Raw genomic sequence first — 72089 nt, forward strand, 5'->3', positions numbered from 1 at the left:
GATGTAGAACATGATCATGTATAACTTGATTCTACCCAAAAGTGAAGCAAGAAAAAGAGTCTGGGTCCATCACAAAACCCCAGTTCGGTAATTAAAGTTGGAGAGATGAGCAAAGCAAAGAAAATACCAACTAACATCAGAAATAAATATAGATTTAGAGATTCCCTGAAAAGGATTGAGTAGTTTTATAATTGCAAGTACTCAAAGAAAAAAGAAATGTGCTTTCCACAAAAAACTACATTAAAGTGAAATGGGACAAAAATAAATTAAATAAAATCTCTGCATGAAAGAATAGGAGAATAAATACCATGGAAGAAAAGATGGTAAATCTTGTCCAAGTATCAAGCTCCCTGAAAACAAACATGGTATGAACAGAAATCAACCCCACGAAACAGCAAGAAACATTAGAACAAAATCAAATGACTGAAAAAATAGAAGACTGGACATGGAGAACAGATCAAGGAGAGACAATTAATAATCATTGGACTCCATTTAAAAATCTCAATAATATTTCATGAAATCACAAATTAAAACTTTCCAGATCTATTAGAAATGGAGAGAGCACAGTGAAGAAAGAAATAAAAATCCTTCATATACCTTCTGAAAGAAATGCCAAAAGGGGAACATCCAAATGGTCAAAAGGAAGAGCTCTCACATCAGAAAAAAAGTATTTCAATCTAAAGAAAGAGGCAGTTCAAATACAAAGGAAATAGTCAGATCACAAACAAGCTGGCAGCTTCCAACATAAACTAGATGAGATCTTGGAATACAGTATTCTAAAAGGCAAAGATGATAGAGAGATTTACAATCAAAAATAACTTCAATATAATCCTATGGGGGGAGGGAAATAGATATTTAATGGAATAAAGGACTTTCAAGTATTTATGTTTAAAAGAACAGAGTTGAGTAGGAACTTTGAAGTACACGGGAATCTGGAGGAAACATGGAATTTAAGGAATTGTGAGGTCATATAGGATGATGTAGTGCTAACATTCTAATGGAAGAGAAGAAACGATTGTCCTGTCATAACTTTAATATCTTAAATGAATAATATCAGAGTTTACATAAGAAAAAAAACACAGAAGTTCAGCGGGGGTGGGGAGGGTGGAGATTGGTTTTGTTCTGAGGGTTGGAAGAGCAGAAATAAAGGAAAAATATAATAATGAGTTAGAACTCGCTATTTTTCATGTTAGGGTTCATAAGAAAAAGAGTATAGAAATTTTGGAAGTGACAGGGAAGTGGGCATCAGATAAACCACACGTATTTGAAAGGGAAGAAAAGGAAGATTGAATACAAACATACACATACACAAGGAGTTTGGGGTAGAAATACGTAAAACAATAGGGGGGAAATGGGGATATGGAGAAGGGATTAAGAGGAAAAAGTTATAGGGAACAGAATAGCTTCCAGTGAAACAATCTTTCTGATCCTGAAGCAGGGAATAAAAGAGATGGAAAAGACAAGCAAAGAATTAAAGGGGTATCATAACTTATCTCTCAAGCTGTTGGAAAATGGCTAAACAAATTATGATATATGATGGATATAATGGGATATTATTGGGCCATAGAAATGATGAAAGCAACGATTTGAGACAACACTGGGAAATATGAACTGGTGAAGAATTAAATGAGCATAATCTGAACAATTTACACAAGGATACCAACATTGCAAAGAAAAACAACTTTGAATTCTGGTTGATAGATTCTTGTCTCCAGAGGACCTATAATGAAGCGACTTATCTACCTCCTTGCAGGGAAGTGATGAAAAATTTTGGACATGGCCACTATGTACGTACTTAGATGCATGCATATATGTGTGTGTGTGTGTGTGTGTGTATGTGTGTGTGTTCACCCATATACACAAACATATTTCTATTCATTTTGCTTAACTATGCCAGTTTGTTACAATTCTTGTGCTATAATATCATTATATTGTTTTTTTTAAGCAAACTGTATGGAATGGAGATCCATTTTTATAGAGAATCACCTTTTATTCTTTGTTTATGGAAATCCTCTTATTTTTAAATGTGGAACTATATTTTATGAAAGGAAATGAGTTTTATTCTAGATATGTTGAGTTTGGGTTATCCAATTTGAAACATCCAATAGATGGTTATGTGGCGTTGAAGCACAGGGTAGAGACTAGTGATAATTTAGGTGGCACAGAGAGTGGGCAGCTAGGTGATTCAGTAGATAGAGTGCTGAGCCTAGAGTCAAGAATACTGCTATTCCTGAGTTCAAATTCAGCCTCAGACACTAGCTGTGTGACCCTGGGAAAGTCATTTAACCCTGTTTCCTCAGTTCCTTATTTGTCAAATGAGCTGGGGAAGGAAATGACAAACTATTCTAGTATTTGTTTTAGATGGATGGATGATGGGTGTTGTTGTTTTGCCGTTTAGTCATATCTGACTTCGTGACCCCATTTGGGGTTTTCTTGGCAAAGATACTGGAGTGGTTTGCCATTTCCTACTCCAGCTCATTTGACAGATAAGGAAAATGAGGCAAATAGGGTTAAGTGACTTGCCCAGGGTCACACAGCTAGTAAGTATCTGAGGCCTCATGAACTCAGGAAGAAGATTCTTCCTGATTCTAGGCCCAGCACTCTATCCACTATACCACTTAGGGATGTGAGTGTGTGTGTGTGTGTGTGTGTGTGTTCGCGTGTATGTGTATGTAGATAGATGTATGTATCTGTATGTATATGTATGTATGTATGTGCACATATATGTGTATATATATACACATCTATATGGCTGGGTATGTCTATGCATGTATATCTGTGTGCTTATGTGTAAATGCATACATATATACATATACGTGTTCATCTGTGACTGTTTGTCTGTGGATGTCTTGATAAGGCTGCCAGGAGAGAGAGTGTGCAGAATAGAGAAGAGGTCCTTGAATAGAGTTTGTGTATATATTGTTTCCTCCAGATAGAATTTAAATTCCTTGAGGACAGAGAGTATTTTATTTTTGCAATTGTATCCCAGGTTCTAGCACAGTTCCTGGGCACGTATTAGGTGCTGATAGATGCTTGCTCATTGATTAAGATAGAAAATGGATATTTAAACTGATGATATATACCTTATCCTGCTAAAGGACTAATACTTTTATTAATATTTTATTAAATACTTTTACTAAATATTTTAGAGTATTAAGTAACATTTTTGTTTGTTTCTGTCTACAGGGCCACCAAAAATGTACCCAGGGAATAGAATGAACCTAGTGTTTACGCTGAGACATTTTCCCCATGGGTAGAGACACTAGGACTCCACATGGCCACTGATGGGAGGGATCTGGGGAAGATGTGTTTGGGGCAGCCTGGGGAAAATATTTCCTGGAGTGCAGAGGGAAAATGAGAAAGCAAATTATCTGGTAGCTACGTATTTCAACTAATTATTCTTGCCAACTGTTACGTTAACATTTTTTTCCTGCTTTTGCTAAAGCCCTGAAAGGGCTTTCATTATTATATAGATTTGATTCTCAGAACAAATCCCTAGTCAACCAAACTTGGTTATGTCTTCAATAGACAATAACTTTTAAACATTGTAATTCTCCAGGTGGTATGTATTTATTTCCAAATCACTCCAATTTAAAAGAAAAACCAAACAACTACATTTTTACCTTAATTAGAAATTCCAATTCCCCCCTTCCTCCTAAACCCAAGAAGAGAAACTCTAGAATTATTTTGTTAGAAAGGCAGTATCTTTTCTTGATACATTCACTATGTCAGTCTGCTCAAGGTGGATTTTAGCATTCTCTTTACTACATGTGGCAAATTACTAAGTAGATTTTGGGTAGCCTGAGAAAACTTATGAGCATATCTCACAGAATCAAAAGCCGTAGAATTTTAATCTTCCTCCCTTACTCCAATCACTATGGCTTATCATAGTCATGAAAGAAAATTAGGCTGACATAATCTGCTCTTCCCAGATACTTTAGCTATGAGCCAGTATCTTCAATATCGGCAAAAGCATGACATATTTGCAAAATTATAAAGTATTTGTTGGAACTATCTTTTAATATTTGAAACCTGTTGGATCAGTTACTTCAAAATGTAAAGTAATGCAGCTCCTACTTTTTGTAGATACATCAAAATTGTTAAGACATCATGTAGTATGCTTTAAACTTTATCATTTACAAATCTAATTATTTTCCTTTATAAATGTGTGGGTTTTTTAAATGATGAAAGATATTTCTGTTTATAAGATAATTATAGTTAAAGGAAATGGCCTCAAATCCACTGACACCAAAGTATCCAGGGAATGTGTAATAATAATTGAGGGACAGGCAGGAATTTTAGGTATCCTGCCCAATGACGAGAACATTATTTCTTCTTGTATAATGCAGATTAGCAGAGAGGCTGTGACCAGGCATGGAAGGATAACATAACAGGATTTCAATAATGATATACTAGAAATAATAATGTTGAGCTTAATGGAAAATTTTTAGATTTTTAGCATATTTATGTCTATTTATATACATGAATATATATATATATATATATATATATATATATATATACACACATTATAGATACACACAATTTTGTGGTCTTTGCTAGTCCTTATTTTCTTGTAGCAAAGATATTGATAAATCATTTATAAGTTGGAATGGAATAAAAATAGCTTTCTTCCATTCTTCTTTTAATGTGTTGCATTAAGGTTTCGAAGAGTAGATTTGAATGATATTGAGATTAACCATGTAAAATGATAAAAAAATTAGTGATATAATGAAAATGTTATAAGCAATACATTAATCATATTTTAAAAATTTTAATACATTTTCATAATTGAATGGAGAAAAGGAAGAAGTGAGATGTGAGAAGACTAACATACTTTAAAAAAAAGCACGAGAGAGGAGTAATAAGAACAAAAAGGAAGGATTATAGATTACATGATTTTTGGTTGCAGTTTCCAGTTGGCAACCTCAGAACAAAGTTTATATATAATTAGTCTCTCCGTGGTTATCCCATAATGTTGAAGATGATGCCAGTAGCAAACAATATGTAACAGTTAAAAATTGTTCTGAAATGGAGAATAAATTATCTTTGTGTTATTTAAGTATTATTTTCTTTGCAATTAGCAAATTCATTCTAAATCAATTGTTTTCTTTTCTAAAATTCTTATCAACACATCTTCTACTTTGTAAGCTGAGCATGTCAGTTTACAGTGTTAAAAATGAACTTTATCAGCAATCTCTTTTTCTATAGATCTCAATCCTTCACTATAGGTAAAGTAAATGGGATACCCAATGTTACCAACCAAGTAGATTTTTTAAGTTTCAGTCCCTGAATGTATTTCCTCATTTATTCAGAGCATATAAGCTTGAAATAGTGTGTGTGTGTGTGTGTGTGTGTGTGTGTTTGGATGGGTGGATATACTACTTTGTCCATATGTGTAGGTTTATATGTACATGCAGACATATACATTACTTCAATTTTCCTTTTTCCCCCAGAACCAAGAAATAGGAATAACATTTTTCTATCTGTGAGTTAATATACTGGGTATGCATTTATATGTATGTATACACACACACACACACACACACACACACATACTACCTGTTGTTTTTTTCCCCAAAATCAAGGAATAGGAATACTTTTTTTCCCTATTTATGCATTACAACACTGTTTTTTTTTTCCTGTTAGACATAATTTTATTTTATTCTGGACTTCTCACTCAAGTCATACACTACTAGCACATCTTAATAGAGATGAGGCTGGGGCCTTGAAGGTTATACTAGAAGTGTCCATGCACCAACTGTGTTTCTTGAACTGCAGTTACATATGGCTCAGAACCAGATTGTAGGTCTGTTACTTAGAGACCAGTCTATAAAAATACATGGAAGCTCATCCCCATAGTGACCACCCTTCTATGAAATTAACTCACCAAGAAATAAGCCTAGAACAGTCCTGGGCAGGGGGATAATGCTCACAGTTGTGTGTGTGGGTGTTTCTGTCTGTGTCTCTCTGCATGGGTATATACTTGAGGAGATCATACTAAGGAACCTTTTAAAAATTTTTCAGTGTTTTAAACACAAACTTCTCACCAAAGCATGGTTAAAAGGCCATCGCTTCTTCGGGGAGCCAAGGTGGTAGAATAAACAGTAAATCACTCTCACTCTCCCTTACTGACCTTGAAAAAGTCAGAAAATACTGCCTCAGGAAAAATCCTGGAATAGAGAAGCCAGCAGAAAGAGAGGGCATAGCAGCTTTTTAGCTCATGAGGCTAGGGGGATTAACAGGAAAGGTCCCTCTTGCTGTGGCTGAAGGGGACCAGTACAGGAGGGAAGGCATCCCAACAAGCCTTACCTCAGCAAACCAGACCCAGGGTGGTGGAGCCAGCAAATGCCAAAACCAGGACCCCTCACATGCCTTTGGACAGCCAGGGGAATCTTTGGTTAATTTGCCAAAAATATTACCAGTATCAAAAATGAAAAGGGTGAATTCACCACCAAAAAAGAAGAAATTTAAAAAACAATTAGAAACTATTTTGCCCCACTGTATGCCAATAAATTTGACAATCTTAGTGAAATGGATGAATAGAAAACATATATAATATATATATATTATATATATAATATATATATATATATATATATGTATGTGTATATATATATATATATATATATATATATATAATTGCCCAGATTAACAGAAGAGGAAGTAAAATACTTAAATAATGAAATTTCAGAAAAAGAAATTGAACAAACCATCAATGAACTTCCTAGGAAAAAAATCTCTGGAGCCAGATGGATTTGAAGGTGAGTTCTATTGAACCTTTAAAGAACAATTAATTCCAATACTATATAGACTATTTGGGAAAATAGGCAAAGAAGGAATCCTGCCAAATTTGTTTTATGACACAAATATGGTACTGATACCTAAACCAGGAAGAGTCGAAACAGAGAAAGAAAATTACAGACCAATTTCCCTAATGATTATAGATGCAAAAATTTTAAATACATTGTTATCAAAAAGATTACAGTAACTTACCATGATAATAATACACTTTGATCAGGTAGGACTTATATCAGGAATCCAGGGCTGGTTAAATATTAGGAAAACTATCAGCATAATTGATCATATTAACAACAAAACTGACAAGCCATATGATTATCTCAATAGATGCAGAAAAACCTTTTGACAAAATACAACACCCATTCCTATTAAAAAACACTAGAGAGAATAGGAATAAATGGTGCCTTCCATAAAATGATAAGTAAAATCTACCTAAAAACCATCCGCAAATATTATCAGTAATGAGGTTAACCTAGAAGCATTTCCAATAATATTTGGAGTGACACAAGGCTGTCCATTATCACCACTGTTATTCAATATGTACTAGAAATATTAGCTTTAGCAATAAGGCAGAAAAAAGAAATTGAAGGAATTAGAATAGGCAAAAAATAAGCTATCACTCTTTGCAGATGATATGATGATTTATCTAGAGAATCAAGTAAAAAACTACTTGAAATACTAAAAAAAACTCTAGCAAAGTTGCAGGATATAAAATAAACCCACATAAATCAACAGCATTTCTACATATTACTAACAAAGCCCAACAGTAACAGATAGAAAGAGAAATTCCATTTAAAGTTACTGTAGATACTATAAAATATTTGGGAGTCTACATGCCAAAACAAACCCGGGAACTACATGAACACAATTACAAAACACTTTCCACACAAATAAAGTCAGATCTAAATAACTGGGAAAAGATTAGTTGCTCATGGGTAGGCTGAGCTAATATAGTAAAAATGACAATTCTACCTAAATTAATTTACTTATTCAGTGCCATACCAATCAAACTACCAAAAACTTATTTTATAGAGCTAGAAAAAACAATAGCAAAATTCATCTGGCAGAACAAAAGGTCCAGAATATCAAGGGAATTAATGAAAAGAAATGCTAGGGAAGGCAGCCTAGCCCTACCAGATCTTAAATTGTATTAAAAAGCAGCAATCATCAAAACTACTTCATACTGGCTAAGAAAGAGAGTGATGGACCAATGCAATAGTTTAGGCACACAAGACATAGTAGTCAATGACTATAGTAATCTACTGTTTGATAAACCCAAAGACCCCAGCTACTGAGATAAGGACTCACTATTTGACAAAAACTGCTGGGAAACTGGAAAACAGTATGGCAGAAACTGGGCATAGACCGACATCTTACACCATAGACCAAAATAATGTCCGAAAGGATATACAATTTATATACAACATTTGATACCATCAGCAATTAGGAGAGCAAGGAATACTTTATCTGTGAGGTTTATGGAGAATGGAGGAATTTATGACCAAACCAGATAGAGATTATTAAATGCAAAATGAATAATTTTGATTACATTAAATTGGAAAAAACTGCACAAAGCCAATGCAACCAACATTAGGAGGGAAGCAGAAAATGAGGAAAGAATTTTTACAACCAGTGTCTCTGATAAAGGCCTCATTTCTAAAATGTATAGAGAACTGAGTCAAATTTATAAGAATACAAGTCATTCCCCAATTGAGAAATTGTCAAAGGATATGAATAGGCAGTTTTCAGAGTAAGAAATGAAGTCTATCTATAGTCACATAAAAATGTTCCAACTCACTATTGATTAGAGAAATGCAAGTCAAAACAACTCTTAGGTATCACATCCCACCTACCAGATGGACTAACATGACAAAACAGTAAAATGCTAAATGTTGGAGAAAATGTGGGGAAATTGGAACACTAATTCATTGTTGATGGGGTTGTGAACTAATCCAACCATTCTGGAGAGCAATTTGGGGCTATGCCCAAAGGGTTATAAAAATGTGCATATCCTTTGACCCAGCCAATTTTCGGGCTGTATCCCAAAGAGATCATAAAAATGGGAAAAGGATCCACATGTACAAAGATATTTTTATAGCAGCTCTTTTTGTGGTGGCCAAGAACTGGAAATTGAGGGATGCCCATCAATTAGGGAATGGCTCAACAAGTTATGGTATATGAATGTAACGGAATACTATTGTGCTATAAGAAATTATAAGCAGGCAGACATTGGAAAAATGAGGAAAGATTTATATGAACTGAGGCTGAGTGAATTGAGCAGAATCAGGAGACCACTGTACACAGTAACAGCCACATTGTGTGATGGCTGACTTTGATAGACTTAGCTTTTCTCAGCAATGCAAGGATCTAAGACAACTCCAAAAGACTCATGATGGAAAATGCCATCCACATCCAGAGAATGAAATGTGGAGTCTGAATGCAGATCAAAGCATACTATTTGCTCTTTTTTGTTTTGCTTTTTCTTTCTCATAGTTCCTCACATTCATTTTAGTTCTTCTATGCAAGATCACTAATGTGAAAATATGTTTAATAAGAATGTATATGTAGAGCCTATATAAGATTGCATGCCTTCTTGGGGAGGAGAGAGGGGAGAGAGGTAGAGAAAATTTAAAACGTATGGAAGTGAATGTTGAAAATTAAAAATAAATTTATTTGAAAAAAGAATGTTAAAATTGTCTTATATGTAATTAGAAAAAATAACATACGTTTAAAAGGAAAAAAATAAAAGGCTATCACTTCAGCACTACCCTTGTGATACTAACTATAAAATCTAAAATTCTAGATTGATTCTTCAGTGGACCTATGATTACATTACTGTGAGTATTTTATATGATAGGCCAGATTGTAAATTAGCTACTTATCATCCTCTCATCAAGTACAATATTTTCCAGTTTTTCCCTATCAATGCTCCATAATGTTTCCACCCAAGAGGATTGAGGCTCTTCTCTATATCTTTTAATGTTGCATGAATACCAACAAAATATGTAAGTTATCCATTGGCATGAACTTCCTCTTACTACATAAGTGAGCCAATACCAACCTCTTAGCTTCCAATTTGATTATCCTAAAGGATAGCTCTGACTTTGTCATTCCCACAAACAGACCAAAGGCAGATAGAAAGAAGATAATTAGTTAAGTAGATAGATAAGAACTTCAGTGGCTCCCTATTAACTCCAAGATCCAATATAATCTCCTCTGTTTAGCTTTCAGAATACTTTTTATCATAGACATTTTCTTCCATTCCAGTCTTCTTATACTTTATTCCTCTCTACACACACAATTTCACAGCCTGATTGCTATTCACACATATGTATAGCATGTTCAGGGAGGGCTAGCACCTCTGATCTGAGGGATTTTGGTGTCCACCTTCACCAAGTCTCACATGTGATTCCAGAATGCTATAGCAGCAGCCATACCTGAGTAAATCATCTGGGTAGATGGGCTAAACCAGTTTAAGAGTAACCAACAAGCCTCAAACCCCTCAGTGAATTGGGGGTTGGTGGGGGTATCTCCCCAAACATGTGAAGATTTTCCTGGATGAAATGGGCAGATGAGAACAATTTGTTCAGGTGGCTGAAGCAGGTACTGTGTAGCACTTACAGCTTGGTTAGGCATCAAAGATGCCAAGGTCATCCACCGCATCCTGGGCCATTGGCAGTCTTCCTGACTTTTGTCCTGCTACTGTACTTGACTCTGGAAGACAGAGTGAAGCTAAGAAATTTGAGCAACTCTGCCTCACAAATCTAATTCACATGCAATTGGAGACATCACTCTGTGATGTCATTGGTCCCCTGAAAATGAAGGACTAACAACATATTTCCTGCTCAATGTCTTTGTACTGGCAGCTGTGGAAACCAACATGCGAGACAGGCTGGGAGAAAGCTGGGCGCCTGAAACCAGTGGAGATGCCCAGGCCTCCCAACACAGGACAGGAGTCTGTGGAAGCAACGAGAGGCAGCAGTGCAACGCCACCAGCAGTGAGATATCAACTCCTGGAGTTTGCACCCTAAAGGTATGAAACATGTTTTCTTGAACTTCCAAGAGACATAATGGCCAAGTAAATGGCTCTAATACCTCTCCCCGCCCCCCCACCCAGAAATTCCTCAGGAAAAAAAAGCTGGAATAGAGGAGACAGAAATGGGGCTTCAGTGGCTGAGCAGTGGGAGTTCCTGAGTCCCAGAGGGGCAGAGCCATCAGGGGTCAACACCAGGAACACAGACGTACATTTACCCAGCCAGGGGAAGTGCCAGAAACCAGCACAAACAACAAACTGCTGAGACCATTGCTGAAGAGCAACAGTGCTGGAGAGCAACCCCAGGGGAAGAGGAGACTTCAGTTAGCCAGACTCCTCCCCCACACCTCAGGAAACTGAAGGCTATGATACACAAAGCCAGTAACTAGACTCACAATCCCCAGAATAAGAAACCTGGGACGGAGAGCCCTGAGCCCCAAAAGCAGAAATTCATTGTAAAGCCAGGAAAAGGCCAACCAACATGAAGAAGAACACATACACACACATACAAAAACCTGAGGAGCATTCATTCTTTTTATGGAGATAGGCATGATCAAAATACCAATTTGGAAGAGGATAGCAATGACACTATACCCACATCTGATACATCGAAAGGGAACATGAACTGGTCTCAAGCCTAAAAAGCATTACTGGAAGAGCTAAAGGAGGATTTTAAAAACCAAATAATTAGGGAGGTAAAAGAAAAAAAAATGGAAAAATGAAAAAAAAAAACACTGATGAAATCAAGTCCTTAAAAAATAAGATTGGTGAAATGGCTATAGAGATTCAGAATCTAAGTAGAGAAAATGACATCCTGAGAGGTAAAATCAACCAACTGGAAAAGGAGACTCAAAAACAAAATGAAGACAGCAACTCATTAAAAATTAGAATTGAGCAATTGGAAGCTAATGACTCTATGAGGCATCAAGCAGTAGTCAAACAAAATGTAAAGAATGAAAAAATAGAAAAAAAAATGTGAAATATCTGAGTTGAAAAACAACTGACCTGGAAAACAGATCCAGGAGAGACATTTAAGAACTGTTGGTCTATTGGAAGTCCACGATGAAAAAAAGAGCCTTGACAGTAACTTCGAAGAAATTATCAAAGATAACTGCCCAAGGTCCTAGAACCAGAGGGTAAAATGGTCATTGAAAGAATCAGTGTCTTTGTATTGGATGTCCTCCATTCCTGGGTTGTTCTACTTCTTCACCCTTACTTCCTGGCTTCCTTCAAGACTTAATTCAAGTGCCACTTTCTTAAAAGGCCTCTTCTGGTCCCACCAACTGTTAGTGCCATCTTCTTTGGAGATGATCCTGTATCTACTATATCTTATGTGTACATAGTTATTTGTATGTTGTCTCCCTCATTAGAATGTGAGGTTTTTTTGAGGGCAAAACTGTTTTGGCTTTCTGTGAATACCCAGTGTTTAGCGAAGTGCCAGCTAGCACTAAATAAATGCTTGCGACTTATTGACTGACAAAATTGTCCTGTTGTACACCATTCTTACTGTATCCTTTGTGTTGCTTCTCTTACACAATTTACTGGGTCACAGAATTGCAAAATCTTTGAGTTCAGAGAAAGTTGAGTAAACATCTAATCCAGCCTACACCATACCCAATGTGTGTTTTTTTTCCTTAAAGACTTTTCTTAAAGATTATTCTTAGCCTCTTCTGTCAGTGTATTCTACTTTGGGATTGCTTTAATTCTTAGGATATATTTTTTCTTCTATCAAACCTAAATTTGTCTCTTTACAACTTCCATCCATTAGGGCCAAACAGAAAATGTTTAATACCTCTTCCTCATGACAACTTTTTAAATTTATTGAAACATATATCATCTTTGTCCTAAATTTTCTCCTTTCTATGTTAAATATCCTTATTTCTTTCAATTGACTTTTACATGGCATGAACCTGAGATTCTTCGTCATCCTTGTGGCCATCCACTGGATGCTGTCCATCTTATTAGTTTTTTTTTTTTCCTAAAATATTTTACTTAGAACTGAACACAATTATAGCAGATGCAGTCTTATCAGGAAGAAGACAAAAGTATTGTTACCTCTTTATCTCAACATTCCACTATTCTTAATAAAGTCTAAGATTTAATTTACTTTCTTGGCTGCCATGTCACACTTTTGACTCTTATGTAGTAGCATGTTTTCAGATAGTTTTCAGATGGACTATCTAAACTTTCTTCCCCCATTTTACACTTGTGAAGTTATGCACTTCTCCATCTTAGACTTATAGTTGATTTTTTGACACAAATTTTAAGATTTTTATAAATATCCTTATAAAATTTGACCTCATTCAATTCAGGTCAATGTTCTCTTGTCAAAATTTTGTTGAATCCTGATTGCATTGTTCCATGCATTAACGCTCCCTCCCAGCTTTGTGTCATCTGCGTATGTAATAATTATGCCATTGATTCCATCATCCAAGTAATTGATTAAAATGTTAAACACCACAATGCCAAATACAGACCCTGGGGTGCACTCCAATAACCTTCCATCCAAGGTGACTTTGAATCATTAATGATGATCCTTTGGATCAGAACATGTGATCAGTTCTCAATACACCTATATACTATTATCAAAGATCTTGCTATCTTGTCCTTTAAGAATAGTACTAGAAACATTGCCAAATGTTTTGCTAAGATCTAGGTAAATTGTGTTGAAAAAAAATTCCCCTGATATACCTTACCAAAAACAGAAATTAGTTCTGGCATAACCTCTTTTTCGTGAAGTCATACATTTCACGTATTTTATTCTTTGTGATCATTAATTCTTTTTCTAAATGCTTACTGATAATTCCTATAAAATCACACTCCTGAACTTTGTCTGGAATTGAAATCAAGTCCATGCACAGACCTATTGTTTTCAAACCCTACTCTCTTCCATTTTTAAATTGTTTCTTCATAATGTGTGGTCAAATCAAGGCCAACATATTCTTATCCATTGCCCTTCAGGTGACTTATTATGCTAATTTTTTGAGTGTATTTTTTTTAACTGCCTGTTTTTTAGCAATGTAGAATCACTGGAAGAAAATTGATGTTGAAAAAGTGTCAGGGACAAGCTTTGGTTTGTTAAAAGCACTTTGCAATTTCCCCAAATCAATACTTCCTGTTCTTTGTCTCCTTCTTTCAATTTTGAGTGTGTGTGTGTGTGTGTGTCTGTCCAGAATATATGGATGATGGTCCAGCCATAACAGCTATCTAGCCAGTTACATACAATATAGCCTGGAAAACAGGTATCAATTAACACAACAACTGAGATTCCAATAACTACAAACTTGTGAACCTATTTTACCATTCCTATAAATTGTTTATGAGAATACTCTAGATATGCATTAAGGACGTCTTTTCCGAAGGTATAAAAAGGAAACAAGAGATTCTGTAGCATAATATATTTTCAGCCACATTTGACTGAAATGTTGAGAGAACACTAGATCTTACTGTGTTTATTGTGTGATGACTATTTTATGGCATCTGGAGAGCAAAATGCCACCATTAAGGCTCTCCTTCAAGCAGTGAGGCATCCCAAGGAAGAGACAGGATGGATAAGCCAAGCAAATCATGTTACTGCAATCTCCCTGGGCAAAAATCTTCCTTCAGAACCTAGTAGGTAAAGCCCAGAACTATGTGCTGTAAAGCTCTGGGAATAGCACCATTCCTCCTTCCCTAGGGCAGCTAGATGGTGCAGTGGATAGAGCACTGAGTCTGGAGTCAGGACTCTGGCCTCAGACCCTAGCTGTATGACCCTAAGCAAGCCACATAACCCAGTTTGCCTCAGTTTCCTCATCTGAAAAATGGGGCTGGAGAAGAAAATGAAATGGCAAACCACTCCAGTATCTTTGTCAAGAAAATCCCAAAAAGGGGTCACAAAGAGTCAGATACAACTGAAAACAGCTAACTAACAACAACAAAACCCTGGTTGTAGCACACCTGTATAGTCATCAGCCTGGGAAGCAGCCCTCAGTCAGAAGGATCCTGCCATCCCTGATACTATCAACATCAACTGCAAACCAGCTGTCACTGTGGATTGAATAAGCCAAAAGCTTGAGAAACATCAGCACCTGCCCCAGAGTATGGCCCACTTTCTAGTTTACCCCACTCATCTATTGATCAGAGGGAAACAATACGACAACTTCTTAAATTCATGAAAACATTTTGAGATTTGACCTGACAACTGCCTTCATAGGCGATGCAATCTCTGTCTCCTTAGCAGCCTCCTTAGATACTAAAGAAAATTCACATCATCAAAGTCCTTGGCACAATCAAATGATTCAACTGAATGTGGTTTTATCAGTGGAAATGATTCAAAAGAAGATTCATCACTATCCACCTTGCCAGTGAACTTAGGCCATGGGTCCTTTCCATCTGACTTGTGGCTGAAACTTATATGTGTAAAATATGTCCCTATTAAAATGTGAGCTTCTTGAGGATGCGGAACTGTTTTATATTTTAAAATATGTATTCCCAGTGTTTTTCTGGATGAAATGGGAAACCTAGTATGTGTGTGTGTGTGTGTGTGTATATGTATGTGTATGTATGTATGTATATATATACACACACACACACATACAGATATACACACATATGTATATATGTATGTATGTGTATGTGTATATGTAGATATGTATGTGTATACGTATGCATATGTATGTATATATGTGTATATATGTGTGCATATATATATACATACACGTATAAATATATTATCTACTTGATCCACATAGCGTATAGATATATACTTGTGTTTATATAGACATGCACACAAACACCAGTATGTACACATGCACATATACATGTATGCCTATGTACAAAAAAATGGTACTAGTACTAATGGTGATAGCTAGTATTTATATAGTGTTTACTGTGTGTCTGGAATTATGCTAAGTGCTTTGCAAATATTATCTCATTTGAACTTCACAGCAACCCTAGGAATTAGGTGCTATCATCATCCCTATGTTATAGTTAAGGAAACTGAGGCAAGCAGAGTCTAAGTTGCCCAAGGTTACACAACTAATAAGTATATGAGTCTGGATTTGAATAGAGAGCTAGGTCTGGAGTCTCTATCACCCAGGTGCCTCAATGTGTGTGTGTGTGTGTGTGTGTGTGTGTGTGTGTGTGTCTGCATGTGCGTGCTAGACATAAGATCCTAAGCTCCACCAAATGGGAAAAGTGGTATAAAAGGCAGTAGGCTGGAAAATGGCAAATATTGTGGAACAATCATTTAATGAATAATTTTAATAATAAACTATGGAAAGCCCCAATTGTAGAATGGCAATGTGAAAAATCTAAGAGAGAACCCAAACCAAAGAAATCACAGACACACAGGAATATCTTCATTTGGTAATAGAAGAAAACCAAAAATGAAGTTTCTGAACACATGAATCCCAAAGAGAGAAAGATAAAAATGAAGTGATTCATTTCCATATGCCACGATTTTCTATATTAATTGTCTACTAGATTTTCTCTGTTTTGATCTCTAGAATATTTTCGTTTTTAGTACACAGGGTTATAATGGCAAAAAGGAATATGTTTCTCAGTGTGACCTTAAAGAAATTCCACATTCATAAAAAGTAGTCGGTTTCATATATGGAACTCACATATCCATTGCAATTCTTTCAGACATCATTATTGTGCTCAAAAATATTTGACAACCAGCTACACATAATGTTTTATAAGGTGTATTATTTAACAAGCCTCTACCTTGTCAGAATTTAAAATCCAAAATCAATACAAGTGACATGAATGAAGATACTAAAACACGCGTATGTTCTTTGAAACTTCTTTCTGAAATATTTGTAAGGATGGCAGGTAACAATAAATCAATAGTTCCTGCCTCAATTAAAGTACATAATATGTTGTTTTACCCCTGACAGGTCTAGCCAATGAGAATGCTTCTATTAAATAAATGAAACAATCAAAGGTATTAGCCTGCATGTGGGGGGGAGGTGGGGAGGCTCTGTTAAGCATACCGGGAAATAATAGGTTTCTTCAAGCCAATAAACGAAATGAAATGATCTCCACAGAAAGTGTACTAAAGTTGGTTGTGGAAACCCAAACACAACAAGTTGGTCTTGGATAAAATAGAAAGCCCGTTTAAATTTGGATATTTGAATAACAGGTTAGCCTACAAGGGAGAGTAAGTTAGGTTAAATAGTAGGTTGCAGGGGCGGAAGAGAGAATCTCTCAAAAGGAAGACCTTGTGAACTACACTGACAGGTCTGGAAGACTTGGACTTCCCATTGGCATTTTGACTATGTTCTCAGAACAACAGTGTCGGCAGTAGGAGCCAAGTACAAACTAGACACATTGAGGAAAGATAGTTTTGGGTTGTAAAAGGATCCGAGAAGAATGTGCCCAAGGGTTCCTAGGGAGAAAAAGACTTTCAATAATCAAGAACTGGGAATTCACCCTTTCCCTTGTCCTCTAAAAGTACTTGTGGGAGAATGTGTCCCAGAGTTTTTACGAACTCTACTACCTCAGTAAATGCCCCTGAGTAAAAGTTAAGGAAGTTTTATTAATTAATATCAACTGATTGTCTTTGAGAATAAGCACATTGGTAGAGGCTCATGAGTTATAGCACTAGACAAACCACCTTTCTAGAACCTCACTTTCCCTTAGAACCCTGGGAAAAAATTAACCAGAAGCCCTCAAGGGATCCAATCTGCTGGTGCGGTTGGGATTTGGGGACCATGAGGCCAGAGTGCACATGCTCTCCACGGATGTGAATTCTTATTAGAAATTTCAGGAGCTTGGAGATAGGATATGGACATTTAAGAGGCAAATAATATTTTGTCTTCTGAGGAAAAAGACTATGCAGGGCTGACAGCTGACTGACAATGGACTGGTTCCTCCCTTTCTCTTGAAGTTTTTTGCTTTGTGTGGAATGTCTTCTCTAGTGTTTTCTTTCATGAGATTAAAATTCTACACTATTAATGTGAATACTCTTTTGTTTATGCTATAAAATTTGGCATATAATTGCATGTACATGTTGTTTCCTCTAGTAGAATGTGAGATCCCTTATGACAGAGACTGTTTCAATTTTGTCTTTGTATTCCAAGCAGCTAGCACAACCCTTAGCACATAGGACTTTAATACATTCTTGTAGATTGATGAGTGGATGGATTGCATTATGCATTTGTGATCTCACCTGTGTGACTTCTTATCTTGCCTTATTCTCATCCATGGCTTTTAGTAAGTTCTACTTAGAGAATCTTCTCAACATGCAGCAGGCTCTTTCCTTAATCTTTTAATATAATTATGATGACAGTACAACACTCATTATCTCTCATTCTCACTACATGACCAGATCACCTGATTTTCTAATCATACTTACTTCTCAATGATATCTTTCATGCCATATCCTAGATGAAAATAACTGTTGATGGTACACATCAATTTATTCACACTTGAGGTACATTTTTCCATTTCTTTTTGGGTCAACTACAATTCTGAATCTTTTATGATTGTGACATTCGGTGATTTTGCAACACTAGGCTATTGGTATTAAGAACGATGGCCTGTTGGTTGTTTTTTTTTTCCCCCATCAGATAGATTGAGATTGCTTGAAGGCACTCAAATGGGTTCCAATTTTAGGCAACTTCATTTTCTGTGCAAATATTTGTACTGCTCCAAAATTCAGTAGACTGCCCATTTAATTGTATTGCTGAAATCCAAGCAATATGAATTTCTAAATGCATTTCATTTTTCCAATGTAGATGGCTAGGTAAAGTCTTTAGAATAGTTTAGGATTCCATTTAGGAAGATAGTGCTTGGGATCTCAATGGCATTAGAAGATTCATTAATAAGCAGGAACATATGGAGAATTTCATCCATAGAGATTGTCATTTCTATTCGAATTTCGTAGATAAAGTACATACTAGATAACACCAGCAAATACATTAATTTAAAATCTTTTGTTTCTATACATACCCTTTGACGTAGAATACCACTATTAAGTGCATATCCCAAAAGCTATAAAAAAGGCAAAAAGGAAAAGCACCTATATGTACAAAAATATTTATAGCAGCTCTTTTCTGGGGACAAAGAATTAGAAGTTGAGGGGATGCCCAATGACTAGGGAATGGCTGAACAAGTTGTGGTATGTGATTATGATGGAATACTATTATACCATAAGAAATGATGAGCAGGATGCTCTCAGAAAAACCTGGAAAGACTTGCATGAGCTGCTGCAAAGTGAAATGTACTGTGTACAAAGTAAGAGCAATATTGTAAGATGATCAGCTGTGAATGACTTAGCTATTCTCAGCAAGACAACGATCCAAGACAACATTGAAGGACTTATAATGAAAAATGCTATCCATCCCCAGAGAAGGAACTGATGGTGGCTGAATACAGATTGAATCATACTATTTAAACTTTATTTTTCGTGAGGTTTTTTTGCCTCTGTTTTCTTTCACAACATGACTATTATGGAAATATTTTGCATGACAACATATGTATAACCTGTATCGAATCGTTTGCCTTCTCAATGATGGGGGGTGGGGAGGGAAGAAGGAAGAGAATTTGGAAATCAAAGTTTTAAAATTAAGTGTTAAAAATTGTTTTTACATGTAACTGGGGAAAAATAAAATACTAAATAAAAAATTAAATCTTTTGTTTCCACCTTCATCAAATTTTCTATGATGTTAATATGTGCATGAATGATATATCACTTAAAGAGAGATTTTAAGGTTACCATTTTTCTCTGCCAAAGCCAAACTCTCGGACTGTTCCCAGATCCCATACAACCCTGGTCTCCTGCAGAAATTTTCTATTTTAATCATCTCTTCCCTTTCTCATCTTCATTCTCTATGTACTGGCTCTGTTCTGTCTGCCTAAAAAGGCGTAACCAGCTTTCCCTCATCCTTGCCTTTTTTTTCCCCAAGATATCCCAAACTTCTTCTCCCTTTTATAGTCATACATTGTGTAAAAGAAACATTTGTATAAATTTTCCCCAATTCTTCACCAGCCAATCACTCCTCACCCCCTTGGAAGCTGGCTTCTGACTCCACCTCTCAAATAACCCTGCTCCCCCTAAGTTTACCACTGACCTCTTAAATGCTGTGTCCAATAGACTATTCTCACACCACATGCACCATAAAGCCTCTTTTTGATACTTTTGACCACCTTTCTCCTACCAATTCTCTCTTCACAATGCTTATGTTTTAGTATTCTCTATTTTTTCTACTCTATATCTTTTATTATTTTATTATGTATTATTATTATCTTTTATTATTATTTCTAAGTCTTCTTTGCTAGATCATGCTTTTTTATGACAAAGTTCCTCAGGCACATGTATTTCTGTTTGTGTGGAGCCCTAATATTTTTTATTTTTTAATTCTAGTCTTGTGTTAACACCATCTTTTGATGAAGGCACCACCATCATTCCTGGAAATTAGGTTTCCATCCTTCATGAATAGCTATTCACCTAGCCCAAAACACTCACATATCTACCTCCACAATTTTCCCTGAAGCCCATCCCCTCCTTTCTATTCATGGATCTAACCATCCAAATTCAGACTCTTTCTACTACTCAACTGGATTGTTGCAATACTCATACTCAACTCTCAGTCTCTTCCCCCATCTAATTCACCTTCTGCACTTTGTTCAAAAACCTTTAGTGGTTTCCTACTGTGTCCAGTATAAAATGGAAAACTTTCTTATTGTCATTCAAAGTCCTCCACAAACTATCTTTCCATATTTTATTTTCATATTCCTCTCTTTCATTCTTGCTACAATTCACTGAAATTGGACTAATAGTTGATCCCCAAATTCAACATTTTATCTTCAGAATCTGTGTCTAGTTGCCACTGTTCTAACTTACTTCTATACGCACAGACACATATAGATATATGTACACACATACATATATGCATATATACATATCTGATATTTCCCAAACAGTAAGATCATTTCACTATGGAATAGTTTATTTTGTCATTGTATACTTAGTACTAGTACAATGAGTGCCGTAGATACAGTAAGGGCTCAATAACTGTTTCTTAGGATGCATTACAGAAATCCTAAAATTTCAGAGTTGGAGAAGACCTCAGTGGCTGTCTACAGTCACCCATACCCATATAAAGAATGTTCATTGTAACACACCTGGTAATTGATTATTCATGTTCTGCTTGAAGATTTCCAGTAACAGAGAACCCACTACCCCACCCCCTTCCCTTAAATCATGCCTTTGGAACTTCAACATCCCTGGATCTCCTATTTTCCACTTAGATTTTTCCTTATTTTACCATGTGGAAGACAAGTCTAGATGATAACTTCTCCAATATTTGAACACATCATATTCCCCATGAGCCTTCTTTTTCTCCAAGTTAAACATTTCCATCTCTTTCAACCAATCCTTGTAGCATTCTGTTGCCCCTCATCCAAATGCCTTTCAGCTTAAAGGTGGCTTTTCTAAGATATAGTGCCCACATATAGTATCACCAAGGCAGAATATAGCAAAACAATAAGCTCTTTAATGCCAGGAAAGTATCCTTCTCTATGCAGTCCATGATTATGTTAACTTTTTTGTCTCTCATTTAACAATGTTGATTTACTTTCATCTTGCAGTGTACTAAACTTCCCAGATTTTTTAAAAGTGCTTCCCCTATCTTATACTTGTGAAGATGATTCCTTGGGTTCACCAAGAATAAGACATGAAATTTATCTCTATTGAAGAACAGCTTATTAGATCAATCCCCATGCTTTTGCCTTGTCAAGATCTTTTTGGATCCTGACTGTCAGGGGGGGAAATCCTAACAATTAGAGCTATCCAAAAATAGAATTGTTTGCTTCAGTTCAGAGATGGCAGTTACTTTTTCATGATATTTTTCAACAAAAAGATAGATAACCACTTGGCTAGTATGATATAGTGGGGGTTCCTTTTTTATGAATTGTGATAAGTGGACACAGAGGAGCCTTCTAACTCTCCATTATCTATGATTCAGCATTCAATGTGTGAACTACATCCCACCTAGCTTTGTGATATCTGAAAATTGTATATAGATGCCTGTGCTTTTATTCAAATTATTAATAAAAATCCTAAACAGCAGAGGATTAGGATCATGGGTCATTCTCCCGAAGACCTCCTTCCCAGTTAATTTGGAATTATTAATGACTATTTTACATCAATTTATTTAACCAAATAAATTCAATAAAGTAGTCATTAAATTAACATTTATTAAGCACCTACTATGTGACAGACCCTGGGGATATAAGCACTGACTATACAAAGAAAGACAAAAACATGGTCGCTGCTTTCAACAAGCTTACATATGTGGCAGTGAAAAGAACTGGATCTGGAGTCAGAAAGATTTCAGTTCAAATACAGTTTTAGACTCTTACTATTACTGTGTGTGACCCTAGGCAAGTAACTTAAATTCTGTTTCAGTTTCCACATCTGTAAAATGAGGATAATAATAGCACCAACCATCCAAGACTGTTGTGAGGATGAGATAATATTTCTAAAGCAGTTTGAAAACATTAAAACACTATTATTGTTAACCACTGTGACCATTTATGATATCTAGAAGGATGATGGAGGATAATCTCAAAGGGAGAGGGGGCAGTAGTAGTAGAGGAACTGGGAAAGACCTGATAGCAAGTGGAAATTGAGATGAAGTCAGTGAAGACAGTGAAGACAGAGATAAACGAGAGCATTCCAGTATGGAGGACAGCCAGTGAAAATTATGGAGTTGAGAGAGGAAGTGTCATGTGCAAGGAACAAGAAGGAGGCCAGGCCAGCAAGATCACAGAATATGTGGAAGGGATAAAAGTGTAAAATGACTGGAAATGTAGGAAAAGGGCAGGTTGGGAAGGGTTTTAAAAAGTCAAACAGTATTTTACATCTGATCCAGGAGTTTTTTTGAGTAAAGGGATGATGTGGTTGCTCCTATGCTTTAGGGAGATTGTTTTATCAACTGAGTATAGGATGGATTGGAGTGGTGAGAGAATTAAAAATAGGAGAATAACTGGAAAGACATTACAATCATTCAGAAGTGAAGTAATGAGGCTTCTCTCAAGGGTAGTGACTACACAAGGATAGAAAGGGACTTATTATAAGACATGTGGTAAAGGTAAAAATGTCAAGATTTGGCAATATATTGAATATTTAAAGAGAGTGGATGTCAAAAATCAAAGTGGATCATGAAGATGTGAGCTCAGTAAATAAAAAGTTGAGAAGGGGAAAGGTTTGAAAAGTAATATGAGTTCTGGTTTTAACATATTGAGATGTTCAAGAGGCAGGTGGTGATGTGGAACTAAAACTCAGAAGAGACAATAGTAATGAATATGTAGATCTGGGAATGATCTGCATAGAGACAATAATTGAACCCAAGAGATATAGTGAGATCACTAAGTGAGATAATATAGAGGGATAAGAGAAGAGGGTCCAAGATACATTCGAGTGGAACATTCCAGGTTAGTAAATTAAATGAAAATCCAGCAAAGATTGAGTGGCCAGACATTTAAGAGGAGAACCAGGAGATGTAGACAGATAGAACATTTATTAAGATGGTCTCAGGTAGGAATTCACCAATGAGAGGAGGGAATTGAGGTATCTCCAGGGTAAGATGTTGGTGCAAAGATGGAAAAGTCCAGAGAGTTAGGAATGGAGCCAAGAGAGAAAACCTAGTATAAGGCCAATCAGTAAGTGAAAGATCTTTCCAGCCCACTGAATAGGCCTCAGGTGGGGCCAACAAAGGGAGGCCAGGTTAGAGGCAGACTCACACCCTTTCACTAAGTAGGTGTGAGGCCCCAGGCCCACACCCTTTTGCTAGTTAAGCTAATGTGGGTGTGAAGCATTCAGGGCCCTAAGGGGAGTTGCTAAGACCAGAGCCAGTGGTATGTGCACTGAGTTCTAGTCAATCAGAGGCCAGAAAACCCAGAACTAAAAGCAGAAGAACTGGGAGTGGCAGAACTCACAGTGGCATGATTCAGAAGCAGACATTGAGAAGACAATGACGCAGCAGACACTGAGGAAGAGCCAGCATCAAGAGAAACTGCAGAGCTGAGATCAAGGAACTTGCAGTCAGCAGAGCTGCAGGAAAGAATGCTGAGCAGAGAGTAAGGATTCATGAGTGATTGTTTACAGGAGGTGGAAGGGGGAGGAGAGGTTGCAGGATGGCTTGGCTCCTTGTATAATACTTTGTTATAATTTTCTTATTGCTACATTGAGGTGGGCTTACTGGCTCAGATATACTATTGCTACTGTATGGAATTGGAATTACTGGTCCTGTGATTGGATTTTCTCATGTCTAAATAAATGTTATACTTCCTCTGCCTTCTACCTAGAGAATTTCTTATACTTCCCAGTTCTGAACCATTCAGGCATGTTCGTGGTCATATACCGATATACCTAGAGAAGAGAAGGTATCAAGAAGGAGACATAATCAACTACATCAAATGTCTCAAATAGGTTGAGCAGAATGGAGAAAAGTCAATTAAGATTTGATGAGTAATAGAATTCTGGTGACTTTGGAGGCAGCATTTTTGAGTGAAATATGAGGCTGAAAAATATATTACAAAGGCTTTAGAGGACAGCGAAAGGGGAACAGGTACCTAGTATAGAGTATTGGTCCTGGCTATATTACTGGCTATGTTACTATCCAGCAGATAGGAAGAGATTAAACTTTACAGAACAGGTGAGGATGATAGAGGAAGCAATCTGTTAGGGAAGACATGAGGGGATGGGGTCAAGAATTTATAATGAAGGGCATGTCTTAGAAAGGAGAGGGAACACCTCTTCATGTTGTTGTTCTTTGTCCTTCTTTCTCAAAGAGGACTAATGACATCAGGAGAGTGATGTCTTGACTTACAAGTGACTTGAATTTAAGTGAAGCGACGCTGTGCAAAGTTATCAGCCTCACTCTTTCTCCCCAGGGTCATCTGAGTCCAGGGGCAACATACACGTCAGAAGGACTGGTAATGGCCCAGGATGCAGTGGGAGACCCTGACCTTTTAAGCTAAGGTCTTTCCCAGGTCTCATTTTGTCTGGGGCAACACCCCATTCAGTGATTAAAGGCTAGGTAAGAACTGAGGCAAAAGGTGTCCTAGTTTGACTCCACAAAAGAATCAACCTGGGAGAGAAAGACCCTTAGGAGTTTCTGACCAGAAGTGAAACAATTGCTATTTATACTTACTCTGAGCCATCAAAATCTAAAAGATAAGCAAGTAAGGTTTGGGCTGGGACCTATTATTGGCCAGTCAGTGAGAAATAGAGTGATTTAGGTTTAAAGGCATAGTCAAGTAGCTCCATTTGACTCCCAATGGCCTTTATCAAGCCTGTTTTACCATCACTATATTTCAAGACAACAAATGAAAACTACATGAGACAAAAGAGTTAATTGCTCTAGTTTTCCAGAAAAAAAGATAGAATGAATGTAGAGGGAAGAAAAAAATCTAGCTCCCAAACCCCAAGATACTTTGCAAAATATAAGTGATCAAAATTTATATTCCTTTGAACAGAGCACTCACATGTAATACTATAATGCGGATGGAGGAGAAGGAGTAGGAGGGAGATAGCAGCATTGCCCAATTGGAACTGGCCAATTGGGTCCCCAGGAGGCAGTTACTACTACTCACATATTTTCACTTGTGAGTGAATTGGATTTAAGTGAGGCAGAGCTGTGCAAAGTCTAATATCAGTCTTACTCTCACCTCCAGGGTCACTGGAGTCCAGTGTGGACCATGGCCAGTCTCTTGACTCCATGCCCTCATGTCTTCCCCAGCAAATTGCTTTCTCTATCACCCTTACCCGTTCTCTAAACTTCAGTGAAAGAGTAGATTGCGGGGTAAGACTTCCTAATGATTTTGGCAAGTCACTTAATTTGTGATTGCCTCAGTTTCCTTATCTATAAAATGTAGATAATAATGGTACCTGCCTCCCAGGGATTTTGGAAAGATCAAATGAAATCATAACTGGAAAGTTCTTCCCAAAGTGCCTGGCACATGATAAGTACTATATAAATGTTGGATATTATTAATTATACTATCACCTGGCCCATGTCTTCATATTTTCCACAAGAATTGCACAGGATACTTAATCAACTACTTTTCTAAAGTCTAGGTAAACTATATTTACAATATTACTTTGACATACCCAGTAAACAGTGGAATTAATATTATTCTGGCATTAATTTTTAATGAAATCATGTCTCTAGAGACACGTCTTTGGACAGTCACTGACCAATTTTAAGGATTTTTTCTTGCTTGGTCTGACTTTGTCCTGCTTCACATGAGGTGCCCCTCACTTGAACATGCCAGATAAGAAAAGACCACTCCAAAAAAGAGACTTATTCAGGCCAATTCATAGCTTTTGATTGCAGGCCATTTCTCCCTCCATAGGCCATGAAGAAGACTACTTCTCACCATGTAATTAACATATTGAAACAAATTACAGAATATCTGTGCAGGCTCCAAAATCCACCTGGGCATTGCATCATCTAAGCACTCTGGTAATGCTCATAATGATAGGGACCACTGGTGGGTTCTCCATTTCAAAGATATTCTAGATCTAAGTGGGGAACCTGTGGCCTCGAGGCCACATTTGGCCCTCTAGGTCCTCAAGTATAGCCCTTTGGCTGAATTCAAACTTCACAGAACAGATTTAGAACTGATTAAGGGGATTTGTTCTATGAAATTTGGATTCCGTCAAAGGGCCACACTTGAGGACCTAGACGGCCACATGTGGCTTCAAGGCTCCAGGTTCCCCAAGCCTATTCTAGATTTTTTCCCAAGGAATTGAAATCAAATTTCCTGACTTCTAGCTTGAAATTGCAATTTTTTCCCCCTTTACCCCTTTTTGTTTTAATTGGGTAACATTTCCCCCTCTTCAGTACTACTGTCTTTTCAAATATCGATGATTTAGCAATCCTATTAATGTACATAGCAATGCAGTTATTTGGGCCAGGAACTAGTGAATTCCATCTAGACACCTCATTTAAAAAATATTCTGGTTGCATCTCATCCTTATGGGCCTCATGAAATAGTTGGTATTCAAATGGGTTTCATTTGCTGTAAATCTGCCACCCTAAGTGTATAAAGAGATAAGGCTTCCCACAATATACTCTTTACCTCTTCTCAAAAATGCTAGTTAATGATATTTGTGTTTTGTTTTTGTTTTGAACTATTATTGGTTATTCATGAAATATATTTGATGTGTGTGCATGCATGTGCTGATCATCATGAGATTGTGAGCTCTGTAGGAGAAGGGACAGTTAGGACACTTAGGACAGTGTCTGGAACATAGTTGGTGTTTTATACCTGTTTATTGATTAACTGATCACAAAGTGGATTCAGTTTTATGTAATGAAATACCAAGGACAGGACTACTGATGAACAATTATTTATTAATCTTTAAAAATCCCCATTGAAACTGGGCCCCTAGAGAGAGTTGAGAAAAGGCATATCTTCCTTTTAATTTGGACTATCAGTTTGGGATATTGCATGTACTGTATTGATTTTCTTTTCTCTTTTTTATTCTGTAACAAGGGATAGTTTGCTAAGTAGGGAAGGAGTATAAAAATCTGAAAATGAATTTATATGTAAAAAAAGTAGAACAGGGTTAACAATAAAATGATTGATGGATTTGACTATTGATTAGTTTGAGTAATGAAGAGGATTATGAATTGACCAATTTATAGCGCATTTTTATATTCAATACATATTAACTTCTATATCATTTAATTAATAAGATGCATATTGGTTTAAGATTTTAAATATACAACATACTTGTTTTACATTTCCTTTCTAGAAATTGTTTTTGCCCACCGAAATAGTTAAATTATATTGAACTCTACAATGAATATGACTAGAGACAGTGAACTGACCCTAATCTCTTATTCAAGCTGACATTTCACATATGCCCATACTTAACTCTTGACTCTGCTTTCAAAACATCGTCAGTAGACAACAACAACAGAATGCTTATCCAAAGCAAAGAGTGAACTCTTTCAAAATTATGAGAACAGATTGCTTAATAGTAATATTCCCCATACAGGAAAGTGTATCATTAGCCTATAAACCAGTCTTCCATTCTGTCACTCCTCAACATGCGGTCTCAATGTGTGAGTAGAAGAGACATTTATTACTTCATATGTGCTCTGATACTTTGGGATTATCACTTAATTAACTTGGTATAAATAGATTGAATAAGTGGTGTGATTCCCAGTGGAGGAAACACTTAGGATGCTAGAATAGATCTTCAAAAGAAATCCTGGAAAATGAGCTGATGAGAAGAACAGAAAATACATGCGCTTTGCTTCTCCTAGGAGTCTGTGATCAGGAACATAACAGTTTCTTTCGCTGTTTTGTTTCGCATCGCTAACTGGCACCAAGAACCTGCCCTATCGGATTTCTCTGAATCTATCATATTCATTATATGTCTTTGTCACAACTGCTTAGTTTGGGAAACATTCTAGGGACTGGAAGCTCCTTGAGGACAAGAACTGGCTTTCATTTCTTATTTGTGCTTCCCATGCTCAACATAGTTCTGGATCTAGTGCCAGTAGGTGATTAACATATAATAACAAAAAACTAACATCTATATAACACTGTATGTCAATCACTGTGCTGTTTTACCATAATTATTTCACTTGAACTTTAAGATAATCCTAGGAGGTAGGCATTATTATTAGGCTGATTTTACAGATGCAGAAACTGAGGCAAACAAAAGTTAAGTGCCTCTCCCAAGGTCATAGGGCTAGTAAGTATCTGAGGTTGTGTTTGAATTCATCTTCCTGACTCCAGGCTCAGCACTCTACCACCACCTAGATGTTTATTGAATAGGATTGAGAAATGGAGGTTTATATGAATGACCAAGCAGAGGGGGAGAGGAAAGGGTCCCCCATTTATTGTCAGAAGACTTTGGTTCGACTTTTCAGGGGAGAAAGTTTAAGTGCATACTGAAAGAAGCTATAGAGTGAGACCAATCCACAGCCTGAAGCAGTTATTCCATGAGGCCTCTTCATCAAGAACTGAACTGGGCCATGAATTCCCTGGACGTGAACAAACTGAGAAATAGGCAGAGGACTTGGATGGAAAGGAGCCAATGAGAGTGGAGATGGAGTGAGGAGTAGACCCACGTGGAAACATTGTCAAGAAGCCAACTCAATATTGGCTACAGAGTAAGGGGGATTGGTGTTTCCTGCTTAGTTTGGTACATGGGTAGTATGGAGACACACCATTTAATGTGGCCATAGAATCTCAATATTTACACAAAGGTGACCTAAGAAGCCATCAGTCTGGTGTGTGGATCCAAGAAGAGACAGCTCATTCAATTCCTCACTGGAGAGGAATAACTTAATGTGTTCTGGCATGCCCATGATCCTGACTGTTTCTATCAATAGCCCTCAACTTCATGGCTGATGACTACAAACAGTTCACTGATAGTACCTCACACAATCGAACTCACTTATATTTGGTAAGGACCCATCTGGACACAGGGGAAATGAGTTGCCTATTGACTGTTGGGCAAAGAATCCATAACATTGTGGAATGTTCAGAGGGACTAGCACAGAGAAAGTCATCATTAGCACTGACTAGGCCTTTGAACTGCACTTCAAAGGGTACTTCAATAATCTGCTCAAGCTTGTCACCACTGACACTGCCTTACTTTAGTCCCAGTGACAGCATGACTGCCTTAGATGGCTCAGTTTAACATAGGAAGGACAAGGGGTCACCTGATTGTCAGTACTCTAATGACTTCACAGGGAAGGAGTCATCATTTAGTGCAATAACAGATTCAAAATGAAAGATTCCTCACTCACCCTCACACAACACCTACACCACCAAGCACCTAGGAAATGCTCTGCCTCAGGACAGCTAGCTGGTGGTAACCTTGATATCAGGAAATAGCTACCACCACCTTGACCAGGTAGAAAGCCATTTGATGATCCCTTCTACATCAATACCCAGAACTTGGAAAAGCCTGACAAAGAGCTGGTGACTTTCCTAATTCTACTACCAGTGGCAGTGTCCCAAGTGACCTCTTTGACATGATGCCATTTGAAAATGTATTTAGGGTTCCCTCACCTGTCTCAGTGGCCCCAGTGCCTGAGTGGATGGGGAGGAGCCCTGGTTCCCTGGGAAGTTAAATAGACACTAGGTAGGACAGTTAAGGATCAAAGAAAAGTTTCTGTTTTGGAAAAGGACTACAACACCAGGCTAGTATGTGCCAGTTGACCTTAAGAGGGGCCATCCCAAAAAGCTGACTCTTAATGGCCCAGAAATGTGATTCCAACAAAGGATTGCCAATTCAAAAGTGTCAGTCATCTTATCAGCTACCAAATGGACAATCATGCATTCATCACAGGTGGCAGCTAGTTGGCACAGTGAGCAGAGTGATGCATGAGAGTCAGGAATACTGGAGTTTGAATTTTTCAGACACTAGGTTTTTGTGTGACTTTGGTTTTGTGTGACCTCAGTTTCATTATTTGAAAAATTAGGATAAGAGGTGAAGCCAAGATGGCAGAGAAAAGGCAGGGATTCACTTGCACTCTCCTAAATTCCCCCCCAAACAACTTTAAATAGCACTTCAAAATGAATTCTGGAGAAGCAGATGCCACAAAAATGACAATTTTCTAGCCCAAGACAACTTAGGTCAGCAAGAAAGGTCTGTTGTACCAGCGTGAGAGTGGAGCACAGTTCATCTTACATTGCACCATAAGGAAGATTTGGGAGTGATTTAATCTGGCAGCTGTGACTTCCAGAGCTCTCAGACCACTAATAGTAAGGGGTCATACAACTAGTCAGAAGGAGGTCAAAGGAGTTTCTTTGTTGGCACGAGGTGCAGGACTTTGCATTGCTCATAGTTTGATCTGGGTACCAGTTCTGGGTTGTAGTCCCAGACTGAGGAGGAATACTAGCATACTAGGGCTTGCCTCAGCAAAGCAGTGACCCTGGTCACAGTTCCAGGGTGGAAAAGAGTGCTTGTGTTTACTCACAAACTGGAGCACAAGCCGGGAGAGTAGTAAACACAGCTCTCATTAGATCATACCACCTTGAAAGAACTAAAAACCTATAGACCCCCAAAATTACCTCTGAAAATAGCTGCACAAAAACCTGAAGCCTGGGATAGTGCCCTCTCTATCACAAGAAGCAGGGCCCAACTTTAACATTAAGTTAAAAGTAAAGAAATAGACTGAGGAAAAAGGAGCAAGTGAAACAAAAGTAAATAGATAAATAAATGACCTCACTATAGGAAGTTACTATGGTGACAAGGAAGATTAAAACAAACTCAAAAGAAGACAACAAAGTCAAAACTGAACACATAAAGCCTCAAAAAAGAGAGTGAATTGGTCTCAGACTAAAAAAGAACTCCTGACAGAGATTTTGAAAAATTGTAAAAATCAAATGCAAGAGGTAGAGGAAAAAATTGGGAAAAGAAATGAGAATGATGCAAGAAAATCATGGAAAAACCAGCTTGATAAAGAGGGACAAAAAAAAGACCCAAGAAAATACACCCTGTAAACAGAACAGGCCAAATGGTAAAAGAGGCACACAATTCCACTGAAGAGAAGAACTCCTTAAAAAGTAAAATTGCACAAATGGGAAAGGAGGAATAAAAACTAGCTGAAGAAAATAATTCCTTAAAAATTACTATTGGGCAAGTGGAAGCTGTGATGGTAATCAGAGCAGGATTTTTTGTTGTTGTTGTTGTTGTTGTTGTTCTTCTCCTTGGGGATGCCAAGACCATCAAGTGCCTTTAATGAGTCCGGCCTTTGTTTGAATGGGGCATGTAAAGTGGGATCTTTTTTCTTGGAGTGCTTCTCAGCACTATAGCAGTTGAGAGTCATTGATTTGGACATGATGTGGTACTTTCTCACATCCTGGTTTTCCACACCCTGGATGGTGAGTCTTGAACCCCCAGGGCCCTGAGGAGATTATATGCATTGGAAGGATAGCGTTTCACTTTTGAGGGTACACTCATTGAAAAATTGACAAGACTCTGGGCCAGCTGTTGAAATAGACTCTGCCAGCTTTGATAACCCAGACTGATGTTGATGCTTCTCTGGTAACTATGAATTGTGATTTGATCAGACAAGATCTGTCTGTTGATGTTTGTAATTTCTGTTTGTATTTGCTCTGAGGTTCAGGGGGCTGATCTTTCCCCCCCTGAACTAAGTGAATGATATATGTCTATTATGATATATATATAGATATATATATATAGATATATAGGTATATATGTATGTTTAATTAAACTGAGATTGTTAACTCCTTAGAGTTGCTTTCCTCAGAAAAGCAGATCAAAGAACCTGTGTTGGCATCCCTTCTGGGTGCTCTTGTTGGTGGTCTTACATGGCCATAGAAGCTGCTAGCAACATTGTTGTTATGGAAGCCCACAAGACATCAAGAAACAATGAAACAAAATCAAAAGGATGAAAAACTAGAAGACAGTGTGAAATGTCTTATGTGAAAAACAACTGACTGTTTTCCAAAAGATCCAGGAGAGATAATTTAAGAATTATTGGACTATCTGAAAGCCATGATCAAAAAAGAGTCTAGACATCTGTTTCAACAATTTGACTAGCAGCTGCTGTGGGGGCAAAAAACCAATGAGCCCAACAACAAGAATGCTGTAAACCCAAGTTCTTTTGTTAGGCTTTACTAAGGAAAGCAATATTGAGGGGTTAACAATCTTACTTTAATCCAACATAAAAATATCATTTACTCAGCTCAGGGGGAAAAGCCAGCACCCCAAGCTTCAGAGCAAATACAAATAGAGCAAATAAACACAAATCAACAGATATCTGTCTGACAGAATCACAATATACAGTTACCAGAGAAGCATCAACATCTGGGTTTTCTTCAAAGCAGGGGAGCTCATAACAAGGGCTTGCCTAGAGTCATGAACCACTCCTGCTGTGGCTCAGAGCTCCAAAAGAGAAAGTCAACCTCTGGTTTTATATATCTTGTTCGGGGTCATCGGTGAGTCACACATGCGACTCACCCACGTGACCTAAAAGCATCACAAAAAATGCAACTTAAACCCACGTGATCTAAAAGCCTCTGATGTCACAAACATGTCACTCAAACCCATGTAAACTAGGCTTTCCCTTGAGACAAGGAGGTCATCAAGGACTCCTAATTTAATCAAGGAAACAAAGGCCAAACTCTTCAAGGGCACTTGGTTGAATAAGTGCTAAGAGCCCATCTTGATTCCCAATACAACATCATCTTTCAAGAAATTATCAAGGAAAACTCTCATGATATTTTAGAACCAGAGGGTAAAATAGAAATTGAAAAAAATCAACTGATGATCACCTCCTGAAAGACATCCCAAAATGATAACTTGCAGGAATCTTATAGCCAAATTCCAGCTGTCCCAGGTCAATGAGAAAACATTTCAAGCAGCCAGAATGAAAGAAACAATTCAAATATTGTGGAGCCACAGTCAGGATAACATAAGATTCAGCAGTTTCTATATTAAAAAATCAGAAGACTTGCAATATGATATTCCAGAGGGCAAGGGATCTAAGGTTACAACCAAAAATCGCCTACCCACCAAAACTGAGTATAATGTTTCAGGGAGAAAATGGATATTTAAAGAAACAGAGGACTTTCAAACATTCCTGATAAAAAGACCAGAGCTGAACTGAAAATTTGACTTTCTAACACAAGACTCAAGAGAAGCATAGAAATGTAAACAGGAAAGAGAAATCACAAGGGACTCAATAAAGTTAAACTGTTTACATTCCTACATGGGAAAATGATACTTGTAACTCCTAAAAACTTTCTTATTATTAGGGCAGTCAGAAGGGCTATAAATGACATAGGGCTCTGTTGTGAGCTGAATATAGTGGTATAATTATCTTAAAAACAAAATTAAGCGGTGTGGAAGAGTAATGCATTGGGAGAAGGGGAAAGGGAAAGGTAGAATGGGATAAATGGTCTGACATAAAGAGGTATGAAATGACTTTTACTTTGAGGGGGAAAATAGAGGAATTGGCAGGGAGCATTGGAACCTTACTCTCATTGGAATTATCTAAAAGAAGAAATAACATATACATAGAAATTTCTCTTACCTTTCAGCAAAGTAGAAGGGGAAGAGAATAAGATGGAGTGGGTTGGGACTGATAGAAAGGATGGTGGATTGGGGGAGGCAATAGTCAGAAGCAAAACACTTTTGAGGAGAGAAAGGGTGAATAGAGAAAGAGTAGTATAAAAAGGCAGAGAATAGGATGGAGGGAAATATAGAGGAATTATAATTCTGAAAATAAAATTATGCTAAGTTTCTCTGATAAAAGTCTCATTTCTCAAATATATAGGGAATTGAATCAAATTTGTAAACAAAAATAAGAACCATTCCCCAATGGATAAATGGTCAAAGATATGAACAGACAATTTTCATACAAAGCATTCCAAGCTCTCTAGTCATATGAAAAAAAATGCTCTAAATCACTATTGATTAGCAAAATGAAAATTAAAACAACTCTGAAGTACCACCCACATCTGTGAAATTAGCTAATATGACAGAAAAAGAAAATGACAAGAGTTGGAGGGGATTTGGAAAAATTGAGACATCAGTGTAGTCACTGTTGGTGGAGTTATGAACCAATCCAACCAGTCTGATGAACAATTTGGAACTGTGCCCAAAGGACTATGAAATACTATATTCTCTTTGACCCAGCAATACCACTACTAAGTCTGTATCTCAAAGATTTAAAAACCAAGCAGAAAGGAACAGGACATACATACACACACACACACACACACACACACACACACACATTTACAGCAGCTCTTTTTGTGGTGGCAAAGAACTGGAAATTGAGGGGATGTCCATCAATTGTGGAATGTATAACCAAGTTGTGGTATGTGATTGTAATGGGATGCTATTGTGCTATAAGAAATGATGAGCAGGATGATCTCAGAAAAATCTAGACTTAGTGAAATGAGCAGAACGAGGTGAGGATTGTTCACAGTAACAGCAATATTGTACAATAATCAACTGTGAATGACTTAGTTATTCTCAGCAATGCAAGAATCCAAGAAAATTCTAAAGGACTTATGATGAAAAATGCCATCCATCTCCAGAGAAAGAACTGACAGAGTTTGAATGCAGATAGAAACATATTTTTTCCTTCCTTTCCTTATTTTTCTTGTTTTTTTTTAAATTGGTCCGTGTTTTCTTTCACAACATGACTAACATGGAAATATATTTTGCATGAACGCATATATATGACTTATAAAAAATTGCTTGCCTTCTCAATGGAGGGGGAGGGAAGTCAGAGAGAGAATTTGGACCTGAAAATTAAAAAAAAAATAAATGTTAACATTGTTTTTACATGTAATTGGGGAAAAATAAAATATTAAATAAGTATATTTTTTTAAAAATGAAAAATTGGGATAATAACACCTACATATCAGAGTTGTCGTGAGTATAAAATACAATTTGTAAAATACTATTTTAACCCAAAAGCAAGATATATTCTAGCCATGTTTAAAAACCAGATAGAATTTTACAACTGATTGCTGAGGTAATAGAAACTAAAGTTTATTGAGTAAAGGAGTAACATGGTGAGATCTTGCCTTAGGAAGATCAGTTTGCCAGTTGAGTTGATGGTGGACTGGAAAGGTGAGAAACTGGAGGAAGGGTGAGCAATCAGAAGACTATTGCAATAGTCTAAGATGACAAGGACCTACACCAGGATAGTAACAGTGTCAAAGGAGAGAAAAAGGTATGTATATTAGAGTTGTCGCAAAGGCAGAATGGATAGGACTTGAATATAGATTGGATATGAGGAATGAGAGTGAGAGAGAGAGTGAGAGAGAGAGGGAGGGAGTGAGGGAGGGAGGGAGAATGGAAGGGAGAGAGAGGGAGGGAGAGAGAGGGAGGGAGAGAGAAGAATCAAGGATGATACCAAAGTTGTAAGGGTGGCACCCTTGGCAGTGAGAGGAAGTTTGGGGAAGGGAAGAGTCTAAGAAGAAAGATACAGGAGAAATATAGGACAACAGTCAATGGTCTGTCAAGGTAGATTGATCTAGTGAGGTTTTCTTAAGGATTAGTGAGTCTTGGAATTGTAGGTGAATTTGCAGGCAGCAGGAAAGGAATTAATAGACAAAGGGGAAAAATAAGTTTCTGAAGGGTGACAGTGGGGAAATTACTGAGGAAGATGGGATTAAGAGTATTTATAAAGTGATTGGCCTTGGTAAGGAAAAGATCTACCTCTTCAGAGTAAATGGAAAAATAAAGGGAATGATGTCAGAATATTGTGAGTTATTCAAGCACAGATGATTCAATACACTGTCTTAAGACAATTCTGACGGTAGTCAACTTGCATCTGTTTGAAAGTCTCTACAATATCCACTAAATGGGTAGGTTTCCAGAATTTTAAATTTACATAATTAAAAAAGTAAAAGAGAATTGAAGGAGGTACCTTTCAGAGGACATGGGAAAATTATTAACAAATTCTATGGATAAAGGTGAATAAAAAGTATAAAAGAGACCATTCTGTTAGCTTCAAATTTAAATGATTTTGTAAAAAACAAAAGATCAATAAAGATAAAATAAGAAAACGAATGTTGGCTCATGTCCTTAATTAAATTATACATCAAAGGCAAATATATGGGACTTATATATGAGACTGATAAGTAAGACCAAGAGCCATTTCCCAATAGATAGAGGGTCAAAGGATATAAAAATTCGTTTTCCAAAAGAAAAAAGGAAAAATTATAAACTATAAATGACCGGCAAAGTATACCCCAAATCACTAATAATAAAAGAAATTAAAATAAAATAATGCTGAGGTTTCACTTTATCCACATTGGGAAATATGACAAAAAGGGAAGAGCCAATATTCAATGTTGGGATAATTATGAGAAGGCAAGCACAGAAACATTGCTGGCAAAGCTGTGAATGTATCCGACTATTTTCTGTCATTTTGAATTATGCAAGAAAAGTGACTAAACAGTTCATCCATACCCCCAGATACAGCAATCATACTGTTGAACATATGTAACAAGGAAATAAAATGATATTTATGTGTGTATGCATATACATATAAACATACATATGTACATATATAAACACATTCATAGCCCTTTTCATAACAGTAGATACACACATACGAGCTAGCCCACACATGTATATATGCATATATCCACACATATATAAGCAAAATATATGGAATAGAGTGAGGGTCCATCCCTTTGGTGATGACTGAATAAAAACGTGAATAGAACCGAACATTATTGTAAAAAAAATGAAGGATTTGAGAAATCTAGGGAAACATAGAATGATTCTTACTAAGGGACGAGTGAAAAAATGAGAAGCCAAGAAGAACATGTCTAATGATCACAAAATTCAAGTGAACAGAAAGAACATTAAGTAGAAGCTGATATCTGAGTAACTGAGATGATCTAGGAAAAGATTTGAGGAAATATATCTCTTCCCTACCATCTCCTGCAGAGATAACACTACTTCTACAGAATTTTGTATATATTGTTAGATATGCAGTCATTTTGGTTGTCTTTTGTTTATTTTTCTTTGCTATAAGACAAGATTCAATTCTGAAGAGGAAAATATCTCTAGAAATGATGGGATATAAAAGCAAAAGTCAATAAAATTTGCTGAAAAGTTAAAAAAAAAAAGACCAACTCTCCACTTTAGCATCCAAAGGCAGTTCATTACTCTTTGCGCTAGCTTTATTAGGAAGTTTTTTTTTTCTTGATGAGCTAATTTTTTTCCATACCATCTCTTCATTGTTCCTAATTTTGCTGTACCAACAAGGCAGACCTTTCCACTTTTCAACAACTCTACTTTTTAGGAAGTCTGTCCTGGAAGCCTTGTTTCCTCTTGCAATTTCCTCTCGTTGATCAATCATCAGCTGCTCTCTGGGGTTCAGTAAAACAGATAAAACTCAAATATGTCCCTGTTACTCCCCCTACTTTTCCCGCAATATTCTAATAACTGAGGGGGAATCAACCCTCTGATGTTCCCCACATTTCAAGGGAATGACAACTGACATTTTTAGCTGATTCAGTGTCATCAGTGAATCTGGGAGTCCTGACACACAGAAGAATAGTGTGATTTTTGTACCTAAACACTATCTTCCATCAAATAGAATATACATTTTTTTTCCTTCAAGGTGACAACGAGGTTGCTTGAAAAAGGCTGTGTAGACTACAAATCACATATTTCTTTCTGACCAATAAATTTAATATCATCTGAGAAAAGTACACCCTCTCCACCCATACATACATACATAATAATGTTTTGTCTTGTGCATTAAGTAAACATTGGGAGACAAACCTGCATTTGCTTTTTGACACCCATGCTCTCTCCCCCTCCTCTGTACCTGGTCTATCTGATGCCTAAGTATCTCTGCATCCATGGCTGTCAGTGGTAAATATTTGCCAGCTGCTGAGAAAAGAAGACAGAGGTCAATACCCTGTTCCCCAGAAACAAACCTGTCATGTCACTGATGTTCCACTTGAGTAACCTTTAGGGACTGAGGGAAACCAGGCCCACTCCTTGAAGACACTGCTTGTCTTTCCTGCTCGAATGAATTCTCAGCAGGTTTGGTTCTAGATGAAATGTAAATTCAAATGGCAATCAAGTTGTTTATAGCATAATGAAACTGAAAGGCACAGCTTAACTGAAAGAGATATTTCCAAAAATAAAAATCTTTTAAAAGCTTCCAATAAGTAAAATGTAAAAAATGAAAGTTGTCTTTCCTTTGTGGGTTTAATGTTCTTTTATTAGAAAGCAAGGTTGTAAAGCATGGGTGATCAAAAGAGAAGTCAGTACTTCTCTGGCAGAAGTAAAGGCGCTTCAAACATTAGTAAATATGCACAGCTGTAATGAAAATATCTTTTCATAATACACTTGCCCAACTTTCAGCTGTGAATTTCCATAGGAATTGTTTCCAGAGACAAGCTTCAGGGAGAGGATCAATTAATCTGCTGAATGAATTTTTTGAATCTATTCTCAATGCTGGAGACCCCCTCGTGTGCTTGGTAATTACCCCAATATTTCCTGCACGCTTGTTTAAACGGCTTACACTTGGGCTTCCTGTGAAGAAGGACTCTCTCTCGGCTGATCTGAGGAAGGAGAGAAAGGCAGCATGCCTTATCACTCCGCTTCATTCCATCTGCAGCCAGTGGGGGGTATAGCTAATCATTGTCATTGGGACATCGGTGGAGCAGTCTGGGGGACATAGATAGATGTGACACCAAAGGAGATGGGAACTTTCCAACAGTGTTCATCTCAGCAAACTCATCATGCTCTCCTGACTTGAAAGGCAAAAAAAATGTCCTCCCTTTAAATTGGAGGCCTTTTGCTTAATTATTTAAATACAGCAATCAAAAATATTGTCAGACTTCATAAAGGTGAGGGAACTAATAAAAGTGTGTTGCTACCTTGACTGTGGGAGGTATCTGTAAAAAAAAAAAAAAAAAAGAAACCACAAGACGGGGGGGGGAAGGAGAGAGGGAGGGAGGGAGGAGAGGGAGTGAGGGAGGGAGGGAGGGAGGGAGGGAGAGAGAGAGAGAGAGAGAGAGAGAGAGAGAGAGAGAGAGAGAGGTAGAGGGAGAGAGAATGAGAAAATTTAATAAGCATGCTGCTTTCTTTATATGGAAATGTAATGAATATAGTTGATGAAAAAGAAGTGAAAGTTGTGAAGTTTCAAGCTGTGAAACAACTTCAAAGTGTATCCAAATGTCACAATGATTTTTCTTCCATCTTGAAGTAATAAGTTTTTTCAAGAGAGAAATATGATACCCCTTTTATCCATGCTTGTTTTATCTATAAACAGGGGGAGGAAAGCAGAGTATGTTCTTTGCACATAAAAAAATCCCATATTGAAAGTCTAACTTTTTTTACCCTGAAATAAAAGTGGCTTCAGTGCCTTTCAAAATTGACATTCTTGGTATATTTGAGAAGTATTTGACAAGGATGTTGAGGTCAGAAATTTCCTAATAACTTGAGGAAAGTAAGGGTGGAATATATTCCTATTATAGGGTTACGACCAAGCATTACAACTGAAATAAATATAATGTTTTCAATGAGTTTTGATGCTGGTATAAACATGATGAAGTTAAGGCAAAAATAAAGGGAGAATTAAATCATTCCTCTTTGTCCCAGAGGCAATTCTGGTCTAACCTTCTCCCATTTTGTGTATAAGTCAGACTAGATGACCACTGAGGTCCCTTCTAACTCTCAAAAATCTGTCATAGTATGATTGAATAAATCCACTATAGGGTTGCCTCAGTCCGAACGTTATGTTTGAAGACCTGGCTCACCATTTAGAAGACCCATTAATTATCATCCCGTGCTCTGGACTTTTGTAAGGCCGGAAACTCCATATCCTACTCTCAATAGGATATTTTTATAAAGCAAATGTTACACAAACTTTTATCTATTTTTGTGCTAGTCTACAGGCCTATGTAACTTGTGATTATCATAAGCAGTGTTATTGTGGGAGGTTCAGCTACCACCGCTCAACATATGAATATGACAAACACCATCATCACAGCCATCAACATCATCACAATTAGAAATATTAATAAAAACAAAACAATTTAAAAATAGAAATATTTGTATGAGATAAAATATAGATAAACATAGGGAAGGAGAGAGGGAGACAGACAGACATCACTGAAAACTTACTACAAAATATCAGAGTCCAAGACCTCCAGAGAAGACAAGTCAATGGGAAAAAGGGAAAAAAACATTTCCCTTGCAAATAATTTTAAAGTAAATTTCCTTTTTGCTTTTCTCTTTATAAAAGGTAGAATAAAAATGATTGGATTAAGCTATATCCTGCCCTTCTCAAAAAGCTTACCCTTCAGGCTTTGGAGTTAGGGCAAGTCAATCAACAAACTTGGAAATAAGGACTTAGCATGTGCTGGGCACTGTGCTAATAGTTGAGGATGGACAGAAAGATAAAAAACAGCCCTGTCTTTAAAGGAGTTCACAATCTAATGGTAGAGGCAACATGCAAATAACTATATACAAATGATATTACACATATATTTTAAATATCTATGATAAATTGCAGATAATCCAAGAGGGAAGGCACTAAAATGAAAAAGAACTGGAAAAGACTTCTTACAGAAGATGAAATTTTGGCTGGAACTTGAAAGAAGATGGGGAAGCTAGAAGGCAAAGAGTCCCAGCATAGGGATAGCAATCAGGTCACATTTTTAAAGGATAACTGATCATACAAACCAGCATATAATAGGTGGTAAATGAGTCATTCAGGAAATATGTGCTACAGGAGTTCCAACAAAAGAGAGATCATTGTGGATGGTATGCCCTGTAAAGACTTCACAGAGATCTTGAGAGCCTTCAAAAAATATGGGACTTAGAGGAATAATTCAGAGCTGGATAATGGGAGGTAATATACTCAGCTTTTGCTCTCTGGAGCAAATGGAATCTTCTAATCGAAACCAGGAAATTACCTAAGTGAAAGATTAGAGATATTGATGTCATTTCCATGCTTGTGTGAACAAGCCATGATATTGAATGTAATTATGAGTAGAGGGAAAACAAAAAGAGGTCAGATCATTTTTATTCTACCTTTTATAAAGAGAAAAAAAGGAAATTTTCTTTAAAATTATTTGCAAAACATTTCCCTTTTTCCCCAGTGACTTGTCTTCTCTGGAGGTCTTGGACTCTGATATTTTGTAGTAAGTTCTCAGTGATGTCTGTCTCTCTCCCTCTCTCCCTTTATTTCTCTATATTTTCTCTCATACAGATATTTTCATTTTTAAATTATATTTTGTTTTTATTAATATTTCTAAATGTTTGGATTTTATATCACCTTCATTTTCAAATATATAACTCCTCCATTCTCAATACAGCAAGCCATTCCTTTTAACAAAGATTAGAAAAGAAAAAATGTTCAGCAAAATCAATCCACATATCAACGCTTATGACAGCATATGCAAAAATTCACACCCCTAGTTCAGTACCACCCCAAAAAAAGTGAAGAAACTGTGTTCACTCATCTCTTCTCCAGGTCTCAGCTTAGTCATGATAATTCATGATTCAGATTCACTTTTTTTCCCTTTCATTTTGCATTGTTGAACTGATTGTGTACATAGTTGTCTTTGTACTGCTTACTTCTCTCTGCATCAGTTCATATAAATCATCTATCTCTATGATACACATTTGCCACAATTTGTTTAGCTATTTCTTAAACAATGGGTTTCTATTTAGTTTCCAATTCTTTGATACCACATACAATAAAAATGTTCTGCTGTAAATATTCTGGTGTATATGAGATTTGTCTATTTTTGACTCCTTTGTATGTGGTATGCCAAAGGTGGATCAAAGGTGTATCAGTAATGAAGGTGGGACTTTTTTTTTTTTTTAACTGTTTTCTCTTTTGGAGCACTTAGTTAATCAAGTGCCCTTGATGAGTCTGACCTTTGTTTCTTTGATTGGATCAGGAGTCTTTGATGACCTCCTTACCTCAAGGGAAAGCCTAGTTTACACGGGTTTGAGTCACATATCTGTGACGCCAGCAGCTTTTAGGTCACATGGGTTTGAGTCGAATGTTGTGATTCCCTTCGACCCTGAAAAGGATATATAAATCCAGAAGTTGGCATTTTTTCCTTTTGGGCTCTCACTCACTGGAAGAGTGTTGATGTGGAGACTCTAGGCAGTCATTGTTAAGAGCTCCCCAGCTTTGGAAAAACCCAGATGTTGATGCTTCTCTGCTGGTAACTATGTATTGCTATAGATAGGTTGAATTGTGTTATTTGCTCTGTTTATATATGTTTGTATGTTTGATTAAAGTGAGATTGTTAACCCCTTAAAGTTACTTTCTTTAGTAAAGCTGATCAAAAGAACCTGTGCTGGCAGCTCTTACTGCTGGTCTTGTTGAGTCTTATACCCCTACAGCAGCCACTAGCCGCGTTGTTGTTACAAAAGGGTACAGGTGATTTTTTTTAATAGCATGATTTCAGAATATTTTCCAAAATGAATCAGTTCAGATTCCAGCAACAGTGTGTTATCGTTCCTGTTTTTCTGTATCCATTCCAAATATTGCCATCTTTCCTCATGTTTGCCAATAATTTGGGTGTGAGATGAAACCCCAGAATGGTTTTAATTTTTCTCATTATTAGTAGCATGAAGCATTCTTTCACATGATTATCAAGTTTTTAAATTATTCTTTGGGAAATGTTTATTCATAAAATAATTCATTCATAAGAAGTGATTCCTTCAAATGAGTAAAATGAAAAAAAAAAACACTGAATGCTTCTAAAAGTCTGATGGAACATGTCTTCAAAAGTGAGCCTGGAGATGTCTCTAGATTTGCACATCTCATGCTTCCTTTGTGTTACTGCAATTCTGCTCTGCTCATAAAGCGCAGTGCCTTCTTTGATGTGGGCACACCATGCTGGGTCGTCTTGTGCCTGTGTCTCCCACGTTTCGTAATTGATACCAAAGTTCTTCAGAGAGACCTTGAGAGTATCTTTGTACCACTTCTTCTGACCTCCCTGCGAGCACTTGCCTTGTGGGATTTCTCCATAAAATAGTGTTTTAGGTAAACATTGCATTTGGCATTTGAGCTACATGGCCAATGACGTTGCAATTTTGCCCTCAAGACAATATTTTAATGAAGATCAGAATAGCAGCAAATTAGTAAATTACATATATATGCACTTAAATTAGTAAATAGCTTTTCAAAAGGTACTTTCAAGTTGTTTAAATGCTAGTGAATATTTACATAGAGGAAGTATTGAGTTTGAAATACTTATATCTCAAAATACAAATGAACTCTTTCAGATGATAAAGGGCTTTTCTAAAAAAAAATAATTCCTTCCTTTTTCCTCGAAATTCCATTCAAGGATCAACATACTATCACCAATATGCTTCATATAACCTAATTGGAAAACACACAGGTGTTTTGAAGTGGCTTGTTCTCCAAGGCATACCATGTATCCATAGGTATGGCCAAGTGAGAAATCATAAAGCAAACAATCGAGAAGCATTTATGATCTATTATTCTACTATGTTAAATTTAAAATAATGTAAAGTTTAAAGTTTTAGGAGAATAGATTTCAGAAGTTTAGTGGAAGAATATGAAGAATCCCAGGGACAAAAAAATCACATGGGAAAGTCAGCCCAAGAAGATTGGGAAGTTCTCAAAGATACAATTCTAAAAATATAATGAAAACTCATTTGAAGGGAAATATTAAAATTATGGTTGTCCGAAGAGGTTTATGTGGGTTTTCAGGATTTGCCAACATATTTGAATTTTTTTTTCTTTTGGAGACAATTGGGGTTAAATGACTTGCCCAGGGTCACATAGCTAGTAAGTGTCTGAGGCCGAATTTGTACTTAGATATTTAAAGACACATGCAGAATATGGAAGCAAGAGCAGGTATAAGACGATGGATAAAAAAGCATGGCATGGCTTTGTAAAATACTACTAATAATAATTTTGGAAGTATTTAAGCTTAAAATAAAATCCTTTGCTTTCTCAGCCAAAGAGAATGATTTTTGGATCATCCCTTTAGAATGAAAGGGATAAAAGGAAAATAAATAATAGGGAGTTGACAGTATCATAGCTTAAGAGTTGGGTGTGACCTCAGAGACTATGTAATCCTATTTCCTCATCATAGTACAGTGTTGGAAATTGAGTCCTAGGGAGGTGAACTGAATTGCCTAAGGTTTTCTTACTCCTGAGCCAAAGTTCTAACAACACTGTGAGAGATCACCTAGCTGCTCGAGATGAATTAAAGTCACCGGAGATGAACTATATGGCAGTGTACTAAGGAGACTGATATGTATGACTGTGGAACTATTGTCACTGATCTATGGAAAACTGGGGAAGAATGGAAGGGCAGACATAGAATTGGAGAAGGACATATGCTGAACTCATTTAAACACACATGTGCACATATTATTAAAGAGATGGTTAGTGAACAAAAAAAAAAGTTAGTGATTACCAAGAGCCAGTGGGATGACTTCATTAAGAAAAAACATTGTGCCTACCTAAGTTGATTTCATTTCTGGCCATCTCAGTACACTGGTATATTAAAGAGATGTGGTAGAAAGGTTTAACTAGATTGTCTTTATTTAACTAGAGGTAACAGTTTAACAAGATTGCCAATCCTTACGTGTGTTAACTAGATTATAACAAAACATTTTTTTAAAAAAATGGTTGTGATGCTTTTGTGAGAAAGAAAAAGTAGTATAAGCTAGAAAATAGTACGGTTGTACTAGTAGGAACACTGGTTGAATGACTGGACTGCAAAAATATGTATTAATGGTTCGATATCAACACGGAAACAGGTCTCCAGTGGATGGAACAACAGATATGTGTATGATTCTGAGGGGTTAAATTTTAAAGTGATTTTAAATTTTTTAAAGTGATTTTGAAAAAAAAAATGTATGGATGACATTCTTATTAAATTTAGATATGATGCTAAAGGGGAAGGGGTAGCTAACACACTGGTGACAAAGCCAGGATTCAAAAACATTTTGACAAGTGAGAATATTAGATTGAAACAAATAAGATTAAAGTTAACAGAGGTAAATGTAATATCTTCCACCTGGGTTCCAAAACAAATTTACCAAGTACGGTAAGACATGTTTGGAGAACTATTGATATGAAAAAAAAATCTGATGGTTTTAGTGCACTGTAAGTTTGATACAGGTCTGGAGTGCTAAGGCAGTCAAAAGAAATATTTGAGCCTGCATTAGGCTGTGGTATTAGGCAACACTAAAAAAGACCTTGTTCTCAAGAATAAGGAGGTGATAGTACTGCAATATTAAGCCTGGTCAAAACACATCAGAAATATCTGTTTGAGTTCTGGGCACCATATTTTCACCAGGACAAAAATAAACTAACAAGTATTGAGGGAAGGACAAACATTATGATGGCCTAAGGCCTCCAAGTTTTGAAATATGAAGAAACTGGGGATGTTTCACCTGAATTTAAGAATCACAGGATTTCAAAGGAACATACCTCAGTGGCCTCTTAATCTAACTGATTTCCGAAGAAGGATCTGCCCTTGCAACATGCCCAAAGGGTACCCATCTTGCCTTTACTTGAAGAGCTCTGTTTGAAGGATGGTCCACCACCACCTGAAGCAACCTGCTGTACTTATGGATAAATCTGCTTGGTCCCTTTTCCTTACATTAAGCCTAAATATTGCTTTTTGCAGTTTCCATTAGTAATTCCTAGTCATGCCCCTTGGCAAAGCAGAACGTGTCTAATTTCTCTTCCGTAGGACAGACTTTCAAATATCCATTGCTTCCATGCACTTACCCTGAATTTCAATTTCCTGTTAACCACTATGATTTGTATTTCCCAGTCCATAAATCATTTTGCATTGGTAAAAACAAAAGGATAGAAATAAAATAGGAGTTGAGTAGTTGTACCTTGTCTCTCTCATTTGTTATCATTGTGTAATCTACCTTGAGCCCTTGTACTATTCCTTCTTTAATTTTTCCACTGGTATTCCTGGCCTCTGGGGCTAGGCTCTCAGATCTTTAGAGCAAAAATTGTCTTGTCTTAGTCTTAAAACAGAAGTGGTCTCTTGTTCCTCCCACAAAATGAAACTCTAGAAATGACCCAGCTTCTCTGAAGGTCAGTGGAAAGGGCCAGTCTGTTATTGATTCATGCACATCAATGGTATTTGGCCTTTATGAATTTATTTATTTTTAACATAACTTTTGAAATATAATTAGTTTTCTTGTGTCTGTGATACATGTTATTTATTGTTCCTAAAGTCATATAGTTTAGGGTTTTTTTCCATCATTACTCTGAGATGGGGTTCATATAGACTTCAGAGTGTCCAAAGGGACCATAACACATTAAAAAGGTCCAAATTGAAAAGAGCCTATGGATGCTAGGTGGAACAGGGAAGAGGCTTCCTGGCCTGGAGTCATGCAGTACTGAACTCCAATCCAGACTCAGATACTAACTAGTTGGGTGATCTCAGAGAACTCACTTAGTCTCTGTTTGCCTCAATCTATAAAATGGGGGTAATAATAGAACCTACCCACTAGGGTTGTCAGGATCAAAGGATATATGTCAAGCACAATAGCCTATATAGGTGCTATATGAATGTTATTTGTTTCTTTATTATTGTAGAGGCCATATCACATAGAAAGAAATTTCAGCATGTTCTCTCAAATAGAAAAGCATTCAGTAACACCATGGTGTGTCATCTTGATTCCAATTGTGACAATATCCTTCAGAAAATCTGACATTTCTAGATCTTTCTGGAGAATGGGTTTTGCTATCTAAACTGTAAAAATGTGGGAGGATTCTATAGGATTTTGAGTAAGAATCAATTGTAATGATATGGAAACTTACTAAATACTACCCATTCAATTTAAACCAATTCAACAAACATCGAAAGTTTCTACATCGTGTCATGCCGGATGATTGAGCTAGGGAACGGGGTATTATATGAATTTTTTTATATATGTGTGTGCATTTGTATACACACACACACACACATATATATATATATATATATATATATATATATACACACACACACATATATACGTATATACACACATATATATATATACACACACACATATATATATATATATATATCTGTATCTACCTACATATGCAGATACATTTGTATGTGTATATGTATGCATATATAAATACACATATGGTTGCGAAGAGAGAGAGATGGAGAGGTGAGGGGGAGAGGTGAGGGGGAGAGGTGAGGGGGAGAGGTGAGGGGGAGAGGTGAGGGGGAGAGGTGAGGGGGAGAGGTGAGGGGGAGAGGTGAGGGGGAGAGGTGAGGGGGGAGAGGGGAGGGGGAGAGGTGAGGGGGGAGAGGTGAGGGGGAGAGGTGAGGGGAGAGGTGAGGGGGAGAGGTGAGGGGGAGAGGTGAGGGGGAGAGGTGAGGGGGAGAGGTGAGGGGGAGAGGTGAGGGGGAGAGGTGAGGGGGAGAGGTGAGGGGGAGAGGGAAGAGAGAAAAAGAGGGAGAGGGAGGGAGGCAGGGATGGGGGAGGGAGAGAGGTGGGGGGGGAGAGGGGGAGAGAGGGAGAGAGAGAGAGAGGTGGGGGGGAGAGGGAGAGAGGGGGAGAGGGGGAGAGAGGGGGAGAGAGAGAGAGAGAGAGAGAGAGAGGAGAGAGGAGAGAGAGAGAGATGAGAGAGAGAGGAGAGAGAGAGAGAGAGAATGAATGAGAATATGTAATAGAAGGTAGAATGTAGTTGGAATTAAAGATGAAACAAAAGATGCAATAAAAGAGATGAAACTTTTCTTGATCCCCAGCTGCTGGCCTTTTCTCCCAAACTATCATATATTTCTCTACTTTGTATTAATTTGTAATCGCTGTCTATTTTTATTCGGTGCATACTTTTACATCTTTAGGATCATGTGAGCCGAGTTCAAGGGACCTTAGGGGCCATAAAATCCAATCTTCTTATTTTATAGAATGAAGAAACTGAGACACAGAGAGGTTTACTTAGCTTGCCGAAGTCCATACAGCTAGTATCTGAGGTGAGGCCTGAACTCAGGTCCTACCAATACATCTATTACCCCACTCTGCTTCTTGTTGCTTCTCCCTGAGACTCTAAAATTCTTAAAGATAGGGGTTATGTTAATCTTTGTATTTGTATGCTTAGCACCCAAAATACTGTCTGATACCTTGTAGTCACTTGATAAACCTTGTTGATTGATTTATTGAATGTGCTCTAAAATTCAAGGGTGGGAGAATTGTGGCTAGAAAGCAGTTCATATGAAAAAGATCTGGGGGTCTTAGTGGAACATACCACAAGCTCAATATAATCACAATATTTCCATTGAATTAAAAACAATCATATTATCCTGCTCTTCAAATATGCACCAAAACTAAACATAAAAAAATAATAATAAAAGCTACCAACTGGTCCCAAGAGCATTTCTATCTGAAATCTACCAAATATCAAGAGAGGCATTGAATAATCATACTTCACACTTGAGTAGCACCTTCAGCCTTGCAAAGAACTGTTCTCGCTATAATCATGTAAGGTTTAGAAACCTAGTATTCCCAGATTTAGAGCTAGACTGAGCTTTAAAAAAAGGAAAAAAAAAACCAATCTAGTCCAACCCTTCTAACTTCACAGATGAAGAAAGTTATGTTTGTCCTTTGTTCTCTAAGAGGACCATGGCATCAGGGAAGTGATGACATGACTTGCAGTTGACTTTGATCTGAGTGAGGGAGGGCTGTGCAAGGTCACCAGCATCACGTTCTCCTCCAGAGCCCTCTGGGTCCAGTGACCAGGTATTCATGAGGAAGTTTTAAGTTTTGGTTTCCAAATTCTACCCCTCCTTCCCCCTTCCCTGAAACAGTAAGCAATATGATATAGGTTATACATATACAGTCATATAAAACATTTCCATATTGTACAAGAAGACTAGGATAAAAGAAAAAGCATGAAAACTCTCCATTGTGAATAGAAACCGTGGGCCTGGATACTAGCTGCCCTAACTGATTACAAATCACAATACTGCATTAATTTTCTATAGGTGGATTTTTCAATGAGCTAAGATCACTCTTGAATAAGGAAAAAAGATCTGGGGTCATTTGGGAGAAGTTTTGTTTTCTTTTAATTTAGTTCATTTTACCAAAAGAATAACAATTGTTTCAATATTTCTTGCTAATTCTCATGCCAATAGTCATTTGTGACCTTTCAGAGCAATACTTATGTCTTTTATGAGTTGAAATGAGTGTATTCTCTTTTCTTGGAACCTTAAGTTTCCCAGAAGACCAGCTTTTATCCATTGCCTGAATGAAGAAAATATGATTACAAGTAAAGACGTCAGAAAGCAAAGACATGCTAATTTCCTGGAGAGTAGAAGCAATGTTCTCCAGATAAAAAGGAACACACATTAAAATCATCACCCTGAGAATGATTCTAAAAGCAATTTTTGTTTTTTTTTCCCCCATCTAAGGCCACCTTCTCAAATGAGAACTTGGTTCATATTTCACTGAAAAATTTGGGACCATTTGCAGAAATCTCCCTCTTCTCATTCCTCTCTCATCTCACATCATTCAGACGCCTTCTGCCATATCTCCTTCTTCGCCTTTGTTTCACAAGAAGAGGTGGATCTTCTCTTTTTCAAGGCAAACTCCTATATACATACAAGTGGTCCCACTTGATCCTACTTTCTGCAAAAGATTACTTCTTCTAACATTCCTAAACTCATTAGTCTTCACTCTTCAATAACTGACTCTCTGCTGTATACAAACATATCCATGTTTCCCACATACTCAAAAAAAAAAACACCTCCCACTCAATCTGTCCATCCCCATTACTTATCTATTTCTTTCCTCCATTTTATGGCTGGACTTCTTGAAAGGCTCATCAACAATTGTTTCCTCTTCTCAAATCATTTTCTTCATAACTCTTTGCTATCTGACTTCTTAATTTATAATTCAATTGAAATTGTTCTCTCCAAAGTTACTTACAATCTTTTAATTGCTAGTAGCCTCTATACCTCCCCTCCCCCATAAACACTGACCTCCTTGTTGTTCCTCAAATATGGCACTCCATCTCCTGACTCCAGGCATTTCCATTAGCTATCTGCCACCCATGCTTGAAAGTTCTCCCTCCTTATCAATACCTTCTGAATTCTCTGGATTCCTTCAAGTCTCAGATGAAGTCCTACCTTCTGTAAGAAGACAAGACTCTCTCAGGCCTCCTTAATCTTAGTATGCTGAAGCCAGATTGAGTAGGCTTTGCTCAGGAGAGCCAAATGTTAATTTCTGTGTGAGCATTTACCCTTCAGAATTCCTAAATTCTATGGGTGGTGGTGGTTGTAGTGGTGGTTAAAGTAAAAGTACTAGTATTATTGTGTAGAGTTAAGAAAAGGATGGCTAAAATGCTAATAATTCAGATTAAACTTAAAAGTATGTCTTTGGAGTCTATGTAGCAAGACAAACCCAGGAACTATATGCATACAATTATATAACACTATTTCACACAAATAAAGACAGATCTATATAACTGGAAAAAATATCAGTTGCTCATGGGAATGCTGAAGTAATATAATATAAAATGACAATTCTACCTAAACTAATTTACTTATTCAGGTCCATACCAGTCAAACTACCATAAAATTATTTTATAGAGGTAGAAAAATAATAAAATTCATCAAGGGAGAACAAAAGGTCAAGGATATCAAGGGAATTAATGGGAAAAAATGCATTGGAAGATGGCCTAGCCATACCAGATCTTAAATTTTATTATAAAGCAAGCAATGATCAAAACTCTGTGGTACTTGCTAAGAAATAGAGTGGTAGAGCAGTGGAATAGATTAGGTACACAAGATATAGTAGTCAATGACTATAGTAATTTATTGTTTGGTAAACCCAATGACTCCAGCTTCTGGGATAAGAATACTCTATTTGATGAAAACTGTTGGGAAAATTAGAAAATAGTATGGCAAAAAGTAGGCATAGATCAACATCTCATACCTTATACCAAAATAAGTTCAAAATGGGTACATGATTTAGACACAAAGGGTGAGACAATAAACAAATTGGGAGAGCAAGGAATAGTTTACCTGTCAGATCTATGAAGGAAGAATTTATGACCAAGAAGAGATAGTGTTATAAAATGAAAAATGGATAATTTTGATTTCACTAAATTTAAAAGATTTTGTACAAACAAAGCCAAAGCAACCAAGATTAGAAGGAAAGCATAAAGCTAGGAAACAATTTTTACAGCCAATAGTTCTGTTAAAGGCCTCATTTCTCAAATACATAGAGAACTGAGTCAAATTTATAAGAATACAAGGCATTCCTCAATTGACAAATTTATCAAAGGATATTCTTAACCAGTTTTCAGATGAAGAAATGAAAGCTGCCTAAAATCATATGAAAAAAATGACCTAAAATAACTACTGATTAGAGAAATGCAAACTAAAACAATTCTGAGGTACTGCCTCACACCTATCCTATTGGCTAGAGTGACAAAACAGGAAAATACAGAAGATATGGGAAAATTGGAACACTAATGCATTGTTGGTGGAGTTGTAAACTGATCCAACCATTCTGGAGAGCAATTTGGAACTATGTCCAAAGGGCTATAAAACTGTGCATACCCTTTGATCCAGCAATATCACTACAAAGAGATCAGAGACAAAGGATCTATGTCTGGCCACTGAACCCAGATGTCTCTGGAGGAGAAAATGAGCTGGTGACTTCGCACAGCCTTCCCTCACTCAAATCCTATTCAATTACAAGTCATGGCATCATGTTCACGATATCATCCTCCTTTTTGAGAATGAAGGAAAAACCATAACCTGTGAGTAGTTCAAGCTGCCCCAACGGGGACCCAACTGGCCAGTTCCAGTCCTGCAACTCAGCTGTTTCTCTCCCTCTCCCTCACCTCCACTCCCCTCTTCTTCTTCCCATACATGGGATACTATGCCCTTACTTGAGGGTGTACTGCCCAAAGGAAGGTAAATTTTGATGGCTGAAACCCACCTAATTATCTTGGGGTTCACTGGCTAGATTTCTTCCTTTAAGAGTATGCCTTAAACTCAATTCATTCTGGCTCTCATTGATAGACCAGCAATAGGTCTTTGCCCAAGCACCATTTAATGGCTATTTTGGGGGGCCCTGATAGCTCAGAGTGAGTACAAATAGTAATTATTTCTTTTTCAGCCAGCAACCTTAAGGGTATTTCCCTCCCAGTTTGATTTTTTTTTTATTAAAGGGGTCATCCCTTGACTCACTTCTCAAACAGGCCCAATAACTGAAAGGGCATTGCCTCATCAAAGTGAGACCTCGGAGAGACCTTAGCTTAAAAAGGCCAAGATCTCCCACTACATCCTGGACCATCTCCAGGTATTCTGATCTATATCTGGACAATGGACCCAGATGTCTCTGGAGGAGAAAGTGAAGCTGGTGACTTTGCACAGTCCTCTGTCGCTCAAATCCAATTCAATTGCAAGTCATGGCATCATCTTCCTGATGTCACGGTCCTTTTAGAGAATGAAGAACAAACCACTACTAGGTCTGTATCACAAAGAGATCATACGAAATGGAAAAGGACCCACAAGTACAAAAATATTTAAAGCAGCTCTTTTTGTGGTGATAAAGAATTGGAAATTGAGGGGGTATGTATCATCTGGGGAATAGCTGAACAAGTTGTGGTATGTGAATGTAATGGAATATCATTGTGCTATAAGAAATGAGATAAGTTAGAAGCATTTCCAATAAGATCAATGGTGAAACAAGGATGTCCATTAGCACCACTGTTATTCAATATGGTACTAGAAACCTTAGCTTTAGCAATAAGAGAAAAAAAAGAAATTGAAGGAATGGGAATAGGCAAATAAGAAACTAAGCTATTGTACTTTGCAGACGATATGATAATATACTTAGAGAATCCTAGAGAAGCAAGTAAAAAAAGCTACTTAAAATAATAAACAGCTTTAGCAAAGTTGCAGGATATAAAATAAACTGACACAAATCATTGGCATTTCTATACATTACTAGCAAAGCCCAACAGCAAGAGACAGAAAAAAAATTCCATTTAAAAATACTGTAGACATTATAAAGTATTTGGGAGTCTACCTGCCAAAACAAACCCAGAAACTATACGAACACAATTATAAAACACTTTTCACATAGAGTCAGATCTAAATAATTGAAAAAAACATCAGTTGCTCAAGGGTAGGTGTATTAGGAGGGCAGAGTTTATAATCTCAAAGAGGAGCATATATATGTCGGAAAGGTTCGGAACCGCCGGATATAAGAAACTCTCAAAGTAGGAGGCAGAAGAATCAAAGCATATATTTGCTTTGGCTCCACAGTAACCAACCCATGAACCAGCATCCCCATTTTGACATATTGATCAAAAGCTTCCAGGCCCAACATGTACACCTCGCAAGAGTAACCAGGAGGCCACAGAGAAGCATGATGGTGTACAGCAAAATCATATACATGCTTCCCCTCTATGGTAAAAAGATTACCCACTTGCCTCAAGTCCTTGCTCAGCTTCCTCCTGTAGGTCAGCTCTGCTCCCGGCAGCTCCTGCTTCAGCTTCGGCTGTGGCTGTAGCTATAGCAGCCTCTGGCTCCAACGGAAGCTGCTTTTAACCATCCGGCTTCTGCGGGGGTGTAAGGTACGCCGGGGAAAGCACAGGTTCTTTCAATCTGCTTAAGCAAGGTGAAGGGGTTGACCAGGAAAGCACAGGTTCTTTCCATCAGCTTAAGCAAGGGAAGCAAGGTGAAGGGGCCGACAAGCTTACTCCAATCCAACATACAAACAGCATTCAGTTCAGGGGAAAAAGCCAAACTAGTCAAAGGCACTTGTTGACTAAGTGCTAAGGAGCCCATTTTTGATTACCAACACAGTAGGATGAGCTAATATAATAAAAATGACGGTTCTGCCTAAATTAATTTACTTATTCATTGCCATACCAATCAAGTTGCCAAAAAGTTATTTCGTAGAGCTAGAAAAAATAATAACAAAACTTGACTGGAAGAACAAAAGGTCCAGAATATCAAGGGAATTAATGAAAATAAATGCTAGGGAAGGTGACCTAGCCATACCAGATCTTACATTGTATTATAAAGCAGCAATCATCAAAACTACTTGATACTAGCTAAGAAATAGAGTGGTGGATCAGTAGAATAGGTTAGGTATACAAAACACAGTAGTCAATGACTATAGTAATCTAGTGTTTGATAAACCCAAAGACCCCAGCTTCTAGGATAAGAACTCACTATTTGACAAAAAATGCTGGGAAAACTGGAAAATGATATAGCAGAAACTGGGCATAGACCAATATTTTACACCGTATACCAAAATAAAGTAAAAATGGGTACACAATTTAGATGTAAAGGCTGATAATATAAGCAAATTTGAAGAGCAAGAAATAGTTTACCCATCAGATTTATGGAGAACAGAAGAATTTATGAGCAAACAAGATAGAGAACATTATAAAATGCAAAATGGATCATTTTGATTACATTTAATTGAAAAGTTTTTGCACAAGGCCAATCCAACCAAGATTAAGAGGGAATCAGAAAACTGGGAAAGAATTTATACAACCAGTGTGTCTGGTAAAGGCCTCGTTTCTAAAATATATAGAGAACTGAGTCAAATTTATAAGAATACAAGTCATTCCCCAATTGATAAACGGTCAAAGGATATGAACAGGCAGTTTTCAGAGGAAGAAATTAAAACTATCTATACTCATATGAAATAATGCTCTAAATCACTATTGATTAGAGAAATACAAATCAAACAACTCTGAGGTGCCACATCACACCGATCAACACCATGCTCTCACCTAACATGACAAAACAAGAAAATTATAAATGCTGGAGAAGATGTGGAAAAGTTGGAACACTAATGCATTGCTGGTGGAGTTGTGAACTCATCCAACCATTTGGGAGAACAATTTGGAACTGGGCCCAAAGGGCTATAAAAATATGCATACCCTTTGACCCAGCAATACCACTTCTAGGGCTGTATCCCAAAGAGATCATAAAAATGGGGAAAGCACCCACATGTACAAAAATATTTATAGCAGCTCTTTTATGGTGTCCAAGAAATGGAAATTGAGGGGATGCCTATCAATTGGGAAATGGCTCAACAAGTCGTGGTATATGAATGTGCTATAAGAAATGAACAGGCAGACCTCAGAAAAACCTAGAAAGACTTATATGAACTCATTCTGAGTAAGGTGAGCAGAACCAGGAGAACATTTTACACAGTTACAGCCGCAGTGTGTGATGGCTGTCTTTGACAGACATAGCTCTTTTCAGCAATGCAAGGTGCTAAGACAACACTAAAAGGCTCATGATGGAAAATGCTGTCCACATCCAGAGAAAGAACTATGGAGGCTGAATGCAGATAGAAGCGTACTATTTGCTCGCTCTCTCTTTTTTGTTTTGTTTTGTTTCTTCTTTCTCGTGGTTCATCACCTTGGTTCTAATTCTTCATTACAACATGACTAATGTTTAATATGTTTAATATGTTTAAATGACATATGTTTAATATGAATGTATATGTAGAGCCTATATCAGATTGCATTCTGTCTTGGGGAGGGGAGAGGAGAAGGATGTGGAGAAAATTTAAAACTCAAAAGCTTGTGAAACTGAAAGTTGAAAACAAAAAAAAATAGTAATAAAAAAAGAAATGATGAGCAGGAGGATTTCAGAAAAACCTGGACTTACATGAACTGATGCTGAGTGAAGGGAGCAGAACCAGGAAAACATTGTACACAGTAAGAATAATATTGTGCAATGACCAGCTTTGATAGACTTAGCTCTTCTCAGCAATGCAATGAAAAACTCATGAAGGAAAATGCTATCTACATCTAGAGAAAGAACTATGCAGTCTGAATGAAGATTGAAGCATACTATTTTCCCATTTCCCATTTTTTATTGCTCATGGTTTTTCCCTTTTGTTCTGATTCTTCTTTCACAACATGACTAATGTGGAAACATGTTTAACATGTTTGTACATGTATAGCCTATGTCAGATTGCTTCCAGTCATGGGGAAGGGGGAAGAGAGCAAGAGTATGAGAAAAAAAATTGGAACTTAAAATCTTATAAAAGTGAATGTTGAAAACTAAATTAATTAATTTTAAAAAGTTTATCTTGGGTGCATCTTCTCCCACCCAAAGTCAATTGTTAAACATTCACCAGTATGCTGCTAGTACTATCCCTCTCAGACTATCTTGTCTCTCTATCTTGTTGGTACATGGTTGTTTACATATTGTCTTCCCCCATTAAACTGTGAGCACGTTGAGGGCAATGACTTTTTCTTCCCTTTCTTTACATCCCCATGCTTAGCATAGTTTCTGGCACATAACAGGAAGTTAATAAGTGATGGTTGACTGACCCGCTATGCATAATATATATGTATGTATAATAATACATCATCTAGAAAGGAAGGTAGAGATACAAAATCTCCTGGATGAAAAATATTTGATGCTCAGGTATGTGTACACTCAAATACTCAGATGGATCCATGACCTTATCTATTACATATTCCCAACAAAGGTGGAATTTTTCAATATATCCTTATCTGCCCACTCTGTGCAAATTTTATTCATATCCTTTCATAAGTTTGCTACAGGATGTGCATTAAACATGCTAGAAGCCTTCTCCATTTTTTCCCCCAACAGCCCAGGAATCTCAGTGAAGCATTCAAGACTCATTTGGCCGTTACCGCACAATTAGTTCATCTTGTTTTCTATTATAGATTCTCACGATCATATACTTTCAAATAAAACTCGTTAGCCTGAGCTGATGGATGATGCAAATGCCCATCTGGCCATAGGTTTCAGCCTTAGGAACCATTAGGCAGTCTTCATTGGTTATTTGCTTCTGTGTACAATTTTATGAGTGTGAATGTATTAAAAAAACCCCACTTCTAGTTATATTATTTAATACCTTAGAGAAGTTTCCTTATTCTGGAGCAATAGAATTTACTGAGAGCAGAGATTCTTATCCTTAGTTCAGTGACTTTTTAAAAAAAAAATAACTATTTTGATATAATTCATTTCCCATGTGCTTTATTTTGTGCACTCACAAAGAATATTTTCAGAAGGGGATCATAGCCTTTAGCATACTGCCAGAGTGACCCAAAAAGCACCTAACATGGTTGTGAAATTCTACAAATTATTTTTGATAAACTGTAGCAACACTGATTCCAATCTGTGTGTTTCTCTTGAATCACATTTTTAATAAGCAGTGCATTATTCTAAATTTAGGATGCAGACGGTGGCCCTTTATTTTCGTATTGATTCATGCATCCATTGCTGATAAACAGCCTCTGACTCAGGCATACCTGAGTTTAAGTCACATCTCTAACAGTATAGCTATATGACCCTGGGAAAGTCTTTTAAATCTGCAGTGCCCCAGGCAGCTTACTAAGACTAAGATACTGAGAACATTCAGAACTACAGTGGTAGAGAGAGTTTCTGCCTTGGGAGTTCCCTATGCCAATACAGACATAGGTCTGGCTCAAAAAAAAAAGGATTATTTATTTACCAAAACATTTAACAAGTGAAATAATCAGGTTGATTCTGCATCATTTTTATTTGAACCTACTTGCAATTGAAAGATTTTTATCCTATAAACTGCTTAAATCATGATTCTTTGGATCTGAACTTAATTGAGAAATTCAGCTGTCCTGTAATGGTTTGTTTTTGAAATTCAGTTTTCTTGTCAATCACTGTTCTATTTCTGTGTCAAAGAAATTTGTTAACTTTGAAGGATGCAGTTGGACACCAGGAAGTCTGGTCTAATATCTTTATACCACCAAGCTATCCTTCAAGGATGTCTAGTTTGTTGTCCAAGGAGGTCTCTAACCTTGCAGATGGTCTCAAACAATAAACTTTTCTCAGCCACAGGTGGGAAGGAGGAAGCTGTTACTAGTGCCTCATTCTCATTTTCCAACCAATCATATCGTCCTCCATGACTCAACTCTATAACCAATCACATTGATTTCTCTTTTATGATGTTGAATTCTTCTAACCAGTCATAACTAGTTCCCTGCCTACAAAGCCCTATTCTTTTTTCTGTACTTCCCTGAAAACTATAAAAAGGGTAGCCATTCCCCACCTTGGGGTCTTAGCTTTGCTAGGGAAACTGAGATCTTATGTATTGGTAAATTCGTGCTTTGCTAATAAATTGGTTGTATCTGGAACTTTGTGCCTCAGTTTACCTCATTTTGACCATAACACAAGTAACCACTCTATGCAAAGCTCAGTTGTTGGCACTGAGGGGGGACTTTGAAAAAAATGAATAAAACTTCCCATCACTGTCTGGGAAGCTGTAATGTAGTGAGTATGATTCATTATGTGCTTTAAAAAAAAGTGTGCCCACCAGTAACATTGAGCGATGATCAGCTTTGATAGACCTAGCTCTTTTCAGGAATACAATGATCTACAATTCCAAAAGACATGATGAAAAATATTATCCACATTCAGAGAAAGAACTATGGAGTCTGAATGCAGATCGAAGCATACTATTTTCACCTTTTCTGTTTTCTCTTGGTTTTTCCTTTTTGTTCTGATTCTTTGTTCTCAATATGAGTAATGTGGAAATATGTTTAATATGATTATATATGTAAAAAAATATTCACAACATGATACTCTGAAACCCTTAGACATAGATTTAGATTGCTACCCCCAAAAAATTTTAAAATGGAAACATCTGGCATTTGAATTAAAAACAAAACCTTTATCTCCATTTAAAAAAATAAACATAATCCTTTCAGTTTGGAAACTATTTAAGCATTACCTAAACACTTAAAGGACCCAAGTTCTCATCAGTTTGGGTATGTCTACCAGCAGCGCAAATCACAATGCCTTCAAACTTCTCATTTTATGAGAGTCTTTTCTATATCCTTCCTTAGAGTCTCCTCAAAAGATTTACTTAGTTTGCTGGAGGTCTTCATATGGTTCTTTTCATGTTTTTCATGTTTATATCCCAGTAAAGCTCTGGTGTTATCTATAAGTCATCCTTCAGTCTTTCAGCGTATCCAGTTCACTTCTGTCCATCACTCATTTCTTTGGTATTTTCTTTCAACCCATTTTCCAAGTACACACCATTTTCAGCAATTATGGTTCAAATATTCTCTTTGTATATAATTTCCATTGTTAATTTAGCCATTTTGTTGTCTACCAGGTTAGATGCCTGGATTGATAGTATATGTGTTCATAAATTTTGATGAAAAGACCTGTATTATTTCAGGGCCCAATTCAACTAGAATAATGTCATCAGTAAACAGAAGCCTCTGGAAAATTTTGCCATCATTATGGACTCTGCTACTTGTACTTTGCAGATGACAGGTTCTACAACACTTATGAACACATGTGTATTATATTTTACGTGATATCGATGTTCAGTAATTACATCTGTCATGGAATCTTGCATAAACTTAGCATATGTACAGAACATACTTAATGTTTTAAAGAAAAAAAATAAGACTAGATTGTTATTCTACATAGTCAAAAGCTATGAAATCAACTATATACACTATATCATACATGTATATATGTGTTTGTGTATATATACCTGTTTCTTATATGAAAGCATCATACAGAATTGATTTCATAACTAATAAAGCAATTTTATGGAAAACATCTACTTTAACATTTTCGTTATGCCTATCATTAGCTTCTGCTTACTTAAGAGTTTGCTTCGGTTGACTTTAAAAGCAAAAAACAAACAAACAAACAAACAAACATCAGATTTGCATTCATATTATACCATGCAGGGCATTAGTGAAATTTTCTAATGCCAGAATTTAACTGTTTTGAAAATATTTATTGGCTAAGAAATAATGATTCATTTAACCAGATTATACACCCCAGGCTGTTTTATAACATTAATTATTTCCCTAACATAGGCTTAAGTGTTTTTTTGTGTGTTTTTTTTTACTATATATGCCTGATGATTAAGAATGTTTCCAAATATTTGGTATGTTGAATATTAATTTAAATGTTACTGCTATTAAATTATATCACCTTTACATAGATTTATGTAGAAAAAATAAGAAAACAGATAAGTGTGCAATGCCTGCCCAAAGAAGAGATTATATAGACAAGAAATGGAAGAGATATGCAGATATGTCTACTTATAATCTATTCTGATGAGCAACAATCATAAAAACCAATATGTTTAGGCTCTGCTGCCAAAGTCTCCATACTATGCATCATACATAGTATTTCCTATTTATATACATATAGGTATGTATATGTGTGCACATACATGTGCATGCATAAATGTTTATTGTAATATGCCCTAACATATGTAATATATTCAAATATATAATATAAATTTTATCTAGTTTAAAATTATAATTCAAAGAAATGCCGTATCTTTTGAACTACATTTTCTGGTAAACTATTCAGTTTTGTTTACATTTTAGTTTTATCTGTCTCTGAGAGAGGAACATCAAAGTTTTCACTATTATCTTTTTTAAGCTCTGTTAGTTTTTCCTTTAAAGATTTCAGTTATGAGTGTCGCTTAAAATCTCTATTTGTCTTAGTTTCCTCAACTCTAAAATGAGGATAATAACAACACCTCCCAGGTTTGTAAAGTGTTTACACAGTGTCTGGCACTTAGTAGGACCTATAGAAATGCTTATGTTCTTCCCCCTTCCCTTTTCTTATACTGCTATCGGATAAGGCAAAGACAAAAATTCATCCTACTAAAAGAGATAAATAGGGAAACTACAATATGGTTAAAAACATTTAGACAATGAACCAATGGCATTACTAAACACATTCAAAATTATATAGTTGATGGTTTGTGTCCATAGATATCAATGAAAAAGAACCTGCGGGAGAGAATATATGTGTGTATGTATATCTATATGTGTATGTATGTATACATACATACATACATGCATACATTTTACTGAATTGTGGTAAATTTTAATGTTCTTTTTTTAGGGGAGGATACCAAAAACCAAAAAGAAAACTTAGAATGAAAAATTTTTGCTGGATTTAGATCTGAAAGATATGGCGTCTTCTAAGTGAGAGCACCATATCTGAAATTATATAGAAATATATGCACACATGTGTGTGTATATATACACACACGTATATCAGTTCTATATACCACATTTTATATAATATGCATATATGTATTGATATGTATACTATTTAATGTAGCATATATATATATATATGTATTTATATAATTGATCTTTCCTTTCAAAAGATGCTATGTCTTTCAAAAAATAACTGCTTAGTTCTACTTTCCTAAAAAAAAAAACAAAAAACTTTTGCTTTACCTACGTCTGAGGGAGGAACATTAAAGTCTCCTTCAGCTATGTTACTACATCATATATATATATATATATATATGTGTATATATATATATATATATATATACACATATATATACACATACACACACACACACATATATATATATATACACACACACACACACACACATACATAAGCACATGCGCGCGCACACACACACACATATTCTCTTCTGCAGGTTCTTTTTTAATCCATTCACATTTAAGTCCATATATTTTTGACTTTTCATTTTTTCCACTTAATTCTTCTCTACTAATTTTAACTTCTTTGCTCTATTAAGTCAGCATTTTCTCCTTGCAGTTAATTTTACTTATAATATTTGATGCAGTCGTATGGTCACAGGATCTCCCCTCCCAACAAGCATCCCAAATTTCTCTAATTTTTAAAAATAGTTTACACATATTATTTATTTCCCCTTCTTTTGACCTTTCCCTCTTCTCACCTAGAAGAGAATGTGGTTTAAATATATCTTTCCTACTTCTTCCCTGTACAGCATCTCCCCATAGGTGATGTTCTTTTTGCAGCTCCCCATTCTGAGAAATGTTCTTTTACTTTATCTTCCTCCTTTCTACTCCTATCTCAGTATAATAATTTTATTCTGCCATTCATGGTCTATATCTTTAAGTATACTCTCTATATCATTCCTGAAAGGTAATGCTTATAGGATACAAAAGTGGAGCCCTGTCTTATCTCCCATTCCCATTTTTTTTTAAATTTGTAAACTTTACTAAATTGTCCCTTCTCTTTTTTTTCCTTTGTTTCTTTGTCTTGGGTTTTGGTGGTGGTGTTCCTCTCCTGTGACTCAATTCTATAAAGACCAATTCAAGATAGATATAGTTTTGTGAGAGCCATTCAATATCCTGAGTAATGAGTCCTAATCCTAAACTGACCCTCTTAGGGCTAAGATATCCCACCCCAATTTCCTGAAAGGTCTTCACTTCTAGGGAGCCATATACCCTCAGTTTGGGGGTAAGATTCAGTTGTGGAAAGCACAAAGGCTTGCTTAAATAACTAAACAACCCCTTCTCCTGAATGAAAACCATTATTAGGTATCTTGTCTCTTTCACGGCTTTAATGCCATCCTTTCATCCCCCTTTCTGGGGATAGACCAGTCTCTTCCCTCTCCTCCCACACACACCCCTTATTCCTTTCCCACAACTGTTTTTGTTGTTGTTGTTCTTATTTTCCCACAGAATTTCCATATTTATGGAGAGATTATTTACATCTATGCCAGACTGATGTGCATCTTCAGGTCTCCTTTGGGTAGACTCCCTCCTCTTCATTGCAGTGACTTCCCAATACACTATCAATATGCATGCATACACACACACACACACACACACACACACACACACAGAGATACACATGTTAATTCATTATTAAGAGAGCATGAATTTTAGTTCATGAAATATTGATTAAATTCTTCATTTTTCCCTTTTCTGATTCTTGAATTAAGTTAATCTTATTCAATATTTTTGCCCTTTGGTGATAATCCTTTTTTATTCTATTAAAGCCATTCAGGTATCTTTGTTGTTGATGATTTTATAACAAAGTCTTTTACTATCTTAGACACAAGAAAGAATATTGTTATACTATTTTCCTGGTTTTTTTCTGTCTTTGGAGTGTTTGAGGTTGACTATTTGCTTCTTGTGGTATTTTTGAAGTAATGATTCAATTTTGTAGATAGCACCTTTATGCTGTTATTGAATATTTAGCTCATATCTTCAGGATGTATTGTGTTGGGGTATATTCTGATCTCCTTTGCTTTCTGGAATTTCATATTTTAATCTGAGATCAGACTAATTCTCACTACAGGATAATCTTAGGCTATTAGAATCGATCTTTTTTTATAACTGAAGGACTTTCTTGGCTGCTGATAGAATTTCATATTTGGCATTAAAATTCTGAAGTATAAGTAATACAGATGTTAGAATTAGAATTTGGATCTTTAAATTCTATCAGTCAGTAATTTGCTATCAATTTCTAAAACTTTTGAGTACTTTTATTTTTCCTACAATATAATAGTCAGGATTTTTAATTTTCCATGTTTTTTTCCCTAGAACTGTGATCTTTAACTTACTTTGTACATCTTTTTCTTAGTCAGTGGCTTTTAACTTGTATGGAATTAATGTTACTTCAAAAATTTTTGCCTTTTGTTCCTCTTCTCAAATTTTCTCTTCCCTTCATTTTTGAGGTCCCAATCTGTAATTTCCATGTACTACTGGAAGAGATTCTCTGTTATATACTTTAGGGTGTCTACTCTGTCATTTATCCTTTCGAGCTTTCATTTTGCCTTTCAGGGCTCTGAAAGCTATCCAAGCTAATTTTAATACTGATTTTATAATATCCCAGCATTAGAGATGGAAGAGATCTGAGAGACCCCCTAGTCCAGTCCCCTCATGTCATAGATGAGGTCTTTTAAAAGCTCCAAAGCCCCATAAATAGTCATGCCTTCTAGTTCTTGGCCAGGTTTCTAGACCAACTGGGGAAGGATGCATCAAGAGGCATGGTAGTTGTGGAAAAGCTGACCAATGCCACAGCCCACAACACTGCCCCTACTGGGGTAGGCAAACAATCAAGCCTGGCTGCAACCATAAACACCCTGATGGAGACATTGGAGGCAGCTTGTGTTAGGTGGGTCAAAGTACTACAACAACCTTCCATTAGGACTGAATAGAGACAGGCCAGTACCCTGAATCTGTGGGAATTAAAATTGTCCAACCTATAGTAAAATAAACTAAGGCAGATCTCTGAGCCAATGGCACTTTATTAAGGGGTCCATGGTCCCCTCTAATGAAGTGGACCTCAGATCTTCCTCATGATCTGATATGCATCCTTCTTCCAGGGCCTTATTTTTAAAAGGCTTGATACCAGATTTGATACTTGAACACTCTAGAAGGGCTACACAAAGTACAGAATCATATTGGTTGATAGACCGTGCTTAAAGGTCCAAAAATGATCTATCAGTCAAAAAATGGTATATCAGTAGGGGTGGGGGGTATCACAGGTTGGGCGAAGCATGGGTCATCTCCACTGACTGGTTGGTTGGTTGTTGTCCTTCTCGAAGAGGACCAAAATGACATCACTATGCTTGAGTCAAGATTCAGTATGTCTGACTATGGCTGATGAGGCCAATACAAGCTCAGAATGCTCTACCATAGGTAGAGCACAAATAGTCCAGAGAACATTTGGGGTTAATACTCCAAACTTGCACATCATGCATTTCCTTTGAGCTGTTTCAATTCTGCTTTGCTGATAGAGCACAGCACCTTCTATGATGTGGGCACCCCATTTGGAGTGGTCCTGTGCCACTGGGAGTGTCACAGGTTAGGCAAAGTATGGGTCATCTATACTAAGTGATCATAACATGGTCACCTGCTCGTTTTGGTCAAGAGAGAGTGGTCTAGAGGTACAAAAATAAGTTGGGAATCTTTCCATGTAATTCAGTCTCCTCCACCACACTGGGCTCGGTCACCAGGACAAGGAAAAACAAGGATGGAGATTCTCTGATTAAGCAAGTGAACTTACAGCCTGTAGCTCACAGCTCTGGGGACCAATATACAGAAGTTATAATCACTAACCCTATGGAAACATCAAAATGATTAATATTGATTGGAATAGAGTAGAGGTATGAATCATTTGTCACAAGCCCAAGATCCGAGGAAGAGTGATACCTCTCATAGATGTCAGGTGCTGTTCATGGTCTAGCTACCATCACTGAGGGGGATAACCCTTGTAAAGAAGGAGTCAACCATCCCACAAACACCAATAGCTAAGCAACTACTACCAATGTCAGGTCAACTTAAAAGCCCTAGGAACCAGTCCTGATTTGAACTTTGGCCTCACAACCACAGAAGGGGCATTCTATCCTCCACCATCACCAACACCAACCACTGAACAATTGTCAACCACAGATGGTCCACAAACTCTAGGAATGGCAGCACATTGGTCCTGCCTCTGACCTGACTCCTACAACCATAGTTCAGCAGAGAAGTCTTTGTAGAGGTAAGATGTGACAAATTATTCTGCTACAGCTTTGCCCCCTCAGCTGCCAAAGCTACTAATGATCTGGAAAAGACAATTCTTACCATGAAGGCCTTTGGCACTTTCAAAGAGCTTAAAATGAGAAACTGATATTGCTTTATTATTGGAAATGACATTAAAAAATATATTACTGTCTGTTTTTTCATTGCATCTTAAGGACCATTGAGGTCTTTCCATCTGACTTCCAAATGAAATATTTTAAGTGTTTTCTCCTCTTGTTAGACTTAGAGTTCCTTGAGAACAGGGACTCTTTTTTGTACATATATCCTTAGCACACAGCACTGGACTTCGCACAATGTTTTCTTTCTTTTTATATTTCTTTCTCTGTCTCTTTTCCTGTCCTCACCTTTTAAGAAATTCTGGAGTTTCTTGTTACTGTTTCACCACCTCTGGGGAATCCACAGAATTTATTGTCATGCTCTCTTTTTCACTGGAAATATGGGATTTCTTTTCCTTTAAAGTCTAATACTGATTCATTTTGTTCTGACTTTTGGAGAGATTCTTACTTATTTTTCCTTTTGTCTTTTTCATCCTCAGTACTTGAATTTATCTGCTTGGGAATGAAGCTTATACCTGACCTTTCATGTGTGTGGTATGTATGTATGTGTGTGTGTGTATATGTGTGTATGTGTATGTGTCTGTGTGTCTATGTGTCTGTGTGTGTGTTTTATTTTTCAGCCTTTTTCTTCTAAAATTCCCTCCTCAACATTTGATCCCTCCCCCTTTACACTTTCCCATCTCATGTTTTCTCTTGTTTTCCCTTACAGGCTTAGATTGTGAAGCCTCCTTGTATTTGGATACTCCAGGTCCACTTAATGCAAATTCCATTTGTTGAGAAGTAACCAAAGCTAAGCTTCTAGGTACCTTTCCTGAGAGAACAGAAACTTCCTATAAGGTTCTGTATCTGTGTTCTCTCTCATCTGCCATTACTGTTTCTGCCATTTTTTTGATCACATGGCTGGCCAGGATTAATGTTTCTTTGGTGGTTTATTTCTCATTCACATTTTGGGACCTGTTACAACATATTTTCCTAGAACTCTAATAGGACTTTTACCAAGTGGTTAGGACCATATCTTATCTCTCTTTTGTCTTTTTCCTTAGCAAGGGTAGGACTAAACACACAATAGATACTAATAATAGACTAAGAGAATTAGTAGTTGAATGAGTTCTGCCAATAGATTGCATATAGATGGGGACTGGAAACAAGGAACCCATTACCTCCGAGTTAAATTATGCTGGTGAAAGGGCAGATCATTTTTCCTATTGCATTAATATAAGACATAGGTAATTCGATTTGGATAAGATAAAAATGGAATGTACTCTGGCTCATTCTTTATCTTTTCCCTATTCATATTTCTTTATTCATGCAGGACTTAATGATTACTCTTAATGAATGCCTACCATTTTACATAGAGATAAAATTAAATTTGTTAAATAGTTTTAAGAGATCCATCAATAACAAAGCTGTATAGCAAATCCATTTATTCATCTTCATCAGCAGCATGCATTTAGCAATTGCTGGTTACCAACTCAAGAGGCAACCAAAAAAAAATAAACAACACAACAATATCTACAACTGTAAGAGCAAGAAAGCAACTTGTCCCAGGACCCTTCCTATCAAAACTCCACTGATAATATGAGAACAAAATGAGTATCATTGTTAAATTAAATATTAAGTATAAATTAATATTAAATAAATATTAATATCAGTATAATAATAATGAAAAAGATGAATGCCTTATATTTGTACTATAGTTTATAGTTTACACAACATTAATTTTTTTCAACTGATCCTTCCAGTGATTTTGTAAGGAAAAGGCATTTTCATCATGCCTGTATTAAGGATGAAAAAACTGAAGAGGAAGAGTTTAAGTGACTTCCTCAAAGTCATTACCAAAATAAAACTCACCTTTTACTCCTAAACTATGTTTTATAGTAATAATAATAATAGTGACAGTAATAGTAACTAATATTTAAATTGTACTTTAAGGCTTGCATAGTGATTCTCATCAATTACTTTATTTGGTCCTCTCAGAGACCCTTTGGGGTACAGGTTATAAGGATTATTGTAACCATTTCACAAGTTAGAAAACTGAGACACCAAAAGGTTAAATGACATTACCTTGGTCACACAACTAATCCATTGCCTTTTAACAAGCAATAATATAAATAAACTACATTCAGTGGTCAAATTAGTCCATTCTGTGAAAAATGAAGCAATTTTTTGCATTCCGATTGGAAAAAAGAAAAGAAAACATAATTTGTTTGTCCCAAATTTTCAACGAGTCGTCTCGCTATCATTGTCATCAGCTGTTATCACAGTGCTGTAGCAATTACAATCAACAATGGAATCTCTGATATGGTTTTGTTTTTTAATTCAGAAGTATTATGACAGTGGGTAGAGATGAATTGAAAATACATAGAGAAGAATGATGTAGGGAGGCATGTATTTCGTATTTATCTCGGATGAGGTGTCTATTCTACTTTAAATATAGTTTAGCATGACTTCTACCCAACCACTAAAGTGAAAAGCACATGGCATGCAGGAAGCTACCTACATATTAAATATTGCTTAGTAAGCAAAGGGGATTGATTATCTGCATTATAAGTATATATTGATAGAATACTGTAACCATGTTTTTCTTTAGCTCAAAATAGCCCACCACCAAACACTAGCTTTTACCTCTTTTTTTATTTATGAGTTAATTAGGTTGGACTTAACCTTCTAAAGGTAACACCAGAATGGTTAACTCCAAAGGCCTGGCAGCAAGTCTGGGAATTGTTCTGCCTCTGAAAGAGACCCCGATTTGATTTCTGGCTTTGGGGCACAAACTTATCGAAGGCATTTTTATTTTCTCAGTGTTTTGAACAAGCAGGTCACTGGGTCTCCTATGAGACAGATTAAACTACACCAAAGTGAAGCCAGTCCTCTTTACTGGTTGAAACTGTGATTGGGAGAGATAAAGAAATTACATCAGAAATCCAGGCCAAGCCAAATGACGCTTTGGGGAAACAGGTATTGGCTAAATTGCTTTGGGGATACATAAATAGGGCCCAATTCATTACCATATAGCTTATTTTTTTCACTCAAACAATTCATTCTAAATGCCTGACAACACAATTCTGCATCAACTCTATGAATTTGTATCCAAAGCACACATCCTATATAAATAAGTGAGCTCTGCTGTGCCCTTCTGGCCTGTTTTAATTGCATTAAAATCAAGAATATTATTCTTATATTTTAGTGAGTCACATATTCTATCTTCCAATGAATACAACCAAGAAATATAGCATAGAAATAATAATAGGTAACATTTATATAGCAATTTAAGGTTTGCAAACACTTCACAAATATCTCATTTTATTCTTGCGACGACTGCTCTGGGAGATAGATACCATCATTACCTACATTTTATAGATGAGGAAACTGAGGCAGAGGTTAAGTGATATGGTTAGAGTCACAAAGCCAGTAAATGTTTGAGACCATCAGATTCTATGTGTGACCTACTAACAATAAAATAATCTTCCTAAATTAGCTTTTCAAAAGAACAATTATTGAAAACGTAAGTAAAAAGAGTTTTCAACTAAGAAAGCCAAATATACGAGTTTACAAATGCGTGTTTGTATATAATATATATCATATTTTAAATATCTGTATATATTTTAAATATATATATTTGTATATTATGTGTGTGTCTGTATTTTCAAACATATATTCGGGACTCACTGTATAAATGATTCTTTGGGGCAAACTTTACAAGTAGGAATTCCTTAAAAGACATAGACTGACATCATAGTTATTATTGAGCCAAAATCTCCTCAGAAAGTAAAAATCTCAGAGGCTGGATTGTTCTATTGATGAACACAAGTTCCCTCAGGGGGACAGAACTCAGTTTTCCACGCCCCATGGTGCCTGGGACCTTCAAAACCTTTCTTTTCCTTTCCATTCTTCTTACACTTTACATCCATCTCTACACCCTGTGGTCCTACTTGGTATTCCTTGACGCCATATTCCATCAGCTTGTCCTTTCAATGGCTGTCTCTAAACTGGAATGTTCTTTTTACCTCTTCCTCTTAGTTTCTCTGTCTTCTTTCAAGACTTTCCTTAAACTCCATCTTCCATAAAGACCTTCCTTTTTCTTTCATATACATGTGTTTCTCTTTCTGTCTCTCTCTCTCCCCCTCTTCTTCTCTCACCTTTTCCCCTTCCTTCCCCCTCTCCTTCTCTCCCTCTCTCTGTAAATATACATATTGCATATATGTGTGTATATATATGTGTATGAGTGTGAAATTGTGCATCATATATACAACTGTTTACACACTGTCTCTGCCATGAGACAGTTCAGTGTATGTATGTGTGAAAGTACAAGCTCCCTGAGTGCATGAACTGCAATTCTTTTCTTTAAATGTATAATTTCTTTAAATATATAATTTAAATATATTAAATATATAATATATTAAATCTATTAAAAATAAAAATATTAACCTCACTAAATAATGGAATCACATCTTGGTCTCACAGATCCTTACATCATAGTCTAATTAGTCCCATACCTTTGTGAGATATTAAAGGATCTTATACAGGAATATTTAACCAGCAGTAAGATTCATTACAGAAAAAAAAAATCACAGCTTAACTTGCCTTGGCTAGAGAGATTTTCTTTAAGAGGAGGAAGCAGGGACATGAATATAACAGCATCAAGACTGGTCCTCCAGGCCCAAGTCTAAGGGCTCAGAATGACTCAACACATGTATAAGAATAGTGTAAGTGACCAAGTATATGACAGGAGACACAGCTAAGCTCAGGATTAATTAGGCAGGAAGATGACTTAGGATGGTCCATCCTTAGCCTTCCCAAGGTCACCCTCCCAACCTTATCCCCAGGGACAGAGAAGCGCTGACCTTAGATCTCAGATGTCATTCTTATTGAGCTGCTACCCTTTTTTCTTAAACCGGTGGAACATTGGCTCATGGATAAAACAAATTTAAAAATGAGGCTCAAAAAAATATTCAGGGCCCTAAAAGGTTTCACCTCAAATAGCAAAGTCTCACTAGTCACAGGACAACCCGAGACAATTGTTATTAATAATCTCAAATTGTTACAATAAATTAGCTAGCAAATAAAAAAAATCAGACATACTAAAAATCATACAAAAGACTTTTTACTTAATATTCCTTTCTACTATTTTTTCCCCTTCTCCAAAACAGCTAGAAATCCATCCTGAAGTAAAAGGAAGTCATTAAAATCTAATAAAATAATAACATTTTCTGAGTTCACATATATAGTGAATATACAATGGCTGCAAACCTCCAGGCTGACAGATATCTATCTCTTATTCAACATTAAAGCAAAAATAAATCTTTACGGCTGGAGTTTGTTACAACTAAGTTGGTTAAAATGTAATTTCAATATAGCCCACTCCAGATATAACTTCATCATTCACAATAAACAAGTCTTGAACTACAAATTCCTAATTACCACCTCCTCTTTCAAATAAGTGTTTGCAGTGGGGGAGGGGATTCAGTTTTCTGGGTGGATAACCATGTGATAAATGATTCGTTTGGACCTCTACTCTATTCTAAACAGCATAAATCAGCTTGCTATGATTCCACAGGGGTGGTGATTCTAAGTAAGTTGTGTACATTAGGCACCACCAAAACTGTGAACTGCAGATTCTAAGTTCGCTTGCTTAATCATAGGAAGCTAATTAGAGGCCCTCCACCCTTGTTTTTCCTTGTCATGGTGACTCAATTACATGGATTTATTTTTGTACCTCCAGACCACTCTGCCTTATCCAACATGAGCAGGTGACCATCTTATAACCATTTCATGAGCACTTACTTGGTGAAGATGCTCCACGCTTTGCCTAATCTGTGACATCTCCCCCCACTGATATACCATTTTTTGGCTGATACATCATCTTTGGCGCTCGAAGCAATTGCCATTGGGATTCTGTACTTTGTGTAGCCCCACTAGAGTGTTCAGGTATCACATCTTGTATCAAGCCTTATAAAAATAAGGCCTTGGAAGAAGGAAGCATCTCAAATCTTGAGGAAGAAGATCTGAGGTCCACTTCATTAGAGGGGTCCATGGACCCTTTAATAAAGTGCCATTGGCTCAGAGCTCAGCCTCAGTGGTTTTTCTTGCAGGTTGGGCAGTTTTAATCCCCACAGATACCTGTAGGCAACTACTTTGAAAGATTAATTTTTCAAACATTTTCTTTGCATTTATCACTTCAGCTCATAATCTAGCAACATCCAAATTAGAAGAGAAGCTATCTCCCTAACAGCATTTCTGTACAATATTATGGATTTGAAACATGAAACAACCCATTTCTAGGCAGGTAGCATCAATTCAATTGAATGCATCTCCAAATTAACTTACACAGAAAATCATTCTGAACAAATTTCAATGGAATTTACATAAGCCGACCTATAAACTTTCCATTCTAACTAGGTATGCCTA

The sequence above is a fragment of the Trichosurus vulpecula genome, chromosome 6, assembly GCF_011100635.1.
Source record: "Trichosurus vulpecula isolate mTriVul1 chromosome 6, mTriVul1.pri, whole genome shotgun sequence".
NCBI classification, from domain to species: Eukaryota; Metazoa; Chordata; class Mammalia; order Diprotodontia; family Phalangeridae; genus Trichosurus; species Trichosurus vulpecula.